At 45.4% G+C, this 72,089-nt stretch overlaps 1 protein-coding gene across 1 annotated transcript; it reads right to left on the reverse strand.

Annotated features, from left to right (window-relative positions):
• Positions 1 to 8,839: 8,839 nt before the first annotated feature.
• LOC144123369 (neuropeptide receptor 15-like) lies at positions 8,840 to 42,504 on the reverse strand. The gene is made up of 5 exons (XM_077656211.1): positions 42,199 to 42,504; positions 37,559 to 38,219; positions 14,993 to 15,239; positions 11,624 to 11,797; positions 8,840 to 10,622 (listed from the first exon to the last, which is right to left on the reverse strand). Exons 2-5 carry the CDS (start codon positions 37,969 to 37,971, stop codon positions 10,320 to 10,322), a joined length of 1,137 nt encoding a protein of 378 aa, XP_077512337.1. The 5' UTR covers positions 37,972 to 38,219; positions 42,199 to 42,504; the 3' UTR covers positions 8,840 to 10,319.
• Between the last annotated feature and the right edge of the window lie 29,585 nt (positions 42,505 to 72,089).

Here is a 72,089-nt window from a genome sequence, read left to right on the forward strand (position 1 = left end):
GCTGAAAACTGAAGTTATGAACACCGCGTATACCGGGTGTTTCTCTGAACAATTTACAACAGTACTAAAAATAGGGGGCCAGAAAAGAAACTTTTTCAGTCGGCGCTATTTTATCGCGCCATGCGCTTATTTTTGTTCCGTCGTTTCGCCGAGCTCCAGAGGAAAAGAAACTTCATGGCGCGGTAACGTCACTACCAGACGTTACGTTTAAAGCACCAAATTTCCTTGCGCAGCAGGGCTTAACAGAACTACTTTTTCTTTGTTTAAAAGCTGGTAGGACGTTGCCGTCACGGCTTCGAACTGGTCTGATTTTCGTAAAGGTCAGATTATGCTAATTAAAATTTTAATTACTGCAGTTACGTCATCTTCATAATTAGCACATATACTAAAGACCCGGGCGACCACTGCAGATGACAGTTTCTTTCCGTGCCTACTGGTTGCAGTTTTAACGTGTCTTGCAATTTTTATTCTTTCAGTTTTTGTTTTTTTAGTTTTCTTTTGACGTGCAGCTGATGAGCGGTCCACCTTCCAATATCCCTTCTCTCTATTTCCTGTCGCAGTTGTAAAAATAATTTTTACGCTTGCACTAACCACTTCATCAATTATAGTTCATGCGCTTACCGATTCCTCTAATTATTTGCGCTTGGCGAGCTTCATTTGAACCACGTTCAAGAAAACAGCTACGCTGACAAGCAATCTCTTCAGATTCTCTTCTCTTCGCTTGCCCTTCTTTTGAGCTGTTACGAAATGCCACTGGGCCAACGAATGATCCGGTACATATGTTTATACGCCAACTGTACTGCAGTATGGCTGATATTTTGTTTTGTTTTTTGTGAGCATACAAGCAACAAACAAAATACGCCTACGTTTCTAAACCCCCTCACTTTTAGATTTCATTATTTCATAGCACTGCAACTCCGCAAATGAAAAAACAATTGTAGACGGTTACCACCAACTGTAATGCGAAGTTCGGGCGCAGCTCTTCACTTATTTTCGTGCCACGGCTTGTAGGTGGTGCGTTACGCTGCTACTCTTGCAAAAATGGTCATTAGACAGTTTATAGACTCCATATAGACTCTATTGCCTTCCTTTAGATATTTCGTTTTGTCTATTCATAGTCCGTAGGCTATCTATAGACAAAAGTTTTAAAGTGTATGGCCATAAATCTATTGATTGTCTATAGACTGTCTATAGGATTTTCATTGCTTATAGACGGTTCTCTAGGGTTTGTCTATACAGTCTGTAGACTTTGTAGACACAAGTCTGTGGACAGTCTATAGACTGTCTAAAGACATTTTTGTAAGGGTAGACATCGTTCGGGATCTTCCCGCGGCAGCCACCTTCCGGTTGTCCATTCCTCCGCTCTCTCCGTGACAGGTGGCGCTTCGCTCTGCTATCACCTGTCACCTGTCAGGTGACAGGTTGACCATTCAGTTAGCATGTTGCGCCGACTACGCCGACAAAGCCGAGGCCGACAACTACGGCTACGACGTGGAATACAGGAACGGGCGCCCAAGATCTGCGCTCCACAAAAAGAGCCACCCAATCATTATTTGCGAACTGTACCGTCTGAAAAAGATAAAACCGAGTCGCTACCTGGAGCGACCGCGAGACTTGCCTTTTTGCCCCCATAAAATTTGCCTGCAGGAAAAAAAAATGAAAGGAACTAAAATGAAAAAAACGGCAAGTAGCCCGTTCCAGCGAACCATTATAGCCTTAAAGCCAATAATGCCTCCTGGCCGGTGATCTTGTTTGCTACCCGCCTGAATGGCGCAGTGGCTTTTGAGTACTGCAGCTGGGCACGAGAGTCTGCATATTCGATGCCGGTCGTTGCGGGCACACTTCAAAGAAGGTGAGGTGCAAAAGCCCATTTGTGCCGAGGCTTTGGAGCAGAACAGTAAGGCGCGGGTGATCAAAATTAATTTCCAGCTTTCCTCTAAGGCATGCCCCGCAGCCCACTTGCAGCACTTGAATGTTGAACATCCCCTAATTGAAACCAAACCTTGTTAGTCTTTTTATGGAGCAGTTTAGTAGAGCAAATAGACTAAACATTTATTTCATGTAGTTACAGCGAAAGCTGTTGCATTGATCTCTCTTGACGATCTACGCGTAGACCATCAAGCGGCCAAGCGACCATCACGGACTCAGCGTCAAGTTAACTGGTCACGTGACCTGCACGAGCCACGTGCCCAACGCCGTGCACATGACCACGCGGTCTTTTTTGGTCCGTCAATTTTCACTTCACTTCGGGTGTTAGTCGTTAATAAAGAAAAAGAGCCCTGGAGCACCTTCCGCTGAGTTGAGCACGCTACGCTGCATAGCATGTTAAACACTTGCTAACATTTACCCGAACCTCCGCAGAGACCTCAGCATGTGTAGGGGTTCTGCCTGGGCAGATTAAGTTATCGATTCTAGACGCCGACATGTTGTCGCATTTCGCATGCACTTGACAAAATGGCAACGCTTTCGCGATATAGCTAACAACACAGCGGAGTCAAATCGAGCAGGAAGTTTTGGTGTCCGCGACCCGTGCGACCGAAACACGCGGCACCCGTGAAAAAAAGGACAACAGCCAGCCTCTGATACTCTCTATGTTATACCAGGCACGATGACCGCCAGCTAGATTATTTTTTTTCTGGAGTAGCCAGAAAAAAAAAATCTAGCTGGCGGTCATCGTCCCAGGCGATGGCGGATGACCCGCCGCCTCTGCTGCCTTCTGTGGCTAGCAGTGTAAACTGCACAGATCAGCCTGGATGCAGTATGGATCTCCCCTCAGAGCTCCCGGGATCGTCCAGTTTCTCTGACTCGGATGACATGGAGTTCGACGGAGGCTACACCGAGATTGTGAGTCGGCGCCTGAAGAGGAAGCTTTCCAAAACCCCGACTGAGTGTGGGCCCAGTGCGTGTACGAAGCGGGCTAACAAGTCCATTGTGCCAGCGAAGATGCCTCACCAATCCAGTGTGAGCAAGAAAACAACCAACGAGGCCAATGTAAGTGAGCAATCTCTCACTTACACAATTTCATACATGCCTGTTGAGGAAGAGAATCTCAACTCCATCAAAAGGCAGACTTTGACTCTTCTTCTTGAACGACTGGTTCCGGGCCAAGTCAAAGAAGTGCGTATTAACGCAAGAAGGAATATCCTCTCTGTTGATGTCTCTAGCCGGGCAACCCTGGATAAGTTGAAGACCGTGTCTGTCCTTGGCAACATACGAGTCCGCTCGTTCTTCGCTCATGGACTTAACACTACTACTGGTGTGATTTCTGATGTGGACATAGAGATCACGGATATGGACTTGGTGCAACTGCTATCAAGTTCTGTTCGCATAACTGACATCCATCGTTTCGGCAAATCACGGTGTGTCAAACTAGTGTTTGAGGGTACTACTTTACCATCGCATGTGAAAGTGGGTTTTGTGAGGCACCCAGTGCGTCCTTATGTGCCCCGACCGGTGCAGTGCCGAAAATGCCAGAAGATTGGACATGTAAGTGCTGCGTGTACGAGCACGACAACATGTCCGCGTTGTGGTGGCGTGCACGATGGACCTACATGTACGATTGAGTCTCCAGTTTGTGCCAACTGCAAAGGTCCTCATGAGGCAACATCTAGGGAATGTCCGAAGGTGAAAACAGAGATGAAGATCTTGAAGAAAATGGTGAGAGACCATTCTACTCACCGAGAAGCAGCAATCGCAGTACGTCGCTCCAGGAGGAGGACACGAAGTCGGCAGAAGAAATTGAGCTCAGTAAATGACGTGTCAACACATCAGGAGGACCGAGACCGCTCTGCCGCGCAAAAGCCACTGCCTCCAGCTCCGCAAGAGCCAAGACTGACAACCCCCCAGGAGGACCCCGCAGAGTGGCCACTTCTACCATCGCGTACTGTAAGCTCTGTGACACGTCCGCCTGTGCGTCCGCCGGCTGTGTCGACAACAGATGATCAAATCAGGGCGATGCTGAAACAGCTGATAGGCACCTTACGGCTGATAATTGCTGGAGTGGACACGCCAATTGCTAAGGCTGCTGTCCAAATTTTAGACGCTATTGAACCGGTGCTTGCCACCCTTTAATAGCAGTCAAAATTATGGCTCTACCGTCGTCAGCACCCTCACTGCAGGAGAGAATCTCTCGATCGGCAGTATTACAATGGAATGCTCGAGGTCTGCGAGGCCGCCTAGCAGATCTCAGGCAGAGGATCTTCAAATACCGATTTCCGGTGCTTGTAATATGTGAGCCTAATATCACATCTCCTTTTCGACTGTCCGGTTATGAAAGTTTCCTCTCTGAAGCGGCTGGGCATTTGAGCAAGGTACTACTATGCGTCCGTCGTGACCTCACTTACGTTCGGCATCAAATTCCTGGGGGCAGTAGCAACGAGTATGTAGCAATCACTGTGACTTTGAATGGGCGCACAATCTCTATTATAGGTGTCTACATACCACCAAGGGGTCGATTTGATGCCCTACGACTACAATCGCTACTTGACAGCGTTTTGGAACCCCATATAATAGTAGGAGATTTCAATGCGCATCACCACGGCTGGGGAAGCGCCGTTACGAACGTTCGAGGACGGGATATCGCCACGTTCATGAACAATGCAGGTCTCGTTTTGCTCAATGATGGCACGCCGACATTTCTACGCGGGACTACCTACAGCAGCTGCCTGGACCTTGCATTTGTATCCAGGCGCCTGTCATCGTTCGCAACGTGGTGTGCTGATATTGAAAGTTATGGAAGTGACCACATACCGACGTATGTGCAGCTACGGTGGTTTCACCGTCTTCCAAATGCCAAAATACGTTGCACCGACTGGAGTGCTTTCCGCATTGTTCTAGAAAAAACCTGTGGGAAACTCGCTGATCCAACAGATGTGGAACAGCGTATTATTTCGGCCATGCACGATGCAACACGCAATATCTCAGTGCCAAATTCCACAGCACCAGTGGATGTGATCTACGCGCAGCTTCGGGCGATTCGTCGGCGCGCAGAAAGAAAATACCGGAGGACAAAGGATGTCTCGGATCTCCGGGCCTCTCGACGTGCCCAGAAGCAAATACAGCGCTATTTGGAGAACCTAGGCAAACAACGGTGGCGGTCATTTTGCAGCAGATTGGATCCCCGCAAACCACTCTCCACAATCTGGCACGTTGTTCGAGCACTGCCGACATTTCCCCAGCAGAAACACCCTTTCCGTGCATTGGCACTTCATGATAGACGGCAAGAACTAGAGGTGGCGGAGGATTTCTGCTCGAGAATTGCCGGAAGCGCTTCTTTACCTCGGCAGCATCGATGTGCTCCCCCCACGATGGACGATCGACTGGACATCCCCTTCACAATTCAAGAACTGAAAGCAGCTCTTTCTGCTTGCACGCATCCTTCATCCCCAGGACCTGATGGAATAACATACAATGCGCTTCGTCATCTAGGCCCACAGGTAATGGAAGCCCTCTTAACATTGTTCAACCACTCTTGGGCCTCTGCCACTGTACCACAGCAGTGGAAAAGAAGCCGCATTGTGGCCTTGCTCAAACCAGGGAAATCGCCACTCACATTAACATCCTACAGACCAGTAGCTCTGGCAAGTTGTATTGGCAAGACGATGGAGCTTATGGTGCTAACCCGTCTAGAATGGTTCCTTGAAAAACATGGGCTATACCCTTCCACAATGACGGGTTTCCGCAAAGGCCGGTCTGCCATCGACAGTGTAATTGATCTCGTGTCAACGGTAGAACATGAAAAACGCCGTCACAGGTTGACTGCTGCTCTTTTCCTCGACATAAAGGGCGCATTCGATAATGTTCAGCATGATGCAGTACTAAATGCACTCGAAGAATGTGGTATAGGCGGACGTCTACACAATTGGATTGCAAGCTATTTGACAAACCGGACAGTCTACATGGAGACTCTTGAAGGTGACACAGCAGATCATCATGTTGCTTGTGGTGTTCCTCAGGGAGGAGTGCTCAGTCCAACGTTGTTCAATCTCGTGCTCATTGGCCTTTTCAAACAACTACCGAAGACTGTTTCAATATCCGCCTACGCAGACGATATTTGCATCTGGACATCAAGTGTCACGCGTCCCCAAGTGCAAGCAAGATTGCAGCGTTCGGTGTCCATTACGTCTGCGTACTTGCGCCGTCAGGGGCTTGAACTTTCGCCAACTAAAAGCGTAACATTGGCTTTCACACGCAAGATAATGGCGTGGTATCCGGTCACAATCGACGGGCAAATTGTTCCATACGTAACACATCACAAATTCTTAGGTGTTACGATAGACCGTGACCTGTCCTGGACGAAGCACATTTCTGTGCTCAAGAAAAAGCTCGACAGCTTTGCAAGCATTGTGCGGTGTATGGCAGGAAAATGTTGGGGTCCCTCTGAGCGATCTTTACTACACGTGTACCAGGCGCTGGTAGTCGGCCTTCTCAGATACAGTGCACCCGTTCTCTCGGGGGTCAGACTATCAGGCCTGCGTGTGCTTGAAAGCGCGCAGGCTCGTGCTTTAAGAGTATGCTTGGGTTTGCCATGTAAAACTTCTACATGGGGCACATTTTATGAGGCCCGCGCCTGCCCAGCACGAATTTATTTTCAACAGGAGCCACTTCGTGTGCATTTGCGGCATCTGACCAGGCATCGTCATCACCCCCTGACTAACATTAGTGCGGTGCGTCCAGATGCAGCCTTTTCCAGAGCCCTTTGGATGCAGCGCAATGCGCTGCCTTCGAACTACGCGCCACACCAGATTGCGGAGGTGCCACTTTGGGCAGTACCAAAACCATCTTTACGGACAACAATCCCAGGGATAACAAAGAAAACGCACATTCCAACAGTCGGACTGAAACAGCTGGCGCTGTCATACATTACATCTATGTATACTAACACCCAGCATGTTTTCGTGGACGGATCCGTTACGACCACTTCTTCAGCTGCAGCGGTGATAGTGCCAGGAAATGCCTCATGTCACCGTTTCAGGCTCATGCACAAAACGTCCTCTACGGCAACCGAATTGGCAGCCATACGAGAAGCCGTCCTTTATATTGGTCACCAGCCAGCGCAGCAATGGACTATATTCTGCGACTCGAGATCGGCATTACAGGTCGTACAAACTTATCTAAAACCAAGAGCATGCGAGCAGCTGGTTCAACAGATTGTGCTTTTGTTAGCCGAGGCTTTCCACCGCGGCCATATCATAAAGTTTCAATGGATACCGAGCCATTGCGGCATAGCGGGAAACGAGCGTGCTGACGCCGAGGCTCGGATGGCACATAGTGATGGTGCTTTCATTGAGATAGCCTTTTCAAGATCAGACATTGGAGCCTTGTTGGCGCATTTAATGCAGGCGGCAATGCAGTCGCACTGGCATGATCCGAGTCATCAACAGGACCGCGTGTGTAAGCTTGACGCTGGCTCACGATTACATTTCCCATCTGTGGTGGTGTGACGTCATGGGACTTTACTCCACCGGCTACGGCTTGGCGTTGCCTACACCAAACACTATCTTCACAAGATCGGCATCGAAAGTAACCCAAATTGCGCACAGTGCAACACACCAGAGACTATTGGACACCTTCTTTGCGCGTGCCCGAAGTATACTTCTGAAAGAGCAACATTGGAGGCGACCGTGAAAAACCTGGACTCTCGCCCTCTCTCAGAGGAAACTCTTCCGGGCGCAAGGACGAGACGTTCTGATTGGTGGCGTGTGACAAAAGCCCTGCTCAACTTTTTGTGTGAAACAGGCCTGGATACTCGTTTGTGACCGCCTGTGCACAACCTACATGGTTAATGACATGTGTCGGTGTTGTGTTGCAGACACCAGTTTTGAGTTTTATGTGTGTCCAGTAACCGCGATGCGAGCGCCAGCCAGTGTTGTGTGTGTGTTTGTGTGCGTGTGCATAGACATCACCCGTGAAACTCATTGTATTATGCCATCATCAGCCTTCATTCACACTTTCCTTTTCCTCCTCTTCCCTTTCCCCTGTGTGGAGTAGCAGGCCAGGGCCCTGTTACCACCGGCCGACCTCTCCGCCTTTCTTTCATTAAAATTCCCTTTCTTCTCTTCTCTTCTGGAGTAGCCAACTCCAGCCATAACCTTTGGCAGGGATTCCTCTTTGCAGATGTGGCGGAAAGAAAGTGCAACATTAGTGACGCTATAGGAGCTGTGTATCTAAGCGTGTAATGACTTCGTACAGAAAGAAGCCACCGGTGGAATTCAGTGAAGCGGGAACGATAGGAGCCATGGTCACAGCGCGAAAGTAATTGCTGTGGATGCGGCATCATAGAGACGATGCATATGAGCATAAACAAAGTCTTCGGTGTATGACAGTTATGTCAGTGTCATTTTCACGCTCGAACTCCCAGGTACTGAAAATAGCCAAAGTTGTTCCATCAGTGTCATTCTCACAGTTTTGTTTCTCGACGGTACTATGCCAACAAGTTATCTCAAGCAACTCTCTGCCGAGTAGTAGCTGCTATTTAGTGTCACTTGAGGCAGTGAGAACAAAACTCAACACTTTTCTATCATTTTTATTGCGTTCATAACTCTGCTTTAATAAAAAAAAGAAGCATGAGCCAAAACTATTGCGTACTGACAAGAACCTAATTAGTGCATCTGTTTCCGTAGAGAAACGTTATCCGCATGAAGATATAGAAAATGAATGCGAAGCCAGCATTGAAATATTTTTGCTAACGTCCTGGCCTAAAGGTATTCGCTGTTTCCTTTCATGATTTATTATTTTGCCTCATTTTTTTTACGCTATGCATGGCAATTATTGTGTAATGAAGATCTCTATTAACTAACCTCCATCCCAACTACTGTGACATGCACAAAAACAGGCGAGGCGCAAAGAAAGTGATTTTTTATTAGAAACTTGAATGCACGCCATTGAATGCAAATGATTTCACCTGTGGTGGATGTTACTGCAATATAGTTTAATGTATCTCATCTAAAGGAGATGCAAGCAACATGTGAAAAAAAGAGGGTGGGGGGGGGGGGGGGGGGGGCGGGCAGGACCACCGGAAGCTTGTGTACAGCGCATTGTAAAACAATCTTTTCCTGTTTATGAAGAACAGAGTGGGCCACTCAAAGCGACAAAAACGGATCACCAAGCATTTCACAGTTAAGAGCGGGAAGCAATAACAAGCACGCGCATGTTCTTGTTCGAACAATTTTGTTTTAACTTTGAGTCACATAGAAAGCGCAGTGCACTGATTCAAGCTATAATCGTGTGTTTGTCGATATTCATCGGAAAATTGAAAAACGCAGCCGCCATGTTAATTCAGTGCTTTGGAGAATCCCCCAAGGTGGAGCAGGTTTTTAATAAGGAAGTAATTACTCATTACCGTTTACCCAAGCCTAGGCACACAGCTATAAAGGAAATCTATACGGCTTTGCCATCAACTTTGTAGTTGAAGGGAATTTTTCCAGGTCCAGAGACCGCAACCATATGGCTGCGCCTTGACGGAACCTAATGAGTACTTACCACTAAAGTTTCTGTGAAAGCTGAGTAGCTTTCATTTGGAGAAGAAAGGTTGTGCTTTGGAGTATGCTAATAAGTAACTTGTCCCTTATTACAAATCTACTCCACATCTGGGGACTCCACTAAGCATTCAACTAATTAACAGCGTTCTCAGTTCGAGTTGTTAATCGATTCGCTCTCGCTCTACCATCTGGTAGCCGTCCTGGTTAGCTCACTTGGTGGAGCGACTGCCTCGATTTGGTTTTGATCCTCCGACCAAGACAAATTTTTCTTCAACTGCAACAATTTCTTTGAAAGCTCTATAGCTTTCTTTTGTAGCCTCACGGCTGTGCCGTGATGGATGCTTCTCAGTAATTATTACCTTATTAGGAGTCTTATTAGTGTAGGCTCCGACGCGTTGAAAAGGTTTTGTCTACCTCAACCAGTCACGAGTTCCAAGCACCCTGCATAATAAGTCACAAGCATTGCGTAGAAGTGAAACAAACACTACGTTTCACTGACACTAAATCACGTCTCTGAATATTGACTACAGTGACCATGTCCCCTCTTTCACGCCTGGCCCGCACAAAGCACGCACAATCCGTTAAACGTCATTTCAAGTTAGTGATGACCATGTCTTATCTTCACTGCGTAGCCAGAGGGAAGTAGGCTTGCTTGAGCATTAGCACCTGCCGCAGCAATGTCTTTCACGGTACTCCATGGAATGTCCCCACGAAAGCTGGCGAACTTAAGTCGCTCCTCGGTGGCGCTGCGTCACTCCATCCACAGAATGGTGTACTTGGTGACGTATGCACTTTTCGTCACACCCACACCGGCCTCTTGCGGACCGCGCTGCGTAGACGTCACACCTGCGTGAGTGACGTCTTGCAAGACTGGCCGCCGACGCCGCCGCGGATGATGGGCGACGAGGACCAGCGCCTGGCGTCGCTCTTCTTGTTGGACGACGTCAGGCCGGATCCCCTCACCGCTCGCCTTCGGCGCAAGCCCAGTATGGCGAGAAACTTGGCGCGGAACTTGTGGCTGAACACGCTGTAGAGCAGCGGGTTGCACGCCGAAGACGTGTAGGCCATCAGGTTGACGAAGATGAGGTACGTCCAAGTCTCCTCGAAGCGCCGCCCGGAAAGGGTGTTGTACAGCAGAAGCACCTGCACATCGCGATAGGAGTTTGCAGTATGTGAGCGCCCGTATTTGTCTCCTTTTCTCGTGTTCATTGCGTTGTACTGTATCGCGCATAAGCGCCAGGTGACGGACTTGGTACCACGGGAGATGCGTGCGCAGCAATGCGTTTTGTGCGCGTGGTTTTTCATCCGCTGTTGTAATGTTGATTTGTCCAGATTGGTTACTTGTGCTATAAGCTACGCCACAGACAATAGCAAATCGAATACCACTTTCAGCACATGAAACTTAGTCACCCCGATGCTGATCTATAATTGTCCGTTTGATATCTAGATAAAATGGCACCACACACGGCAAAAATGTTTTACTTAATCGGCACTTGCATTACTTGTGACTGTTATAAAGTATTCCTACGAAATGCGTGTTAAGACTATAACTTCAAAAATCACTAGCCGTAGTAGTAAACGTAATGCTAATTCTCCGCTTCAGGGATTTCAGATTAACCATTACAGTCAGTGTTAAGCGCAGCCCAGGGATCTAGCGTGAAGAAGGTAATAGCACGACAAGCCCGCATGTCATCATCATTTAAAATCGAGATCGTATTAATTTAGAAACCGATAACTCGCACTCGGCCCTTTCGCTTGTCGGAATTCCGGTTCGGTACCTGTCATGCATCTGATATAAGCTTTAGTATAGTCCACTAACCTCCGCCAGTTGGTGCCTCAACAGTCAGCATTGACGATCAACGCGGATAAATATACTCTATCTCGTAAAAGTGTACACGTAGCAGCACCTATGCGTTGGCTTATACTTCAGTAGCGCTGAATAAATACTAAAGGTCCTTCTTCAAGTCGCGCCAAAATGAAAAGCACGCGCATTTTCACCGCCAAGTGAAGCATTTGAGGAACGAATTCTCGAATGACAAGTTCTTCGTACCAACGCTAGCCCCTCCTGGTGACAGGCCCTCCACTTTACACTCTGGTGCCGGTTATTCACGAGACAAGGCACAGTGCACCAGAATGCAACGTACCTGATGTGGCGAGAAGCTGATGAAGTAGACGGTCACTCCGGCCACCAGCATCTTGATCACTCCTCGGCGGGCCTTCACCGAGCGGGCGTACTTCTCGCGGCCGACGGCAGGCGCCATCGAACGGAAGGACTCGGCGCTGAACAGCCGTCGGCCCACGATAGTGTACAACACGCACTGTCGAAATAGGAAGAAAATGCAAGCTGTGAGAAACAAACTGAAGCCCCCAACGAATCCTTATTTTAATCAAGGAGAAGGAGCAGCGCAAAAGCATGCAACCACACAAGAAGAAAGGACAAGACACAAGCGCTGTATCTGTGAAGGACAAGATACAGCGCTTGTGTCTTGTCCTTTCTTGTTGTGTGGTTGCATGCTTTTGCGCTGCTCCTTTTCTTTGGTTCAAAATGCACCAACTAGCAAAAACAGAAGTTTTCCTGAAGTATCTTATATTAATGCCAACTGACGTAGCGGCTACTTAACATTCTCTCTTCGCTCTCCTGCTATTTTAGCCTGAAAATTACATAGAGCTGGAACTAGCTCTCAGTACAAAGCTTAGCATGTTATGCAAATTCAGTGCCATAAAATAATAATTTCTAAAAATATATACCTTGTTATCCCATGAGACAGTTTTTTCCATGCACATGGTAACTAGCGCTAAAGACAAGGACAGAAGAAAGACGGACACCACGAACGCTAGGCTAGCTGCGCTAGTGTTAGCGAACGCTAGTGCTAGCGTTCGTGGTGTCCATCTTTATTTCTTCTGTCCTTGCCTTTAGCGCTAGTTACCATGTCCATTGAATCTAAAGATCACCAACAAGCCCAGTTGTCCGCTTCCATGCTTAGAGACAAATATATCACAATTAACAAAGCTGATTTTATCCAGTTCATTTTAAGTTTACTTTTGAAATGCCTTAGAGTGACATGCTTGCTTGATGTACTCTCGGAAGCAAAGGTGGTTGCATCATGCACCGTTGCGTAACTTTATGCTCTTTTACATAGCAGGAGTAGCACTGATCGGAACGAACTGACAGTCATGCTTCTATGGCAAAGCAGTCGCCTCTTCGCTAGTCTCGAGAGCAAGCGTTGCCTGCAAGTTGCGCAGCAATGAATTCTAACCGAGGATCGAGTGGTATACATTGCTTATCCTCCCAGCAATAATTTATCTTTCACTGATGGTTGTGCTAGTTATAAGGCTGGCATTCAATTTTCTTCTGAGCGCGCACGAAACACACAAATTACTGTGATCGTATTATATTGTAATCTAGTATATCAAAATTTAACTATGATAGCAGTGCGATTCCGCGGAAAGGCAGCTAGACATGTTTTGCAAGTTGCACTGGCTCAAGCGAATAGAGCTCTCATTTTTTAAAAAAACGCCGAGCGTGAGGTATTTAGACTAATCATGTTAGTTTTTAACAATTTTCATTCATGAATAAAAGTGCAGCAAAGAATCAATTTTAAAATTCTTAAGCTTTCAAACGAATATGGTTTGGTTTGGTTTATGAGGGTTTAACGTCCCAAAGCGACTCAGGCTATCAGAGACGCCGTAGTGAAGGGCTCCGGAAATTTCGACCACCTGGAGTTCTTTAACGCGCACTGACATCGCACAGTACACGGGCGTCTAGAATTTCGCCTCCATCGAAATTCGACCGCCGCGGCTGGGATCGAACCTGCGTCTTTCGGGCCAGCGAGAAGAACGAGAAGCATCAACAGAAATCGGGTTAATCAAAACGAGATTGAGCACTCAGGCTCAATCTCGTCTTAATCGCTGCCGGTTCCGTCCCGCCAGTAGTCACAAATGTGCGACCGAGACCTACCGACCAGCAAGAAAGATTGAAATCAGACTAAGGACTACGGTAGGCTCACGGGAAATCAATAAGGGGAGCAGTATGAGACAGATAGGGTAGCGTGACCAAGCGAGCAAATTTCGCCAATAATATCCTAACAGAAATTGGGAGAAGGAAATAACCTTGTGGGAGGGAGCCCATGTAATGTGGAGAGCGGACAACTGAAGGTCTTTGCGGGTAGCTGAGTGGATTCCTGATGGAATGAACCGCTGCCGAGAGCAGCAGGAAGTCGGTGGGCAGATGAGATTAGCGTGTTTGCCGGGACACAGAGCAGAGGACGTTGGCGGCGCAGAGCGAGGTTAACTGGAGGTCAGTGGCAAACGCCTCCATTCTACATCAATGTAGACCAGTTGATAATGATGATGATGCTGCTGGTGGTGATGATGATCATAATGGTGGTGGCGAGGATTATGATATTCCTAAATCCAGTCTGAAGCTCGAAGATATAAAGTATCATCGAAATAATAGGAAGAAAATAGGGTTTGTCTATTTTTTCTCAAACTTGGAAGGATTCTGAGCACATGAACGACAAGACAATTTTACTCAGTGCCACTGCGAAAACGCTGTACTTTTTCTTGATTTTTTTTTTCTGCAATGATGGTGGTCAGCAAACACTGAGAAAATCACGCAAACATGAGAACAGAACCACAGCCGTGGCTGAGTAATGTTACACTCGGATTTTTTACTGCCTTGACACTGGCCTCCAAAATAATGAGGGGCCGTTGCAGGAGAACTTTTTTCAGTTGCACGTGAATAATCCCTCCGTGCATTAAATCTTCCTTAGCTGTCAAAGCTCGGTCGGAAGACGAGTTCGGCCACTGAATGAGTGCAGGCCAATCGAAAGCAAAACTTGTGTCGGTCTAACGCTACAGAAGCCACTCCCCTGCGTGCTGTGAACGGCGCGCTATCATCATTTATTTGAACTGCTGTTCTACTTCGGCTCAGTCATCAAATATTTACACAGCAACCTTTCCTGCAGCCCACGTTGCAGCGAAAATCGACCCTTTGGTCGTTAGCATGCGCTCTCGTTGCCGCCTACACTTCTGGATTGCACTCTCTAGGGGCCTGCAAAGCCAGCTCTGTCGTGCGAAATGTTGCCACGCACGGCCGAGGCTGCCGTGTACTCGGGCGGCATTTCGTTTCAGCGAGCAGCTTTTCGTGTACTTTCTTGTCCCAGCACACGCACAGCTCAAAGGCTCTTACCGAGTTCGCCTCGTATTTCATTCTGTACGAACATCGAACGCCGATACCAAGGCAAGGGCGTCGAGTTCTGAGCGGGCACGCCAAAGCAGCGCCATGAATAGGAGGTGTGACGTCAATGGCACTTCTTTTCCGGTTTGTATTGCTGCTGCTCGATACGAACGTCATCGCCCATCTTCGCACCTTTGCTCCATACCCTCTACATTCCCGCATTCTGCCTGCATTCCTGTTCTCTACGGCTTAGATGCTGATGCTGTTCATGCGCGCAGGTCATTGCGGACTAGCGTTAAATGTCGCCGCATTAGGAGCCGGGAGAAGAGATTACCTGCACGATGAGCGGTAGCAGGTAGAACAGCAGGAACTCGGTGTACTTGAAGAACACGAACGCTTGGAACGACGGGAAGTTCATGATGCAGGGCGCGAACCCCGGCTTCGCCAACTGGATCTCGTGGTAGACTAGGTTGGGCGTCGCCAGAATCGCGGACAGCGGCCACAGGGCGCCGATGACCAGGCGCACGCGCTTGCGGCAACACAGTAGGTGGGCCCGCATCGGGTGCACGATGGCCACGTACCTGCGGGGTGAAACATTAGACACATATTTTGTCAATCTGATGTGCATGCGTGGTGAAATGAACTGAAACTGAATACTGAGTACACAAGGTTTTCCACTCCGGAAAAAAAATTAAAATCTCGGATTCGCATTGCTTCGCGTCACATATAGCACGCATTCAGGTGCCACAAAACGAATTAAATTTTTATGCATCCCGTAATTTATAAAGCTACTATTTTGAACAAACAATAAAATGGCCGGGATCGTGTGGGTGCTTTGCAAGTCCCATTTATTATAAATGCAGAGCGTGCTTTGTAACGTTTAAAGGTCCAATATTGGCGAGTTGGCTAGAATACACGAAGTATTGGGGGGCTCCCGGTCAATCTAGACCACTTGGGAGACAGTGTAAGCAAACATATTTGAAAAAAAAAACAATTTCTTGTTAGCCTGCTTTTCAGAAAAGACACTCTTTTCGGTACCTTTTCTAGTGTCGCAATTATTCTTCCTGCGCGGTGTATTTGTCCTTAAAGAATCGTCTTCAGGAAAAGGAAGCGAGTGGCAAGGCCCTCTTTGGTAGGTTTACCTGTCTTGTGAAACTCAATTCCGTACACCGAGCTGAAAGTCTATTCTTCAGTTGAAGTAAAAACATACATGGCAATAACCTTAGAGCTCTTGGCTTGCATGTTATTTTTGTCCTTAAGTAATATTTTCTAGGAGCAAGACACAAAAAATGCCTTTTTAGGACTAGAGGCAAAAAGAGTACTGCGATTAAATGTTTCTTACAGAAACAAATTTTACTCTTTCTCTCTATCTCTGTCTCTCAGCTTACTTGAAGCCGCAACACTCTCCGCCAACTGAGAGAACTTGATCGGTGGCGAGTTCACTTTAATGACCGAGCAGCACAGCAAGTCACAAAACAAGCCTAGGAAGCTAAACTACTCGCAAAGGAGTTTAAAGATGAGCTTAATAATGATTGAAAGTAGAGCCTACGGAATAAATGGGTCAGAATATGATGGCACAAGAAAAACTTTGCTTTGAAGTACGGTTTTATTTAGACTCATTTAACTCAAATCAAGATTTTTACTTACAGCGGTGTCATTACTTTCTAAACTGGAGGATACAAGAGGTGATTTCTTTTTCTATATCTTATACTACTATGTTGAAATATACTGCACCAAACTTAGGCAAGCAAAATTAACAGTTTTGATTCTATAGAGGAATGCAAACCAAATGTCTTAAATCTGTCCTCGAGCGAAAAATAAACCATAAAAGGTTACTGCTTTAATTGTGGGAAATAGTTTCAGATTAGTAGAAAGAGCACAATTTGCTCAACGAACCGCAACGAACAAGTACCCGCTATCCCTGTTGGTATAAAACTCAATCGGGATAAGACCTGAAATACATGGGAAGGATAGGGCTTACCCTCTCTCTTAATCACGCTATTGCATTGCAAGGCACACCGGCGTTATTGCATTTCGTCTCCATCAAAACTGTGCCTTCTCTGCCGAGATTCGATGTGAACGCCATATCTACTAACACATCGCAGTGGGTATCACGAATGTTTTTTTTTTTTACTCGTAGCCAATTATTCAAAATTATTGAAGAGAAGACCAGGATTTGCCCCCTCTCTGTGAATACTAGAGCGCATCTCTGCCTGCTAATCACAGTTGAAAGAACGTCTCCCATTCACTTCTCTCGAACTGGACACATCACACTCTGTGAGAACCTACGTCCCTTCTGGACACTGTAAATTACGGATGGTAGTCTTGAACAAAAGGCTCGGTCGCATGAGTTGATCACAGAGCTTAGATTATCGTAAAGATCGAATACGTTGCACACTCTGAAACGTCATGAACGCGGAGAAATCGTTTAGAATTCACGGAAACCGCAAAGCGTATGGCATCGGCAGCTGCTGTACACATTAACGATATCTCTGCAATATATTTCGCTTTCATGATGACTATTTCTCCAAAACATGTTTCGCTTTTTGCAAATCCACCATACAATTCTTTTTTTTTCGTGAAATGAATACGAGCATTAAACGCTAAGGTCCTAAACAGTAGTAATTACTGCGGATTCCACTTATGGAAAGAACTACTACCGACTATCCCTGTAAAAATAATCACGAAGGTGCCTGCGCTGTGTATATAGTGACCGGCGGGAGCCATTCAGAAAACTCATAGATTAGCTTCAGCGACTGCGCTCTTTAACATGTTTTTCATCATAAAGGTCAAGTCTGCGGTCAGTACTTGTACCGCAAATAAATCTCGCACTGCGCAAGTACTTTTTCTTCATAAGCTACGACTCAATGCTCGCGCGAAGCGCGATTTGATTAAATACTGAAATTAAGTTTTCCCTTCTCGTCCGAGTGCTGCGCTCACCTCGTGTGTAAAGTGAGTACAAACCGGGCTGCGAAAAATTATTTCAAAAGAAGAAAATTATTCCTATTTTTCTACGCTTATCCTTTCATGGGCGACGAGCCAAAAAGGTCTTCTTTGGGAGCAGAGCAGAGTGTCTGCATCGCTCCGCCCTGTATGCGGCTCGCCGGTCAGCGTTTAACTTCAAGCAGTGCCAACGAAAACACCCTTTTGCTGCTTGTTTTCATCTACCCCTGCCCTTATCGTCTTTTCTCCTTTTCTCTTCTTACCACCCAGGCCTTTTGGAGACACGTCAGAAAGAAGGGCGCTCAGAATCCGTCTCTCCCTCGCTGGCTGCCGAGGCGTGCAGCAAACACTCCCGGCGTCGGCGGCGATGAAATCGAAATGACCGAGACGCTCGGCAAAGCGCGTGATGCCACAGCGTCACCGAAATGAGTATTTACAGAGAGCGGCCCCAAGGAGGAGGCGATTTGATTGCGAAACAGGCCGCTGCTACAACTCTCGCGAGGCGCAGCAGTTGAGATGACTGGCGTTTCCTCCGACCTTGGACGCAGAAGCGGTGAATGCTTTCCCAGTGACACGCTTCAGGGCATCCAGTTTCAACGTCCCCGCTGTCATAGAGGCGAGACGCTTTCGGAAACTCAGCTGCGGAACGTGACATTGAAACTTGAGCTTTAAGTTCTACTAATGGGAGGATGCGATGTCGGGTAGTCTCTTAATTCGTTACACAAAATGTGGAAGCGAACGTTTAGTAAGTGTAAATGCTGGAATTTACCCGCCATTTGAGCTTTCTAGGCCTATTCAAAAGTAAATCGCCCAACGAAACTACTTTCAGCTTTGACAGTGCGCAGAAAAATGTGCTGTGCTCAGTTCCTTCTTGGCCGCGGAAATGTGTGCGACAACACGCAGTGTTAATTTTTTCGGGAAATTGCATGTAACCGCTGCTGAAAAGCGTCCACCCTAGTCCCTTTCACTACCGAAATACCAACTGTCATTTTATAGTAATAATGGGGAAGCATACGCTCCAATAACTTTGTGCAGGTATGCCTGGTTTTATACCCTATGCAGGCATCTAAAACTTATCTATAAAATACGTTCGGATTTCATTCACAGTACCCACGATGGTTTGGTGATACGTCTACATGCTTAGACGCAAGCTTCTATCCGTGCGAGCGGACGCACCGTTGTTAATGGCTAATGCTGTGCTTTTAGGACTCGTTAAGGAAGAGCGCGATGTCTAATAGCTAATAGCGAGCTACACGATGCGCTGCTATCGTAAAGCACTATTTTTAAGGTGTACGCAGCGTGAGGGCTTAATCAACCTGTTTACGCCGCGCAATCATTGGACTGCCACTCTATGATGCAGAAAATCAGATCACTGCAGATATTTCTCCTTCGCTTTATGCGTTTCTCTTTTCTGCCTGGAAATTCAGCGCCTTGCCACTTTGATTTCACCAAGTGCGCGAGTATGGAAAGCAACATCGGAAAGGAAGAGGGGGAAGGGGGGGGGGGGGGGGGGGGGCTTTTAAGCACTTGAATGATAGCGTATGCCATCTTTACTGAAGGCGCTATAGGTACACGGCTAAAGGCCGTGCAATAAAAAAGTGTAGTATAAAATCTTTGAAAAGCTTTGTTCTCGCGACTCCGCAGTAGCAAAGCTTCTTCTCTTAGTGGCTGTTGCGGGGGTGCACTTTTCTGAGGCAAGGCGGGAGTACGAAGGTCCAGCTCCTCTGATTTATGACTCAGGGTCAACCAGGAAAGACAGAATGGGCTGGGAGAAGTAAATCTAAACAAAAAGCAATAAATTACATCAAATGTAAAGGCAACGTTTTAAAGAAGGCACGAAATTTTCACTGTTCTGTATTCACTAGAAAGGAATAAAAACGGAGTGTGTTAGAACCACACTAGAGGTTTACACGCTGATTAACAGTGAGGAAACGCGGAAGCAAACTACGATTAAAGAACAAACAACCAAAACATCACCTTCGCTTTCTTTATTATTCATTTCAACATCGGTGAAACCAAAAACTTACAGCGGCTGCATCGTTGCTTTCTTTAGTTCGATAATACTTCACGCAAGAACTTCCTTGTGATCAAACAAATGACTACGAGTAATTAGCTCTTTCGGCCTATGTGGCCTCGGCAGAGAATCGATGAGGCTAGGTGGGAACGCTGGAGCATTTGTGAGGGAGAGGACACATATTTGCATTCAAGGCCTCCTCTAGGCTGCCGTCGTCCATTCTGGGCCTCAGGGTGATTGCAAAGACGCGTTTGTCTGTAGCGCTGCTAAGCCTCGGTCCCCCTTCGGGACACTAGAAGCGCACGCACACAAGAACAGCTACTGCCAGTGGCACAGGCCGAGAATATGGGCTTGATGAGAACAGCGGGTTACTAACAATCGCTCGCGGGCATTGCCGCACCGTACTGAGACTATTTGTTGCCTCAGAGAGCTCGAGGAATTGCTACGCGATGACCTAAGTGTGAAGTGTGTACGCGGAAGCCGAAGAGCAACATCACACATGCAAAGTAAAAGCAATGACCGCAGGAAGAATAACAACAAGCTCTCGATAGGTGGTCGAGCGTGCATATTGTGAGATTAGGTCCAGGAAACGGCGCTGCCTCTGGCCGGTGGCCGTCCTTGCAATGCAATCCCCTTTTATTTTTTTTTCTTCTAATCTTGTGGCGGCGGCTTGGAAAACTGACCTGGAAGTGCGCGGCCAGATACGCAACCGGTCGTGTATAGTTTGAGCATCTTCTACCTCAGTGGGAGCCTGGTCGCCCCAGGCAAACTGGCTGAAGTGTCACGAGACTTGTGCTTGTCTCTTGAGTTTATCTGAGTGGGTGCTGGGTCGCCGGTGGTCCGCGTCCCTCGTTTAGGTAATAAGGCACGTGGGCATGTGTCACGTTTTCTGTATCTGAGCAGGTACCATGCTGTTGAAGGTTATCGTGTATGTAACATAAAATATGTGCGCCTCTGTCTCGGTGCAGCGTACGATGTATTCCTCAACAGAACATTTAATGTTCTTTTTTCTTGTACTGTTTCGTGAGACGAGTTCTTAATGCAGGTAAGGTTGATGGGCGTTGTCCGCAGTTCAATACATCGATCCTGTTGTGAGTTTACTGGAATTTGCAAACTGAGTGGTGCGTGACGAAATTCGTTCCTTTGAGAAAAGTGACGTCCTATTTAGCGTGGTGAGGCGAAATGCTAATTAGGTGCGCTAGCACTTGTTTTCCCTTCTGTTTTAATTTTAGCTCGAGGCTCGGTTCTCAATGTCAAGCAAACTTCAGACAAAGAGCGTCAAAAGCGATGAGTGGCGGCCTTCGTCCTAGCGTAATAAAACTGGGACACCTAAGCTCCGCCTTAATGGTATGACGCGGGAGCGTTAATGGGCTAATGCCAATTTGTGCGGAATTGGTCATACTCTATTTTGCACTCCGAGGACGGACAGTGTAGAAGACGAACACAGCGATATGTTCGTCTTCCTCACTATCTTTCCTAGTCTGTGTGTGCTGTTTGAACCGTCACCATGGAATACCAAAAAAAGACTGTTCTCATAATAAAACTTCATTTGACCATTAGCATCGTCCAGTGTCCTCGTCTTGAATTTCTTTTTGTCTTAGTGTAGTTGTAAATCTTCAGCAATCGCGTCCTTGGGTTGCTGTTGCTGACCTCATCAGGAACTCTGACACGCACCCACTGTGGGAATCCGGCAGCGTTCGGTTATTGGGTCATTTCTTGCTGATGCTAGCTCAGAACGACTCTCATGGAAATCACCATTTCTTTCAAGAGTTAAGCATTATATCCTCTTCAGGCAATAACAACAGTGACATATATTCCAAGGGCCGAACGATTGCCTGGCTCCCCTCTCGGGTATGCGCCATTTCAGCTGAAGTCGACAACGGCGAACAGTGGACGAGACTTTACGAAGAATTTCATTTGTGCTTTTTGCCGTCCCCTCGTTGTGCGCCCTTGCATTTCAGATGTAGCGTTAGCAGGCGTGGAGAAGAAATGTTCGATGGAAAGAGAGAAAATCTATCGAAGTCGCACGACAAAAAAAAGAAAAGCGCTCTATCAAAATAAATTCCAGAACGCTAGAACGAGTTGTGCGTTGTTCCAACCACTCATGAAGGACAGTGCGTGAAATTTCCTCCGACTGCATATTGAAGAAAACGTGCAATGAAAAATTACCTTTTCGGAATTTCACGTATTTCGAGTCTCTGTCGGCACTCATTCGAATCCAAAAGCGCACTGAACGCTACGGCAGTAAAAGAGGAACCAATTTAGCTCTTTCTGCAGGGCCCGCCCAGCATCTGGCAGCATGCGCGACGGGCGGCTAGCGGTACAGAATTATTTTTCCGCCTTGCTTTTTTATACCTTCATTCAGACACTCCGAGCATGTCTTTTTTTTACTTTAATCAGAGTGCCCCGAAAGGCCCTCACTGCCGGTGCATTTTATATAAAGAAACACAAAAACAAAAACAGAGAACAAAAACAAAAACATACCAGGTCAAGAATTTATGCGCGGGAAACGAACCAAAAACGGAAGAAACAAAAATACTCATGTGGAAGCGAAGAACTCGCGTGCGAACGATGTGCTAAGCAGCAAGCCAAAAATAATGTGGGTCAAACAGTATAGTCAGGCCTAAACAAAATAGCAAGGCGCAAAACAAGACCAGACGCAAGAAATGAAAAGGTAAGGAGCAAAGTTTTGGTTTTGGGCAAAGCGATAAGGTATGTGAAAGGACGATAGATTTTTAGAGATTAGCTTGAACAGGTAACCTTGGCCATTCGATGGGGAAAAATTCCACTCAGAAATATCATTATTTTTTTATTTCCGAACAAAAGTGCCCAGTTTTCCTGAATACGTAACTTGCGATAATGGATGTGAAAGTGAGGAAATAAAAAACCATATTACCATACGCAACCGGTATCTGGCCCTTTTCTGCATTTTGTCTCACGCACGACGTTTCCCTCACTCTTTCTGCTGGTTGGGAATTTGTAAAATCTCTTTACAATATACCTGCGTAAATAATTCATCAGCCTTCACGAGGAATGAATACATTTGGTTGGCGAAACGTCCCCTTGAATGTAAAAAAGAGAGTGTGTTTTCTTTTTTTTTACTTACATAACGTGAACCTTTGCAGTAAAAGCTGCTACGAACGCAGCATGGTTTGTATTTGAGCGTACGTGTCGAGCGCGCAAACGTATTCGTGTGGATGTCTCGTCGAGTAAGCATATGGAGGCAATCTGTTCGACCATTCCAGGCACTTTCGGGTGAATAACCGTATAACAGTCAATTGAAACTAAACTTGTAGCGTTTTCTCTATTTTTCTCTAAAACGTCCGCGTTTGTTTTGTGACTGGTTAATAATAATCATTTCTTCGCATCCACCGCCGTCATAAATTGTTTCTTTGTCAGCTCTTCCCTGCATCTTTCTTCCTTCTTGTTTAAGTGCGAAGTGAACACTTAAAAAGTGGTACGGTTTTAATGTACCACTTTACGTAGTAGCGTAGTTAAACAGAGTAGACGTGTGAAAGGAAGGAAGGAAGGAAGGAAGGAAGGAAGGAAGGAAGGAAGGAAGGAAGGAAGGAAGGAAGGAAGGAAGGAAGGAAGGAAGGAAGGAAGGAAGGAAGGAAGGAAGGAAGGAAGGAAGGAAGGAAGGAAGGAAGGAAGGAAGGAAGGAAGGAAGGAAGGAAGGAAGGAAGGAAGGAAGGAAGGAAGGAAGGAAGGAAGGAAGGAAGGAAGGAAGGAAGGAAGGAAGGAAGGAAGGAAGGAAGGAAGGAAGGAAGGAAGGAAGGAAGGAAGGAAGGAAGGAAGGAAGGAAGGAAGGAAGGAAGGAAGGAAGGAAGGAAGGAAGGAAGGAAGGAAGGAAGGAAGGAAGGAAGGCCTCAGACGTTACTCACACATGCCCACTACGGGGGAGTGGCCAAGACACAGGCGGTTAATTGCTGGATACAGGAAAGCTTTGACGGGAAAACGAGTGGTAATAGGATGTAGCCTGATAGATTGGAAGACGCAAGGACAGGGGTCCTGTTAACTTGGAGATCGAAGACGGGACAATGGCTTAATGTGCATAATAGTATACAATAAAGCATCTGTTCATTCTTCGCTTCTTCTTCTTCTTCCCCCATTGGCTACAGCTCGCGTGACGCAGCTCCGAACTTTGCCGAGCTTACCCGACAAGGCAAGGCAAGAGTCTTGCTCGGGGTTGGCATGCCTGGAGTGGTGCTTTCGCAAAACCATACCCAGCAATTTTGGAGAAAAGCATTTATAAGCGGGACACCGCTTATTAACGCAGTTTTTTAATGTAATGTAAGATGTCAATATAACAATCAATATATCTGTAGATAACCCGACGGCAGTGTTGTATTTTTTTCTGTTCACGTTTTTGCAATCGTCAAAAGCGTTCCCATTTTAAAAGAAACATTTTGCTACATATCAGAATAATGGACCATTACCTTCAATATTTCTATAAGAGTGTCTTACAGTTTTTCAATTTTCGAAATTTGATAACCGAAATTTTAAACACACACCCATTTTAGTGCCGCTGGATAAATTTAAAGCAAAAATTTGCGCCTCCTGCCTCTTCTCTTTCAATGTTGCAATGCCATATTCAGTGGCTCTAAATAAAGGCGTGCCCAATCCGTACACTCAACATGTAGGTTTATGTTGCCAATAACTATGGCGGTAAGGTGCTGTTTTTGTACAAGGCTGAATGTGGCCAACAATAAAAGTCACGACTGTCAACGGCTGCTTGCGCACATAGTAAGGAGCATATATACGTGGGCATCGCAATATCACTATTGATGGGCGTTACAATTTTATCACCTCATATATAATTAGTTGCTCTAGTGGTTAAGATAAACGCACGGGACATTTTATTTCAGTAATAATTTGTTAAGAAAACTAACTCCTTCGGATATACCTATTTTCATAATATATTACTGCATAAATCAAGCATGATGACCATGCAGTAACACTGAATTCCTTTTGATTGTTTCAAGCGCGGCTGCAATAATTTGTGAATTTCTGAGGGCTGATCTGCTCGTTGATTTCAAGGCAAGCGTAGCAGGGCGCGGCAGAAAGTTAGGTGGGCGGATGAGATTAAGAAGTTTGCAGGCAAAGGGTGGATGCAGCTGGCAAATGATAGGGTTAATTGGAGAGACACGGGAGAGGCCTTTGCCCTGCAGTGGGTGTAGTCAGGCTGATGATGATGATGATGATGACTACAAACGTGTTTCCACCTGTCATGGTCTTGTTTTAAGAAAACGGTACTTATAAATAAAAGTAAAAAAGACGAAACGACAGCCAAAAGGAATTAGATCCGGACATTATCCTTCACAGAGTGTAGCGATAGTACTCAGGAGGCAATAACAACTAGGCACGAGCTTCGTTCTATCTGCACATAGTCATTACGGAAGTGTCAAGGTTACTGCAAAACGCAGTTCGAGCACAGGAAAAGGTGTTGTGTAAGTTATAATGGCTCCCCACTTGAGCAACATTGAAAAGAAACGGCGTTCTGCGGCCGTATTCTATAGGCTGTCCATTTTGCGTAGCCCATTTCGTGCCCATTCTGTCCTCTGTCAGTGGTCACTCGGATATACCCGCGGCTTTCAAGCATCTGCAGCAAGGGACCCTGCCATTGGGTGGTTGGCAACCGGACCTCACAATTACCTCAATATCGCAGCCGATGGCAGCCAGTGATCAGGTTTGGTCGCCTGCTGTTGACAGAGGGTTGCGATGCACCTCACTATTGGTTGCATAATCCATCTAATTTCAGCCAATTTCAGTCCGGTCTCCTACCACCCAATGGCTGGGTAGCTCGCCTCAGACGCATGAAAACTGCGGGTATATCTGAGTGATCGCTGACAGGGGACCGAATGAACGCCAAAAAGACAACGGAAAATGGACAGCTTATAAAATACGCTCCCTGGCTTATAAATGCCCCGCGTGCCAACTTGACACATTTTTCGCTCTGGTGGTTTGCGGTGGCGAAAGAAACTTCACGGTCTTCGTGTCGCTATGAAAATAAAAACAGATCGTAAAATATTCCCAGGGTACAGTGTGCTTCAATGACGATGATTATGAGTACGAATTAAAGCGCTTTATTTTAATATCATTGGTTACGGGAAACCGTTTACTGGTTCTACAGTTAACGCGCACATTGTTTATTTAATGCTTCAGGAAGGCAGAAAAGTCTAGCATCTTATATTTTCTGATGATCTTTCTTTGTTGAACCTACGCATATTCGACCACTTATCAAAACTGCGCAAACGTTGCTGCAGCGTTCGTCATTTTTTGTCATTCCGCGTCTAATACATTGAACTATACCGTGCAAGGAAATTAAGGTGGTGTTATTTCAACAGCAGGACAACATAAACGTATTAGCACTGGAAAATATGCACTATTTTCTGAAAACGCTTCAATTACTTTCGGTTGAATAGAAATCACGCCAGCAACGCAATCATACACGACCAGCGAGAGCAAGTCAGTGAACGCCTCATTTCCCACTGCAGTCCGCAGTTCCAATGTCTGTCAGCAAAGTCGGCCCACATTCCAAACACTCGCGAGAACAGCGCTCAAGCAACGTTAAACAGCATCGCCTTAAACGCTTCTGTATAACTAATATAAAAAATAATTTGTCGCAAACCAACCAAAGTCAGGTACCTCACTTGCTTGTAGGCAACAGGCATAAAACTAATACTGCACTGTCTCGACAGAGTTCCCGTCGACAAGATAGCCCAAAAAGTTAAATTCGAGGAAGGCAAAACAAATGACACAATTATAAGGGCTGCAAGTGTTCTTCACGTAGCGCACTCTGGCGGCGAATTTACGCCAGACGTTGACGAACAGTTGTACGCACGACGGAAGTCTTCGCTATTCTGCAGAGCCGCCCCCCAGTCGTTGCCGGCAGCCGTGCGCCTCCAGCGGTCGAGGCCGTCACTGTTGCTGCAGCTCTGCACCATCAGGTATGCGAAGAAAGCCTGCGCGCTGGACATTACGCGACCGTTGTCAAGCTGCAGAACTAGCTCTCCTTCGGTACCAACACTCTTCAGGAAGGCTCTGAAGGCGACGCGTGCAGCCAGAACGTCCCGGAAACGTCCGAACCGGAAGTAATCTCGTCGACCACCGAGGCATGCCTCGGCTGCACTTAACTTGGTCCATGTGGCATCGGTGAGCCAGTGCGCGGGACCGTTCGTTGCGTTGGCCTCGTCCAGTAGCATGTCGAACAGGCAACGGATCAGCCGAGGTCCCAACCGCGACAGCTGGAATGCGTCCACATTGTCTTCGCTCAACGCTTGCGTTGCATTGAAGGCGAGCAAAGGGACGTACACAGTCCTTGGGTTCGGTTCATACCAGCAGTCTGTGCTGAACATGGTGCGGCCCCAATGTTCCCGCGAGTTGCGTGACAGGGCGTACAAGAAGGTGTACTCGTGGTACGCAGTGTAGGTTCCCAGACCCCATCGCATGGTTCTGATGTTAGGAAGCTTGTCGGCGTACTCGCTGACTGACGTGTTGTCATTGGTCCAGCTTGGGCCAATCACTCTGATGGCGCTCGTCGAAATGGTATCGCGAATAACTGCCTTTGACTGTTGGTCGAGCAGTTGTGATTGCTCGATTTCAAGATTGAACTCAGCAACGGCTCCGTTGACAAATTCGACGAGTCTGGGCATATATTTGCGGAGAAATGGCTGGGCAAATACGGAAGCATAAGCGAGCGGATAGAGGGCTCTCTCGACTACACGAACGCAAAGCCGCCACCGAGACGGCGCCGTCCTGGTCTTGCCATAGACGAAGATGGTGAGTAAGTCTAGCAGTTTCGAATAAGGCATGAACGGAGAAACTTGAATCATGAGTCGAACAACCAGGTAATTCAGGACTGTGTGGGGTTTAGTTTCGGCGACGAGGTCTAAAACGGCGCGCGTCGTATTCGATGGCCAGATTAAGACGTCTGACCTCATACCATCGAAAAAAGACACTTTTTGTCCTCGAAGTAGCTCGCTGGTAAAGTTCCGCAGGTCCAAGCGCGAGTCGAGAGAAAAGAGTTTTGCAGGGCCTCCTTCACGCGTCCCCGCAGCAAGCGTCTCAATGTTGCTGGCGAATCTGGCTGCGGAGAGAACGTCTGCTGGTCGCATGTACTCCTTCGTCATTATTTTAATGGCCGAAAATAGCGCTTCCGTATAAAAGCGAGCCACCTCATTGCTGTCGAGGGAACTCTTAGCAGACAGCAGTTCTGGCGGTCCGAGCGACATGACATCTCTGTTCGCCCTCAGCGGATGCGACGCTACATTGACACTCAGCAACGCCATAGTACCAGTAGTACGCAGGACCTTAGCAGCCGTCGCCCATACAGAAATATTTCTCAGAGGCATACTGAAAGGGAAACTTTCTAGAGAGAAGAGAAGCATCATATCCTTGAGTGCGTGCCAGCCATCATAGTCGATGCGCCTAACGTTCATGCATTCGTCGTGGAGATTCTTCAGAGGCTCAAATACTTTGGTACTTTGAGGTGCATCTTGTAACCAGCTGTGAATTTTTTCTTCGAGGAAACTGACGAAATCGTCGTTCGTCGAGGTGGCATAATAACTCGCAGCAGAAGCTAACCGGCTTGACCAGCGGCTGCATACGAAGGCATAGAAATCGTCGCACGGACTTATGTCAGCCCAGGAGAGAAGGTCGCTCAGGCGCCGGGAATAACGAGCGCAGTTCATAGTATCGCATGTTTCACTGGATCTCCTCTTCGCCGTATAGTTTCTCGGCTTAGTAGAGAGCGTCAGAGAGGGCCAGAATACATAACACAGTCCCAGCGCTAGACCAATGGCAATGCATACGGCTAAAAGATAGAAACCCTGCTCCCTGCCCATCCGTGGACGATCGTCAATGGTACGATTCCTTTGACGACTACGAACAACAACGGGAGATTGATCTGGCGGAGTTGTAGCCGTGGAACTCCTCCTTTCGAGTGTGCCTCGCCTGCATGTGTACGATGAGCCTTCTTGCCTCGGTGACCTGTCCCTCTTGTCCGCTTCCGCCTTTTCCTTTGCAAAATCAATCGCCGATCTGCTTTTAGGAATACTCAGAGGCAAGCTAGTTTTTGGAACCTGACTACTAAGATTCGCTGTCTGATATACGCGTCCAATTGGTGTAGCAGACGGGGAGGCTAAAGCTCCCACTGCGGTGCTAGGAGCGTATGCGCTGTTTTTCTTGGGTAAGTGACCGGGGCTGACCTGTAAGCCCGGAGGAACGTTTTTCATTCGTTTCTTAACCGCGGCAAGCGAAGGCCGCGTGCTCTCTGTCGTTGCACTCGACACTGACGAGCTGTCACCCGCAGCGCTTGACTCCCCGGTTGTTGAAATACCACCTCCAAGAAAACTAGCGTCATTTTGCTGGAAGACTCCAGGCGTCGTTTTCAGGTACATGCCGTGTGGAGCAGCCAGGCCAGTGGGATCCCTCAAGACCGTCCGGGCGTCACTGGCGGCTCTGGGAGAGCCTTCGTCTCCAGAAGGTGCCGTCGGCATTCTTGAAGTGGACTGCTGCGTTGGTGAGGCCGAGTAACCGGTAGCAAAGGACGGACTGCGAGCCGTTGCCGCTGACGGCTCATGCTCAGAGGCCGGAGGGGCGTTGCGTAGTCCAGCATTTCTGTCCGCCATCGGTTCGCGCGGGTGGGGCTCTTGAGATATTCCTTCAGATTTCTTCGTGGTTAGGGATTCTGAGGTCGACTGTATTCGTTGTTCTTTTGTATCGACAGGCGTTTCAAAATTTAAAGAATGTTCGCGTGCTGGTATCTCTGCGGGAGAACTCATATCAGTGGATTTTTGTTGCATTTGATCATTAGGCGTTATTTTGTCAGCAGAAGGTCCCGCATGTGTGGTTTTCTTGTGCGTAGTTGTAGCAAAGGCTGCTGTTGAAGGACGTTTCCGCACATATGGCAGCATTTTTGCTTCTGACCTCCTGTCGGGGGTGATCGACGTGTCCTTAGCGGGCTCCGCGATCTCAGATGCTATACTCTCCACAATCTCAGACTCTGCTGCTCTACACACAGACATATCTTCCTCTACAGGGATAAGATCTCGGCAAGATGACGGGTTCCCTTCAGATGTGGCATTCCTTTGTAAACCGGCTTCGCTCTGAGACACTGTGCTTGGCAGACTCTGTCGTCTTTGCTTAAATATCCTCTCAATTTCTTCCGAGTCTTTCAAGCGCTGCTCATCTCTCTTTCGCAAAGATGAGACACCCTCCTGACCTATGAATGGCGTAGTATCGACATCGGAAACTTTCTGACCGGCCGCTAGTCCTGGCTTACCAGGATTATGAGGCAGACGATCCTCGGTGAACATCCGCGATTCCGGAGGCACCCCGCTGGAACCGCTCGAAGCCGGTTTAGTTGAACTTGAGGCACTGCCTTGTACGTCACCGAGCAAGTTCCGCTGATTTCTTCCAGACATCTTACACACTGCTCCAAAACTTGCCGGCAACTCTTTAGCGACTGACACGGCTTCCCCGGAAGGCTGCAGGCCTACGGCGCACACAATGGCTGCGCTTCTTTTCAGCTTCTTCTTCGCTGCTTCGATGAGCTCATATTCTTCCTCTTCATTTCCCATCAGAGGTTGGTGTCTTGGGAGAGAAACGCTTGTTCATGGTGCGCAAAAGTAAAAAACGAGAGAGAGAGAGAGAGAGAGAGAGAGAGAGAGAGAGAGAGAGAGAGAGAGAGAGAGAGAGAGAGAGAGAGAGACAGGGGGGGGGGAGCGTCGGGCTAGCTAGAAAACAGAGATTTTTTTTAGAGCGAGTAGTATAATTTCAATGTCAAAAGAGATGACTGCACATACGAACCACATAAATGAGCTTCTCTTTTTCTTCCTTCCGCTCCTGATATCGGGCGTAGGAGGGCCTTAGCTTCGCTCAAGTTTTTTTGTGATGTCCAATATGCCAAGTTCACCCAAAGGAGTCACCTGCTTTTTTTCTGCATCCTAATAATGTGGTTGTCAAGAAAAATAGAACCAGGTCCACACGGGCCAAACTACTGCCACAGCAGTCGAAGCAAACGATAGTAAAGCGAAATAACTTGTCATCGAAAAAAAACAATAGAAACGCAAATATAAATATTGCCCATAACTCCCAAGGACGATGGGTAGCTTGTTTCTGAATACGCAACCTTCGAGATGTCACTATGCTAGAAAAATTCTTTACAATGGAGAGGCCTTCTGGAATAACTTACGAGGAATAGTTTTTCCAACCTGTAATGACGCCGCCGCAAGGCATGATAAATGACATTAAGATGAGAGTTACGTGTGAGCAAACAGCATCTCATGCGCCATCAATAAGACCCCTGTTGAAATAAATGCGTCGAATGGAGCTTCGATCTGAGCGCGTCAACGTATCCTTGAAAATGGCTAATGCGGCCAAGTGAGAGTTCAGTTGCGTTGTTCCATTTTTGGGCGCGAAGGAGCGTGTAACACCATAAATGCATCGTATAATGAACCCTGTGTATGGTAGGAACTGTATCAGTGACGGCAGTATGAGAGAATGGTGCAGAAAATTTAGCGAACGAACAACAAACTTTACGGCACGTGGGCCAAGATGATGTCTGTGGCAGGATAACTTTTGCATTGATTGAATTAAGTAGCTTCCAGGAAGCACAGGTTAAGCGTTTCTCTATTATCTGATGAGTTTCAAAACTATCGAGGTCAGTCATATGCAGGATTTGTGGCAAACGACCTTGGTTACCGTAATCTAAAACGAGAAACCTCAGGACACCGTCATGCCATGCCATACAACACAGGCGGCAGCATTGTCTTCAGATGGTATTGGAAACCTGGTGCACTGCCCCGACCAATGACTCAATTGGCAAAGTGATGATATGGAAAACTAGGTCATAGATATACCTTCACACTGTACGTAAACACTTTTTGACATTGAGCGTCTTTTTTAATTTATAGCCTTTCCAGATGTTGGAAAAAATATTCCTCGTATCTCGAGTTATCAGGGAGACGTTTCGTTAACAACTGGCACAGAAATCCGACAAGATGTTTGACAAGCAAACGCGCTTCAAATTGCACCTCCTGCAAGGAAGCGGTGGTACCATTTTTTGGCTAAGAGACCGTTGTTTACAAAATGCAATCCTAGAACGCGCTTTTCATCACCTACTAGCTCAGTACTTGTGCTACTTGAAACACAAATTTTCACACTTGTTAACAGCTTGAATGTGCATAGATATGGGCCCAGTTTCCGCAAACTGCACATTTTCATAATGGGAGACGCAGCCTCATTTTGACCGGTTCCATTTGCTTGTACTGCTTATCGATCCAGGGTCTGTATTCCGACTTTGTGTCATAATAAAAAGCGTCATAATCCGCCGCAACGGGCACGCCTTATTTGTCGAAACGCCGGAAGCAGATGTGGTGGTTCGGATGCAGCGAAAAGGGTCGAAGAAACCGGACGGTGACGTCAACACAGCGTACGCAGCAGATGCTCGACAGCCAACATGGCGGCGCGCTCTGAAGTGTCGCTTCTCGCTTCGAAGTGAACTCGTTCATGTTACTGCGTTTTTCGGCCCGTGAACATTATATAAACAAGGTACGGGACTTTCGCTTCGTCTTGTCTTGCCTATATCCCATTAGATGGACAATAAATTTGGCCTGCTTTTTATTTCGTTGGACGATTCGGTAGCTTCTAGGCCTAACGAGCACCGGTTTGTTGCAGAAATTGTTCTCTTCATTCAAACTGGATGGCGCCACTATCACTGAGTTATCTCGTCTGCGTATATCGAATGATGTAACATAAAGCAGAATGACCCGCAAAATACTTGCGTTCACTGCGCGCAAACCTGCATTTCCTATTCTAGAGCTATCTATTAGCTGTTGAAGCATCCTGCATCATGATCGTGTGTAATGTCTGCAAGTGTGAAACCACTCACGTGCACGGATGGTCAGTCGCCAGCGACGCGCTGCTACATCGAAGCGTTTTAGATGCCAGAGGTGGTTTTTTGGTGCCCCTTACGGTTCTCGATAGCCGTGGTGGTGTGACTCTGGATCATTGAGCTCGCGACTTAGCTTGCAAGTTAGTCTTATGGCGTCAATGGGCATGCGTGCGCTTCGTACCATAGCGAACCTATGAAAACTTCGTCTGTGAAGTCTCCCAACGCATATATCAAGAGAAACACAGTAATAAGATTTTTTTAGCTCATCCCTTTAATTTATTTGCAGTGTCTGCATAAAATGAATGAAAAAACGTAAATTACCGTCTGCACAACCGTCCGATCACAGCACCAATTTGCATTCAGCGATGTTGCAGACGGCAAGTCGTCACCGTCTTTGTTCAGCCCGGCACGAAGGGAGCATTGAGCCGCGAGTGAGTGCACGGTACAAATTTTCCTCTCCGTTCCCTTTTCCTCAAGATAAATGTAAAACGCCGTGTTGTGCGAACAAGCTAGCTGCTTTTTATTTACCGTCGGCAGTCGACGGCTGTAGAGGCCGCCTTCTTTCACTGAAAAGCCATGCGTGGTTACGTACAATATTTTCTTCTTTAAGTACACCTCCGGCCTTTACGGTGCAGAAAAGAGTGCCTGAACTATATTGTTTGTATTTGCTCAAGTCAATTGGGTTGTATTTGCTCAAGTCAATTGCTCAACGGTGGGGGATTGGCCAGGGTTTGGTGCAGATCCAAAAAGAAAAAAACTTATCCGGGTTTATATCAAGCGGTTCATAAATATAGAGGAATCTGAAAAAAAAAAGAAAATCACCTGAGCCATGAACCCATCCTCCCGCGGCACTGCCGGCTGATCGTCGCCTTCTAGGTGGTAGTAATCCAGTGGTTCTGACCCAAGCTAAATCGTCTCTTGTGAGTTCACAGCTGGCCTAGCGCGAGCGCTCGGTCCCGCGGCATTGCCCGCTCATCTTCGTCTTCTACGTAGCACAAATCAGTGTTTTTGCACTGATGAGGATGCAGTAAACATTCTCTGTAGTTTTTCTCCGCCCTTCTGTGCACACACAAAACCATGGTGTCATAATAAAAAAAAAACAGATTGGATTGGAAACTGGTCGCGACTCGGCCGTACGCGACTATGAATATCCAACCACTATGAGCCCATCATCGCCTTACGCGTAACGAACGTTTTCTAAGGAGCCAACAAAGTAAAAAGTGGATCAATAAGGCTACAAGGGTTGCCTATGGCTGCAAAAAACGTTGGATCGAGCCACCAAGTGTTTTATATACATTGCAGATATCTTTGTTTCTTGTCGACAAAAATGTGACGATAAATTATTTCCCGGCAAATTCAGTAAGTTTATCACCTTTCGATTTTGCTTGAATATGCCCAAAGTGGACAGTAAAAGGCCATATACTTCACCCACACAGCCTGCATATACATGTTCATAATCATCATCATCGCCATCATCATCAGCTTGACTACACCTAATGCCGGGCAAAGGCCTCTCTCATGTCTTTCCAATTAACCCTGTCCTTTGCCAGCTGCCCCCCCGCCCCCTAGGCCTTTAAACAAACATTTAAATCTTATAAACCTTTAAGCCTATAAACCTTATTTATATTAATGTAAACCTCTATTTCAAAGACCCTTTGTCAGCTACAATAACATAAACCTGTCTATTCAACGATGTGCAGTAATCAGTAAAAATATGGAAGTACTCTTCTTTTGTGTAGCCGCACTCAACAGGTCATGGTCATTTCTCGTGGTGCTGACGCCTGTACTCCAGCATGTGCATGAGTCTTCCAACAGTGGTGCGTATCCAAACCCAGGTTTTCTTCCGCTGTCACACTCCCCGATAACGAGCAAGCTTCTCGGTCTTATTCTTGCCGTCCTGTCGCGTAAAGAACTTTTCTTCTGCCCCCACGTGGGTCAGCCAATCACTTAACGAAGTCTTTGGTAACACGCGCGGCCTCGACAACACCAATGATTGAGTGGTTAGGGAGGGACTCCAGTAGCGAGAAAATTCTACCCATTCCTTCTTGCGCTCCCAATCTAGTGCGGCGTCTGCTCCCACATGCGTGACTAGTACTGACATCGCAGTTATAATATTATTTTAGCAGAAGATCACCGCTATGTGCTGCCTTTTACAGATTTCACGAGCGCCCCCATAAAGCACCGGATTATTGGATGATTTTACCGGCTGGCGCAAGTAGGGAAGACTTCCCAGGTACCGCGTTGCTTCCCCCGAGTTCATCAGGCTGGCGCGACACTTTGTGATAGTACAATAACATTTTCAGTCGCGTGAGAGCTAGTATTACTTTCTTCCTCTTCATTATACGCTCTTTCTGTCATAACTTCGTAATGTTTCCCCAGTGCAGCTTAGCAAACTGAAACATCTCATGCTTAAGCTCGTTACCTTTTACGAACTTCATTTCCTCTTTACTTAGAACGAGGGCGATACCCGCGATGTATTCATTACGCAAGAGCTGTTGTTACGTCTGAGAAGCTGCAAGGGTAATCCAAGAAATCTCGCCAATGAGGAACGGCCTTTGTCGCTAAAATTGGAAAGGCAGCGTAACAGTCAAGTTAATGGAAATGTAACGGCGTCGTGCCTTGCTCACCTCTGATCCATCCTCAGGGGACTTGGGTTTCTCGTCGCAAGTTAAAAACTAATCTGGATAGGGATACTTCTTTCTTCACTTGTTTTTTTTTATGCTTGCACTCGCCATCTGTCCACATAATGAATGAGTGGCCTTACGTACGCCGGTGATGTCTCGAGGATGGCGGGATTTCAACGTCCTCTTTGCTAATACCGCTGTCGCCACCATGTTTTACTGAGATAGCGTCGGATGTGTCCCTGGGTTCATTAAGACGACAGATGCTCAGCGCCCGCTTCCTCAGCACAGCGAGCCAAACTGATGCGATTTTCTGGGTGAAAGTGTACAGCGCGTGAAATAATGAAGGAAGAAGATTGGCCGCATAAAGATTGGATTAACTTGTAATTACGACTAACTGCTCTTATAGAATGAAAAGCAATCTTGTTATCAAATCATGACTGCCAGGCATCGATCTCTTTGCAGCTGCATGGAAGCATTAGGCATGCAAGACCCTAGTAAGAGTAGTACTCGACCTATTGTTACTAAATGCCGAAATAAGCTATAAGCTCGCTTTGAGGAGCAAACAAATACCCAGTCATGAAGATCGAAGAACTTCCTTGTATACTACTGTACGAATCCGTGTGTTTCACAGTTTATTCCACTTTGTTCTCATGTTTCCGCAAAATACTAGCATGAAATACACATTAGAAGCTTTTATGTTTCACTACTTGTGCATTTGCGTGTGCGCTGCGTTGGCGCTTTTTATTTCCGTTTAAAGCGTTTTTCTTTTTTCTTTTTTTTTTTTGGGGGGGGGGAGTGAACTGCTCAGTTGCAGCTTTAGTTACCATTAGTTCTGCATATACATGTGTACTCTGTTGATGTATGTAATAATTTTCTATAATTTTATAGATACCGGTGCAGCATTTCTCTTTGTTTTGTCACTTACCTGCATTTATGTGTTATGTTATATATATCAACATCAATTCCCCCCCCCCCCTCACTGTACGCCAAATTGGCGCTGTGGGTAATGGATGGATAAATAAATAAAAAAAGGCTTGTGCGCCTGCGTACATCCAATCGGTTGTCGTATAATTCCATTCGCTGTGGCCTTCCGCCAAGGCATTTACAATTTCGAAATAAATACTGAGAGGTCAGAAGAAATAAAAGTGAGGGTAATGTGGGGGGGGGGGGGGGGTGGAATCCAAGCAAATGCCTCCTGCATAGAAAGCTTTTTCGAACAAAATGAAGGGATCATTAAATCTTCCTTCTTGTATTACTATTCACTCAGGTCAACGTTGAATCTGTGTGTTAAAGGTCAAGAAAAGTAGGTACAGTACGCTACAAAGGTTCTCTTTATCTTCGAAATCATTTTTTCCTGCCTGAACTCAAGTATGCTCGCAAATGCGCACGCAGTCTTCCACAGCGATCAAGAAATGCAAGGAAAACCAGCGCAAGCATCGAGCGGGTAAAAATTAAACAATACACTGCAGGACATTCCACAAAGCATAAGGCAACATCTTGCTAAGGAATGGCATGAATTGCAAGAACAGAACTCGAACTGTATCGCTCAATATTGTATACCACACACAGTATATTTTATTTCTTAACGCATTGCTTCCAAAGCTTACATCATTTAATTGTTAACCACTTTAGATAGTTAAAAGAAGATAGGTACTTCAACTCGCCGCTTTAAACCCCGAGTGACTGTATTTTTTTGTTTTTCGTAAATTGAAAACAAACTGAGAATAAGCTCGAAAAAATTTGCCCACACCAGTCGAACACCTAGTTCACACATGACACCAGGGTTTTTTAATTATATCATTATCTTTTAACAGCCCACCGCAGTTACTTAATCGCTATGGCGCTCGACTTCTAATCAGTAGATCGCTGGTTCGATCCCTGCCGCAGCGGCTGTACTTCGACGGAGGATAAGTACAAAACCGCCAGTATGTTGTGCAATGTTAGCGTACGGTACAGAACTCCAGGTGGTATATATTAACCTGTGTCCTCCGCTACAGCGTATATCATAGCCGATTTATCGTTTCTGAAAGTTAAACCCCTTCATTTAAATACTGCTGCAGTAGCTTGGCGACGTACTGAACTAACAATATGGAATGAACCAATTCCTTTTTCTTTTTTGCCTTTCCTATTACACTCTCAACCACAAGGCACAATCAGCATCGAGCAGAGCATAGATTCAGAGAGCATTCAGCCAGTAATTATTTTTTGTTTTAGAGTGGTGACGTCGCAACTCTGGAGACGACTTAAAACGCTGCGCATTTAAAATTTTCTTGCTCCAAATGCGATGCATTCAGCATAATGATCTTATTACTTCCGGGAACACAGTAAAGCTGGCGCAAATCGGGATGCTGACAATGTTCAGCCTGGCTTTGTGTATGAGGGAAGTAGTTGGCGGGGTTCTGCGTGCGAACCAGCACTCACCGCTCGACACAGACGCTGACGAGGGTCATCACGGAAGCGTACAGGGCCATGACCTCAACGAAGCGCAATGTTCGGCAGAGGCCCAAGCCCAGCTCCCAGCCGCGGTTACGGATGAACAGCACGATGTCCGGCACACACGCCAGCAGGATGGTCAGGTCGCTCACCGCCAGGTTCAGGATGAACAGATTGGTCACCGAGCTGCGCATGTCGCGGTCCCCCAGCACCGCGCAAACGACGAACGCGTTGCCCAGGACGCCCGAGAGGCCGATGGCGGCGAATAGGGAGGCCAGCGTAGCGATGGTGGCGGCCGAGGCCACGGGCTCTTCAGCGGCCACGGCCACACTCAGCAGTGAGCCGTTGGTGCTGAGCGTGGGCGACAACACGCTCGGAAGCATGCTCTCGGTGGGGGACATGATGGCGGCTTGAGCCACGTCGATGTAGGAGCACGCAAGGCGTGTAATCAAGGGGCCTTAAATCTCGGCGTCTCCTGCTCTGTTCAGCCCTTGAAACGGAAGCGGCATTTCTCGGTGTCGACGGAGCGTTTTCTGTGGTTGACGCTTAATCCACAGTGATGGACCGCGACCAGAAGATGCGTGTGTCGGCAGAGTAGCGGGGGACCTTGTAATCTAGCAGCAGGTAGCGGCGACAGCAATGTCATCACCTGCACAGCAGTAGAATAGGCGATCGGAACTGTCACTGCGGTATCCTGAAACAGTTGCAACATATATGGCATGTTATGTCCGATAGAATGGAAGACATGGATGAGTGCTTCCATGCATTACATGTTGCCATCAAAACTCCGAATAGTTAAGTGATCTAGGGTACAGATTTTGAACGCGTCCAAGTCCCACGTAAAAGCAGCAGTACCTACACTCTCCGTATGAAATTAGCAGCTAGTGCTTCTTGTACAGCTGTCGAAACAAAGAAAAGTTTGAGAGGTCGGATCCTGGCGAACGTTTAGCTCACACGTTCAAGCAGCTCTGCGAGATTCTCCTCAATATCATCGAGGTCTTTCTTGAATTTCCTCTTAATACACATCTACAAAGCGCGCATTAATGAGGCTTGAATTTAGACAATTACGTGCTTTTCTATTGTCCCTGATCCTAGTACTGCTAAACCTGCCAGACAAATGATAATTAAAAATCACACAAATATTGTCTTTTTTTTTGTTCGAAATTTCTATTACTAGAGTGCAATGGTAATCAGTTATTACGGATGGAAATTAGTCAATAGAGTCCGTATTATTACGCAATCTTCAACGTAAAAATTTTGAAATTGTTTCTTGAAGAAATTACGGGCTTGTTGCTTAAAATGAACACAGCCAAACCAGCCAGTTCAGATGATATCCCTAACTCATTTTGGAAAAAGAGTGCAGATTGGTCGGCAAGAGATTTTCTTTTTGTCATTAAGAAATAATTTTCGTCTTTGGCGGTGCCTGATGAGTCCAAATTAATTAGGGATGTGAATTACCAGCAGGACTCTTAATAACGACCCACCGTCGATACCTAACATCGATATCTTTTAAGCTTCTACAGCATATAATTTTAAGCACATCCGACAGTTTTTATCAGTTACTTTTCAGGGATTGTCTACCATAACACCGCTGGCGGAAACAGTTTATGATTTTTGTTATAAACAAACGAAAAGGACGGACTCACGTAATTGTGTTAGATTTCAAGAAAGCCCTTCGACTTGGTTAATCGCAGGAAGATAAATCTGTCTTGAGCAATGGCTCTATTGTTCAGTTGATTGGAACCTTCATTGCCGATCGCCAGAAATTTATAAATATCCAGAGGAAAAACTCCAGCATATCACATGTAAAGTCAGGGTACCACTGGGTACCGCAGTTAGATCCGTCACAAGTAAAGTAATGTCTAATGATTTTTTCTCTTAGATTAATATCTCGTGGGATGTGAGTCAAATGTCAAAAAGTCTGCATAAATCTGTTTGCATGACTAAACCCCATAAGCATTAGTGATTAGTATTTGAGAACCCTCTAGAAGGAGACGTATTTGGCCGAGTACAAATATTCAGCCTGGATTATTTCCTCAAACATTGGGTTGGAAATCCCACTCTGTAAACGTATGCCGTAACGACAACGAAAGATCAGACTGCATAGGACGAACGCTAAATTTTTCTTGAATCGAGAAAAAAATTAGTGCCTAAAAGACCCTCCTAGACTCAATGTAAGAGTACGGCGGTTGGGTGCGCGATCCGAACGTTCAGTATTAGGTAAGGGAATCACAACAAGTGCAAAGACGGGCACTCATATTCATCTTGTTTCGTTTTCAGAAACGGTATTCAGTTTTCCGCTGATAACAAAGCAAACATGTACCTCCAAGTAACTAAGGCTTAAGCAGAAACGACTGAATCTTTTCTACCGCACCAGAAATATTCAAGTCATCCTTGCCAAAGAACAGTTTGTCAAAGACATTTCCCGAGTAATACGTAATAATAGCCTCAGGCATGTAGAATTGGGAAGGTTTTATAAGAACTGCATGAAATATTTCTTCTTCGTTCTAACAGCCCGATATTGTATTAAGCTACCCAATCATGTTTTGTGCCCAAAGAGTAGTGAGGAATTATTTTCTCAGTTGCTTGAAATATTGAATTTGCTCCTGACATCCGTTATTCTTGTATTTATTGCTATTGTTTAGAAATGACTGCATTGTAGGTATAATATTTAGGCGACTACAGTTGTCGAATGTACACCTGTAACTAATTCACTCCTATCTTGGTGGTCACAGGGTCTGGTAGCGTGTGAAATAAATAAATATTGATATAATTTAACGTGAGTGAGAGAAAATCACCGCTTTTCTCTTGATACTGCGTCAGCTCCTGCTGGTCCCATGAGGCTATACAAAAGGCAATTGGGTAAGTGAGGTTTAACCTCCCGATGCGACAAGTGGCATGGTGAGGGGCTCCGTTAATTTCGACCACATTGGTTTCTTTAACCTGCAATGACAGCGCTCAACACTTAGGCATTATTGCATTTCGTTTGCACTGAAATGCGGCCACCATGACCGGGATTTAGTCCCGCGAATTAGATCAATTGCCAAACGTTACAAACACTAACCCACTGCGGCAAGTGGCGTACGAAAAGCTGGAACAGCATGAGTCTATTATTCACTGTCTCATCTCAAACCATATGGCAGGTCCCCGAAATAAGAAAAAATTATATTACTATTATTAGTTCTAACGATTCTCAAGACGCAACAGTGAAAACATTTCAATGTGGGAAAACACGACCAAACCTAATTTTTACTACGAGAACACATCAGTCAAAGGCAGATATATTTTGAATAACAGTGCATATATTTGGGATTTGTGAATAAATTAACAGTCATAAAACTTCTCGACATTGTCAGAGGACGTTTCTAAAATAAAAGTTGTTTCAGTGAGTACGCCTTGTTTAAAACTCCAAGAAAAATACAACACTTAGTCTTAGTAATAATAAACCTTTTAAGAGCTGCATGCATTCGTCACTGAGCTTCAAACAGGGAGAATAGAGTTGACTTTGAGGAAACTGCGGCTCAATGTCTAATATCAAAACGGCTGTCTGGTTGACTGTGACTCAAAAATTCGACTTCAACAAGACGAAGATGCAAGAAAGGATCACAACTCGATATAGACAGCGCTAATTTTTAACGCTGTCTAAGCGGTGGCTGAGCGGTAATCATGAGGGCTTAGCTCCCATTTCGTATCCCCAGTTTCCGCTTTCCCTCGGGTGAAAGCTTTTTACTAGACTGCTGTTTGGCTTTGTCTTGGGGAAAATGCTTGTAAAAAAGTTATTTGACGCCATTTTGTGAAGACCACAACACATTAGCCATGACACTCTTTAATAAGCTGCCCTTACGCTATCAAAAATGGAATCACCGCCCCGTATGTTGTTTTATGCGCGTCTCTTATTATTTCGCTTTCTAACGCTTAGGTGACTAGAATTTGGATAGTGCAAGTTTTAGCCCGAGAAGATTCATTTTGGACCAAACTGCTTAATCAACCAGAAGAGCTTAGATGAAGCAAGGTAATGGAATCAAAGGGCGCCAAAATAACGAGACACTGTAGAATCTAGTGGTCGTGGTCGAGGACTACATGACTAGTAATTTTTTTGTTTAAGTATGCAGTTCATACATTTTAACGCTATGAACACTCAAGGTAAAGGTACTGGAAAACATTTTTTTTCTCTCTTTAGAAATACCAAAGATTGTAAAAAAATTATTGCACGCCCTGCGAAATGGTTAACACGAAATGGAAACTCCTATAACTACATCAGTGTTCTCTTTCTCGAAAGCCGCGAAAAAAGCTTATTTTATGTCTAATTCCTTAGCGTTGAACCGTTCTGGTACTCTTCTGAGTTTCTTTTATGACTTCTGGTCAACACTTCAATGCTTATTAAGTTAAAGTGCGCCAATTATGCTTACCAGTATGCTCGCCAACATGTCGACATGCCTGGCGGTAATACGATTATCGCGGAAGACAACTCAAGACACTGAGGGTTAGAGGCGTGTGCCACACACATGACATTTTTCTGCCATCTGACATCTGTCCGACCAAGGTAAAGTTCCCATTAGAAATGAGAAGTCCCATAAAAAAAGCCACACCTCGCAAACTCCCTCATATGCCACTGGAAAAGCCCTTACCTGCAAGGCCACGTTCTGTGGAAGCCTCCAACCTGCACCTTTCCACCATACTCCGCTCGTAAGTTTTTACCGGACGAATCGATGTTTCACGATTTCTTTCACTGACAGCTATTCTTCGTGGAGTAAAATAAACACTGGATTTGAAGAATCTCAAACGGACTTCGCTAAATTCAGAGAACACAAAAACTTGAGGCGAAACTTTTCTCTGCCTGAAAGGCCACCGGTGGGAGCGCACTTGTCGCCTCTTCGCGCGCCGCGCACTCTCTGAGCGGTCGCTGAGACCCGCTCTCGGGTCGCCGTCGCACTGAGCCGGCGCACTTGGTGTTCGCGCCCAATGTTCGAGACCCGCGGTTTCTCTTCTGGAGTCGCTGCGCTCGCTGGGAGAGGAGGAAGGTGCCTCAGATTACGCACTCTCTCCCTCTTTCTCTCCCTGTTCGGGAAGCCGTCCTCTCCATACTCGTCGCGTCGCTTGCCTAACTCTTTCTCTCTCTCTTCCCGTTCTTTTCTTCTCTCTCTCTCTCTCTCTCTCTCTCTCTCTCTCTCTCTCTATCGCCGTACGATCGTGGCCGCCCACAAAACTCTCGCCCGTAGCCTTGTCTGACGCGTGTGATGACGCGCCTCATCTCCAAAGGCGCTGCTCCTCCACACCCGTTCCCTGTTACCTGTCTCATCGTTGTGTCTTTGACGAGTTGTTGTTGTTGTTGTTGTTGTTGTTGTTGTTGTTGTTGTTGTTGTTGTTGTTGTTGTTGTTGTTGTTGTTGTTGTTGTTGTTGTTGTTGTTGTTGTTGTTGTTGTTGTTGTTGTTGTTGTTGTTGTTGTTGTTGTTGTTGTTGTTGTTGTTGTTTGTTTTGTTGTCCTCGCTGAGAAAGAAAATAAATGGCCGACCCCCACGCGCTGCCGAACCGCCCGCTCTAAAAGGAAACAGCAGAGATCACTCATCACCGATACCTGTGCCGAGAAAGGAAAACAGCACTGAGGAAAAGCTGTTTCGAGCGAGCTTTACGTCTTTAGCTTTTTATGCCCAGATTTGATGGCATGAGTACTTCTTGTTTTATCCTTTTTTTATTCTTGCACGAGTACAAACGTTCATAGAAGAATGGTATCCTTCGTTATTATTGGCGTTATATTTACAGATTGAACTCTTTCTGAACAGATATACCAAAGAATAAACTTGCGTGTGTCAATATATGTCTGTGCGTGCATGCGTAATTCATATAAATATTCCATGCACTTTAGGATCGTCTGGCCCTAAATTCGGTATCAAACTGGGTTGCTTTGCCTCATCTTGCTCTATTTCAATTTTTTTTTGTTCACATAGTACAAAAAATGCACAAAATTACTGAAAGGCTCCATTTATTTTCCTCAATACTTCCCAGTTGCAAGAGGAGCAGTGAGCAGCAGTACGAAACGTAGCAAGCAACAACGTGGTAGATAATTTACGCATATGCTCTTTTTACTTATTTTTATTTTTACTTCACTTTTTTACTGTACTTTTTTTAGGTCATAAATGCATTCGAGGGCTGCCAAGACGGAGTACCGTATACGTAGCTTCGAGTTTTTACTGCAAAGACTTCTTCGATGGAATTCAAGATCGATATGAAGTTCAGCAACGACGCATACACTAACAACGCTCATGACTTTATAAGCCTATACTGCATACATGACCACGTAGGTTGGATGACAGATGATCCATGCCAAGTAGGTGAGCTCGGAAAATGTAGAAGATCGAGCAGAAGGCAGCCATGTTAGAATGCATGAGCTTCTACTGGCAATCAAAGGGAACGCATTTCTGAAGCAGTTAAACACGACGTTTCGCGTGTGCAACTGCCAATTTTTCCCACTGGAAATATATGAACAGCAGATTAACTGTGGACACCTTCAAGCATATGGAGAATATACCAATGCACGAATGTCTAAGCTGGTGTACGAACAGGCCTGATGCAATGATTATCTATGCCTAACGTGGGCGCTTTCAACGTGGATGGTCGTGCGCTTATGAAGCAGGGAAATTTTATTACCGGCCTCACGGCATTTCCTGGTCCTGTTATATGCGCAAGTTACACCTTCTTATAGCTAGAAACTGGCTAAACGAGAACTACTAACCAGGAGGTGTTGCTTCTTGTCCTAGGGAAAAGCTTAAAGCAAACAAATCTTAAAGTAATTGTACTGCCGCATAGCTTTGTATAGTGTTCATTTGGTTTGGTTTATGGGGGTTTAACGTCCCAAAGCGGCTCAGGCTACGAGGCCTTCACGCCGCAGTGAATGCCTCCGCAAATTTTTACCAGCAAGGGTTCTCTAACGTGCGCTGACATCGCACGTTAAAGAACCCTTGCGCTGACATCGCACAGTACACGGGCCTCTAGAATTTCGCCTCCATCGAAATTCAACCGCCGCGGCCTGGATCGAACCCGACCCGCGCCTTTCGAGTCAGCAGCCGAGCGCCATAACTACTGAACCACCGCGGCGGCTTTACTGTGCATTTGTTCATGCGCAACGCAGCCGGCACGCAGCTTTATCGTCTTGTTTCTGGCGAGAGATACTACCAGATTTATCGGGAATATTTGTAGCCGCGCGGAATGCCTTGTACGTTACTCGAGATTGCTGTAGGGCATTTCTGTGACTTACCTCAAAAGTTCTTCATCGGCTTTAATTCCAGCCAGGTCGAGAATGGTGGTGATTCTGTTCCTCGACGACCGCGAAGCGCGTTTGTTGCCAACTCCGCCTAGCCTTTCACGGCCTTCCGAACTGCTAGACTGCCGTCACCACTACGTGACAATGCCGCAGTTTCGGCTTCGAAGTTCCAGATCGTATTGAACGCTCGGAGCGCGTTTACAAAAAAACGGGTCATACGTTCGGAACCGTTAGAATGGCGTTATTCCGGGTGGTCTAACCGCAGTGTTATAAACAGCTTCCACACCCGTTCACCCCCACTTCAAACAGTACATGGCTTTCTACTACACGTAAAACTGCTAGAGTGGAAGCCACAACACTCCCTCTTAATCCCCCTTAGTTGCCTCAGTAGGAAGGAACGTACACTGCTGACTGGTGTAAATTCTACGGCTTCACGATAATTCCTCTAAATCCTGGCAGACGCAACGCTCTTTGTGGTTTGATGCGCAGCGTCAATATAGAACCCACTTGTGACTTCCGCTTGTCACGCAATTTACATAGGCGTGATCGTAATTGCCTGCACCGAATTCGCCTGGACGTTGCCTTCACTGAATTCTATCTTCATAAAATTGGTGCATCAAGTAGCCCTCTGTGCCCGACATGCAGTGTGTGCGAGGATCTTCAACACTTGATCTGCCGCTGACAAATCTTTAATAACCATCGCAAGGCACAGTTAAGTGCTTTAGGACCCCGTCAGGACGGCCCCGTGCACCTGGAGCATGTCCTTGGACCCTGTAGGGATGCGGGTTCGGCTGCGCGAGAGGCAAAACTATTATTAGTTTCTCTGAGGTACACGGGTTTGGTGGACATTCTTTGACAATTATGTGTATTTGTGAGCGCATGAGTGCTGAGTATGCTTGAGTATGCCTTTCACCCTTTCTTTTTTTCCTTTTCCCCAGTTCTTCCCCCTATTCTTCATCTATTTTTCTTCTCTTTCACCCTCACCTGGAGTAGCATGCATGGCTAACAACCAGGCAGACCTCTCCTGTATTCATTAAAGTCTCTCCTCCTCCTCCTCGTACCCATGTTATTGTCCTAAGGCTAAGTTCCGTCATGCAGAACATCTCTCTTTGGTTATTTCTCTTGCCTTCTTTGTTAATAGAGCGAGCTCACGCAAACATGGTGTTATGCGGGCGTAATTTCTTCGACTTTGGGAATAGCTGCCTTTTTCCTCAGGATCACCTAGAACCAGTTGACCGAGCGCGTATTCAAAACGAGACGCTGCAGTCGTACCTTGCAGCAACGGGGCCGATGGCAGAGCTGGCATTGTGCTGCCGCTGTAATGAGGCCGGAGTTCCTTCCATGGCTGACAACCTCCCTTTCGACGAACCAGCCGGGAAAATCAAGCCCTTTGAAGGGAAGCGGCGGCTCCGGATCATGCAATGAAATGCGGCGAATTCGTGATTTCGAAGGTCTTCCCTTTTCGGCAGCCGCTCTTTTACCGACTAGTGCGCTCTCTTCGATCAACTGCGGTGGAAGCACGCTGTGGTCACGCGCGCCGGTGCTAATGAACGACACGCAGACATAGCATACCTGCTTTCCGAACAAATTGCGTTACAAATAACGTGAGAGCAAGGTTATGAAATTTAATTGCAACGATAACGTTTTAAAAGCGGATAAAATGTTTGCTCTCAGCTGCGTTCGCTTCATCTATTCAACATGTGATTACATTGAAGCAACGTTTCTGCGGTAAATGAACGCTCCATTCTGAAATCCTCGTTGCTTCGCCTAGGCTTACCGGCCTACCACTCTTCCTCTGTGAGTTATGTCACCAACTTCCTGCTGTATTTCTTCAGCGTAGTCATCCGTAGAGCAAGACGACCCGCATGCAAACAAAGTACTTCGTGCACATTACGGGGAATCGTTCATAAACTGCTTAAACTGCTGAAAAGAGTAACCTAAATTGCTCTATGCAAAAGAAAAGCAGTCAATAAAATTTCAGAAGTTAGAACCGTTGTGCGCCACTCATCTTCATTTCCAGTACTGCTTAGATTTTCTTCTTGTGCGTTTTTATAATTTGTCACACGTATTATATTTTTTTTCCTAGCTGCAGTAAATATTTTTTCGCTCGTTATGTGTTGCACATTGCTTGCCTTTGAATATTTTCTGTCTCTTTTTTTGTTTTCTGATGTGTATATATGTCTGTCCACCCTCCGCAAAACGCTCTATGGGGGACCTTGAAGGGTTTATTAACAGAACATGTTTATTTATTTATTTATTTATTTATTTATTTATTTATTTATTTATTTATTTATTTATTTATTTATTTATTTATTTATTTATTTATTTATTTATTTATTTATTTATTTATTTATTTATTTATTTATTTATTTATTTATTTATTTCCAATGTCAAGCTGCATGAAAGCTAGGAATGGGCCAGACTCATAGAACAACATTGTGCACAGTAAAGAATAAAGTTACTGTTCTTAAATTAAGTCCGTGTAACCACAGCAACAATCGCCTTAGACACCCAACGTGCATAGCAACAACTGCACAGGCTCAAACGGCACGGCGTTGTCATTTTCCTCTTCAATGGAGCGGTGCGATGGCCTCCTTAGAAACATCACTCCGACAGGTGACGCTATCTGGTGTGACGGCCTACAAATGCGTTCTTCCCTCTCCTAAACATGTACTGATTTTTTTCTGCTCCCTCCTTGAAACGTCGACACCCAAGGTGACACCCGCAAATGGCCTGTAGTGTTAGAGATAGACCGCTGGCGACTGACGTAGCACTCTCGGCGCCAGGAATTCCGTTCCCCACTCAGCTCGATCCATTTTCCCTTCAATCAGAATATCTGTGGCCATTCGGGAAGCGAGGATTGCTCAAAGGAGCGTCTAGATAACGTACCTAAGCTCTTTGTGCATTGTTTCTTAAGAGAATTTTGTTTCCGACCAGAGGCGTACTCCTGTTATACGGACACGAACTTTTGGGATGTAGTTTGTGTTCTTTATGTAGGCAGTGATGGTCGCCGTTGCTATTCGCCGCCGAGTTCCATTTGAGCAAGTGTAACCTAGAAAGACAAGACTCCATAGCCTTTCAGGGCCCTTCGAGGCTATCTCTCCTGTAGCGAGGTCTTTAGTTACGTTTATTTACATTATATTTAATTTTTTACCTATTCATAACATCACATTTTCTTTCCACATCACCCAAATTCAATCTCCTCGAGTATGGAAAACCGAAATAAGTCCCATTTCTTTTTTTCTTGTGATTTACATTTTTTTCGATATTTGCACTCAAAAATTTCCACATCTTTTTTTGGTAGCCTACAAAAAGGGCGCAACTTTTTCAATAGCGCATATTCAATGAACGATAGTAAATTTAAGCGATCTTCTTCAAACATTACTGCCGCAAAACTACTCTAACGTTCTAGATTCCTAACGCGATGAATTCCCGTTAATTTCTCACTACTGACGAAGTGAGCAAAGCAGCAGAAATTAATTTTTACGTTCTAAAGCATCCCCAGTCTTTCAGGCACGCCTTAGTTGAAGGACAATTATTTACTTCTATAACTGGGGGTTATTTAGAGTGTTCTAAATGTGAGGTTGTCGGCCTTCTTGCATTTAATCTATACAGGGTGTTTCACCTCAGAATTTGCAAAATTTTTAAATGTACGCTGTTTGGGTTAGAAGAGTACTTTTTTTTCAGCTTAGAATTGTCAGCGGTGTGATACATCAGAATACAACTGACATGTACTAAATATCAGACTGGTTAGATAATAATGAATAGATAACTTTTTAACTAATACTGTTAGCCTCCTTAATTATTGAGAGCCGTGTAGCCCACCGTAACTAATGTCCATATCAATTTTTTACCCTTTCGAAAACGCGGTTGCAGAGTGTTTCACCTAAGATTTTACACAATTTTAAAAATTACACTTTTTGAGTTAGAAGTGAACTTTTCTCGACTTGGCATTGTCAGTGGTGTAATACATCGGAATACAGCTAAGGCGTGCTAATTAGCTAGCAGGCTGGTAAACTAATATTGAATAGTTGACTTTTTAACTATCGTGCTAGGCATCTTAATTATGAAGAGGCATGCGGTCCACCGTAAGCAGTATTCGTATCAGTTTTTAGAATTTCGCAACCATGGTTATCCTCGGCGCTGTGGCCCAACAAATTTTGGTGACATAGCGCCAAAATACATGTGCTATTGAGAAGCTTGCAGGTAAAGCAACCTCCCCAGTGCATGTAACTCATCGAAATATCCAAAATTTGTTGGGCCACAGCGCCGAGCATAACCCCGTTTGCGAAATTCTAAAAACTGATATAGACATTACTTGCGGTGAGCCGCACAGCTCTCCATAATTAAGGCGCCTTACTGTAATAGTTAAAAAGTTAAGTATTCAATATTAGTTAACCAACCTGCTAGTTAGCATGTCTTAGTTGCATTCCGATGCAATACAGCGCTGACAACGTTATGCCGAAAAAAACGGTCTTCTAGCTCAAAAAGCCTATTTTTTTAATTGTGCACTCTTAAGTTACCCCCCCCCCCCCCCCCCGTATATTTATCTGGCCACCACAGCAGAATCAAGCCCTCTCTCTTGCTGCAGAAGTCAACTTGACAGCCGCAAGAGAGTTAGGTACGAAAAAAACATTAATTCCTATACCTTCATTACTGCGGTAACTTTACTCCTTATTGACACTAAAAGGCCCATGAAAATAAGGAGCCGTTCGGACAGACTCCGGAGCACAGGTGATGGCCAGGTTGGAAAGAAAGAAATAATTGACGATGAAAAAATAAATTTTAGGGATGTGATTTTGAATTTCGATAACGTTCGTCGCCGGCCATTCCAAACAAAGAACAAGTAAAACAAGTGTCAGGTCGTAGTCACGTGATACTCCTGTGTTCAAGACATTTTTTCTCTTTTAGTTTAGCCGCGGTAGTAATGTCAATAATTTCCTCCGGCGCTTGCGTGTTCGTCAAGAGACAGTCATCGTAACGTTTTCATCATCGTAACGTTTTCAGAGACAGTCATCGTAACGTTATGAAGAAAAAAACTTGATTGGGCGTTAGCAGCACGTCAGTTTGTCTGCATGATAGTGAAGTTCGGTTTTTTGATCCCACATAGCTACACGTTTGTTTGCTTTGTTATCTTGTTTGATTGCGCTGTTTATATTCCCGGTTTCCTGTGAATACACCTACAGTTGTAAGATAGCGCTGGTCCTGTTGTTTTCTTCACTTGTCTCCGTCTTTTGCGCTATTTTCCCTTAACTATCTTTATATGCAATTGAAAAAGAATTATGAAAAAGATGTCAACAGCACTAGCATGAGCCCGAATACTGAAAATCTTCTAAATATTTTTCGAAACAGCAGCATGGACGCTAGGCTTAGAATTGCTGAATTTCTGTCCCCAGTTTAAAAAAGAAAGGAGCTGAATCACCTGTGTTTTCTAAATATGGAGAAAATAAAGGCAGAAAGGTTAACGAGACATTACCCCACTGGCCACTCTGCGCACAGGGAAATGGCAAAAGAGAGTGAAGGAGAAGAGGAAAGAAGAGTTTAGTTCAATTGGTCGCGGGAACAAATTGTGGTCATTTCGGGTTCACTGTGGTCGTAAAAAAGAACATTTAGAATGTATTTTACAGACTGGCGCACAAGCCTGCAGCTGCAAAACAATAGGACGAATGCCGTACCTAGCCGGCGAAAAGTCGAAGCCGTGAGCTCATGATTCATGATCGGCGTCATGACTCCAAACTGCGCAGTTTGCCTCCCCAGAGACAAGTTGGTTTGCAAAGGACGGGTAGTATTAAAGTCGATGGTATGATGTTAAAACGCTGGAGATTCAGCCGCCTTAAGGACAGGATAAATGTAGTAGCAAAGTCGGTGCTCAGTGGTGTTTTTGCAGCTATGATGTTCAAAACGCTCGAGATGCAGCCGCCTCAGGGATAAGATTAAGCGTTCGTAAACGCCACTCCCAACCACAGACACGGCCGCGTTGCATCCAGTGGGGGAAAAGAGATCGAACACGTAACCTGAGTAGCAATGAAGAGCCAAAATTTCTCAGGTGGCGTCCAGGTTTCCTGGAGCGTTTTATTAAGCTAAACTTGCGTTGTGGGCAAGCACATAGAGTTCGCTTCCCGCGTGCGCACTTAAGTGCCTGTGGAAAAAAAAACATTCTGAGCACCGTAAAATCTCGATTAGATAGCGGGGATTTAGTTTTTAAGAGAGGTAACAATTCCCTTCATGGACAGAGTTCAAAAACATGTTTTTGCTGAATTTCAAGATATCAAAGTTGTGTGCAACTGTGTGACACTGCGTGTGTCAAAAATTGTGTTCTCATCTGTCTCAACTCTCGCACTACATGTTTTACTTTTAATTATTATATTCGAGTTAAAGAAGGGGTTCGAAAAAATAGCGCTTAAGCGTTTCCTCGCACTTGACTAGGTAGACCCGGAGCTGAAACACGCTCTTCAGCAAGAAAAAGTTACCGTCCTTCGAGAGACATCCAAAAACCACCACTCCACCTGTCTCATTACCTTTTCCGGGGTCATGCACGCTACAGTTCCTAATCATCCTCTCTTCTCCTTATCATGGCTTTACCTTAATACTTGAATCGTTTAACTTTTACGGCTTACGTCAGTTCTAACTCGCTCCTCACTTTAATACGTCTCCCAGGGATCTCATAACAACTACTTCGCAAAAGCATTAAGGAAACGTGCCGGATTATACGAAAACCAAGGAAAGATGCGTGGCCGCTGTGGATGGTAAGATATATGAGTGAGCAACCACCACCACCCTGAAAGGGCGCTCAATTTTCGTCTGTACGCAGCATACCGCCTCTTCAAACGTTAATTTGTTGAGCTCGTTTGCACTCAAATTTTGTTTATGGGTCAAAAGCCCATCTGTTCATATCTTTCCGCAAGTGTCTGTGATAGCAGCAAGCGTGTGATATCAGTTTTACATCAATTTCCAAATGCACCTTCTTCATAGACCTCCTGGACCTTCGTCCAACTGTTCATCACAGCTAATGAGAAGCTATCCTATAAGGAAAGGCGCGGTAAGAGCGTTACAATGAGTGGACACCTAGGCAATGCTGTGAAGGCAGGGATCAAGAATAGGTTGGCAATGTTTCCGGTATACCTCTTGCTGAATTGTCATTGTTTGTCACTTGCAAATTTTTTGACATGGCAATAGATGGGATTCTTGCCACTTATCTCTGCGTGTTTCAACAGTAGGATCACAAGCGTCCTTGGTCTCTGTGCTTGTGACACTCACGAACCGAACCGTAATACTTACTGTGATGACGTGCTAGATGTGTCTGCAACTGATACGTGAGATATCCTGAAAAGCAGCGATAAATCGTACGCCTTGAAGCGATTCCTTTAGCAGGTTCCCCGCCCTCACGTCTGAGTTCGTTGATGCCTAATCAAGTCTTGGTTATGAGACATTTCTCGTCCAATAGTGGTACATATCAAAAATGTGCAGACTACAAACTTTAAATTGTGGGGTTTAATGTGCCGAAGCGACATGCGTGCTGTGAGAGAAGTTGAAGTGAGGGCTTAGAATTAATTTAGACCGGCCACCTAGAGTTTTTTAATCTGCGCGGGCATGGCGCTGCACACGGGCGTTTTTTTGGATTTCGCTTCTATCGAAATAGGGCCGCCGTGGTCGATGTATAACCCGCAACTTTGCGATCAGCACGAGAATGCCAAAGCCACATTGTAAACCTTTCACCTACACGATGCGCATTTTCGCCGCAACCTTAAAGCAACCTTTTGGCTTGTCAACGACACTCAAACACCCGGAATACGATATCTTACGCTCAAAATAGAAAACCCTATGCGGGATGAGATGTGCGCCATGTTCTAGTTATCCTGTGAAAATGTGAAACTTCAACTCATTTTTTTTGTTGGTTTCCGTGAAAGGTCTTTCGAGCAATTTAATTTCTGCAACGGCCAAAGGAATAGCTTTTAAATACTGAGCGGCTTGTACTTGACCCTCGGCCACAAAAGCTAGCCAAGCACTGATAAAGGCCTGATTCTGTCACAACATATGCAGTTGCTTTCATTGATTTTTTCACTTTTTCACTACAGTGGCATTTTAGCCATCTCCTCATTCGCCATCAGAACTATCCGGTCTTCTGCTAAATGAATCATAACTCAGCTATTTGTGTATCCTGGTTTCTATGCCCTGTTTTCCTGTTAAATAAACGAACAGTGAGTGAGTGAGTGAGTGAGTGAGTGAGTGAGTGAGTGAGTGAGTGAGTGAGTGAGTGAGTGAGTGAGTGAGTGAGTGAGTGAGTGAGTGAGTGAGTGAGTGAGTGAGTGAGTGAGTGAGTGAGTGAGTGAGTGAGTGAGTGAGTGAGTGAGTGAGTGAGTGAGTGAGTGAGTGAGTGAGTGAGTGAGTGAGTGAGTGAGTGAGTGAGTGAGTGAGTGAGTGAGTGAGTGAGTGAGTGAGTGAGTGAGTGAGTGAGTGAGTGAGTGAGTGAGTGAGTGAGTGAGCGAGCGAGCGAGCGATGAAGTCTCTGATCTTTCTCGCCTAAAATATGGTTCTACTCTCTATTTTTATTTTATCTCCTTAGTCACTCTACCAAGGAGCTTAAACACGTAGTTTCTGTGCATCAAAAATTCTATGTCTTTTGTTTTCTTTCCTCACGTTTCTGCTTCCTGATAGTTTTTTTCTTGCCAGCTTCATTTCAGAGTAAAAAAGTAGAAGTCAGAAAAAACGTGCCCAAGTTTGTTCCTGTTAGGTCCTGGTTACAGTGAGGGCAACTTTCTAAATGGTGTCGATGGCAGATCCTTGCTTGCCGAGCATGTCTGCAATATACTGTTGGGGCTGTGTCCGGGGGGCCTTTTGCAACTCGCCGTGGGAGGCGGCACAGTGATCCCGGGCGTAGGTGGCGGAAGGAGCTGGTTAGGAGGTAGCGTGTTAGAAGAGGTAGATGGGGGATGGAGGAGGCTGAAGGGGATACTCTTAAGCCCTGAAGGCAGTATGAATATCAGCGCTCCTGGAGGTTTCCTATGCCAAGTGTGTCGCCATGCTCGCAAAAAAAAAAACAAGCAATGCGCTGTTTTCTACTCTGACGTTTCGCCACAAGTAATCAACGTCGGCGGCTAATCTCAGTCCTGTTCTACTGCGAACGTTGCCAACTGGAAGAAAATCTGTTCCGGTGAGCTTGCATTTTCGCTTTCGAAATCAGGCCGGGAAACTCGACAAGCAAACACCGAATGAGATAGAAATTGAACCCCGTGCTATAAAGACACACAAAAGTTTCTACAGAGAAGACTACGTCTCTGCTGGGCTTTTGCAGTTTTTATTGGCGCCATTATGGCTTCTATCGATAAGTTACAAGGGCTGATACATGTTCGAAAATTAAGAACCTCATTTGGCCAGCGGCATTTGCTTGCTTGTTTTCACGTGCAATGAGTGCACGCAGAATGGCAAAGACGCCGAGATCTGATTAGCAGTCTTCCTTAAGCCTCTGTTAAGCCTTCTTAAGCCCTTCTCAAACCTTAATGAAGCCTTCTATCAGACAATACAAAAAAATGCAGAAGCAAGTATCAGCTTGCAATATAAACGACGCCAGCCTGGCCCTTTGGAAAACAAGAGCAAGATGACAGCTCTACACTTTTCGACCCTCCAGTAGGTGGGCTTTTGCTCTCTTCTCAATGAGTTGTGTCATGAAAAAAAAACAGGAAAAGAGCACAGTTGTGCAAGACAGCCATCGTCTTGGTGAAGGGCCTAAGAGTTGCTTAACAAAAGGAGGCAATCAGCTGCCCTCCTCTCTGGCTTGCCTGTAGAGGTGAGATGAGCATTGTCTTCTTACAATACATGCAGTTGTGCTATTTCTGTGTTTTCCTTTATTCCATCAAGCCCGGTGGAGCAAAACGTCCTGCTGATTGTCTTCGTCTTGTTTCTTTGGTACCAGGCCTCGACTACATCACGCTCTTAAGACTAACATCGAATATCTTCGCGCCTGTACTCCTCGAGCTTCATGAATAGATGTTCCTTGTTGCACTTGTATGCCCTTTCAGGCGCTAGGCACAACGAAGCAGAAACCTGTGAGCACCCAATTGTCTTTCTTTTTTGTTTTTTCGAAGCAGAATCATTTGGCAGCTCCAGTGAGACAGGACATACAGAGCTACGTATAATGAAAATGCTGGACGCGGAAACTTGGAATAAATGCTGTCTATAGTTAATACTGTGCGGACGTTAAATTTTGGCCCATATTCGTTTCTTGCCTCGCGTTCTTTTTCAGCTCTTGCTTTATTGATAGAATTTACTGCATAACAAAGAATTCAGCACCACTCATACTGCACCTAAATTGACCTGTTCTTTCACTTCGGTGCATATAAGTGCCATTCTTAGCTTCAGTGCCTAGACGTGTCTTTATTTTAGCCATCTCCTTTTTATTTTCTGCGATAAAACCCTCTTGCAATCACGCCTTTGCTATCGGACACCAAGAAACGTTATTTTTCCATGAAAAGTGGCACCAGCGTCCACTACCAGCTTGCACATACCACAGATCTCAGTTTAAATTAGGCAACGCGCGCAATATGTTTGAAGGCAATAGTGTGCTCCGTTTACTTTTTTCTGCACCTGTACGTTATTATGGCTGATAGCTTGAGCAATAGCAACGGCACCACGACCGATAACCGATGCAACGCCAACAGAAATTACCTGTCAAGTTTAATGGCAGCTTCAGGCAACTTTAGGCGAGATGTCGCGACCCTAAGCCTTGCAATTTTACTTCCTGCGCCATTTCCTTTCCACCAAAAACCAATCATTATTAATATTATTATTATTTTACTTCCCAAATGGACTTCCCTGTTGACGGGGCATACAGGGCATTTAGAGTGCGAGCGGAACCGCCGTTAATTCGAGTGAAATTTTACATTTCCTCCTGAGGCCTCCTGTCTCGCGATGCACTCCCTAACACACCAACTCATCGCCGCACATGTGACCGGCAATCGAAAGGCAAAGCTGCCAGGCTTTTCTTACAGAAACGATTCGAGAGTAGCCAGTAGAACGAGAACAAGAGGTGGCATCACCAACTCACTGGCGCGTTTTGCGTGCTTCACCTTCTAGTCAGAGGCGCACATGATAGACAATATTAATGCAATAGCATTAGAGTTCATATCAGGGCCAAAATCCGTCGTCCCATGTCACGAGATTCGCTGATTGGCTGATAGAGGTCACATGATCTTGTGACAACATCAGAGCCGACTGACGTCATCTCAAGCTGCCCGCTGTGGCAGGTGACAGCCTAGCCACCGGATTCTGAGCAACCTGTCCACCGTAGCAGGCAGCAGTTAAATTAATGATTGATTTAGAGAGGTCACGTCACTTTTGTGACGACATCACAGCCTGCCCACCGGGCTGTGATATACATGATATATGCAAATGCCGGCACTGTCACAGTATATCGAATACCGGCTTATGCAGCTAGAAGCACGACTGTGGCATTTGATGAAGAGCCAATTACAAAGAAAATTACGCACGTAGAAGTTGCAACAGAAGCTGTGACAAGTGTGAAATCTAATACTGTCGCATTGCACTCATTACATGATTTAAGCGTCCCCATGGTTTCTTGCCATTTATTTGTGCGTTGACCGCATGGCAGTCTTCTTCAACGGGGACAACACTTAGTTATCAGATTTTTACCTCGTCCTCATGACACAACATGTAGCGTTTGTATTATTAACGATGAACAAATACATCCTTGCTCAAAACATTGATAGTTACCCTAGGCAAAAGTGCACAATATCGCTGTCGTTGGTTAAATTTCGAACATGCTTTTGTTTCGTTGATCTAATTTCGCTCATGTCGAGGTCGTCATTGAGGACAGCTTTCGACTAAAAGCACTGCCTTTGACAAACATCTACAGGCACATAACCTTGCTTATTGGGTACGTGGCTACATGGAGTCCATAAAAAATAAATATAAAAGGAAATATATGTTCATGCATTTCTGCAGCACTTCATATGGTAACAGCTGTAACACCAGAAAGTGCCATATTTTTATTTGGCTTGGCTGAATTTTCGCCGCAAGCGTGAATTTGGCTGCATGAATATGACTGCGCCTCAATACAGATGCACAAGGGTAAATTCAGAAGTTGAAACAATAATGCGTATGATGCACAAATGCTATCCCCATATTAGAAAAAATATGCTGCTCGTACATCTTGCCAATGAACTTGACAGAAAGACCAATTTGTTCCCATTGCAAATTAGGTACTTCCAAACTCCATGGTTTTATTTTTCTTTGGTGGATTGCAGGTAAAAACTCAATTTTGGGCAAGATATAAAACAACTGAAACCCGCCGCGGTGGGTCAGTGGTTAAGGCGCTCGGCTGCTAACCCGAAATACGCGGATTCGATCCCGGCCACGGTGGTAGAATTTCGATGGAGGTGATATTATAGAGGCCCACGTACTGTGCGATGTCAGTGCACGTTAAAGAACCCCAGGTGGCCGAAATTTGTGAAGCCCTCCACTACTGCGTCTCTCATAGCCTGAGTCTCTTCGGGACGTTAAACTCTCATAAACCATACACTATAAAAGAAATGAAACACTTTGAGGAGTTTCTAATCTACAAAACTGCCTATTTCTGCATACTAATGTGCATTTTCGATTAAACACCAGCTAAGCTAAGTATGACGTTCACGCTTTTGGACTTTTCTCTGGTTAATTAGCGAGTGCACCTTCAGTTATCTATCTACGTAATTACGTGAAATTCCATTGCGTCGCATACACTCCTCGGTTAGTAATAACAGCGCTCCAAATTTGCGAAAAGATAGGCGAACTCTTATGCTCACTCCTCCAAAACTGACTGTGTAACGTGAGGTCCAAGGGCCCTAGTGAGCATTTTATCAGCAAATCTTGTTTCAATTGCATTTTTTTACAGTAGTGTAGCTTACATTTGTTCCTGTTGAATTGAAAATGAGTCTCATTAAAAAGCATTCACTTGCGTTACTTTGGGAGGGCATGCGAACAGTGATAATTAGAAAAACTAAAGTTAACGTCGCCGATTTCTGAATGCCAGTAGCGACGATTCGCTTCGCTAGCCAATGTTTCAACGAGAGGATGTGTCTTCCACTTTTCTTGACTCGCTTTGAAGCCAAATACTGTTGTCGAGATGTTAGCTAGCGGAATGGCGCTCCCCTGCCGACCCGTGTGTGCTGACTTGTGTTTGTGAAGAATATAACCTGCCTGCCTTCCCTCTACTAGAAAAAAAAAAGTTATTTTATTGCTGCTCAAATGAAAAAAGAAGACTCTAAGGCTATACTGCGTGAGCCTTATCTAAATATATACGTCGCAGTAATAACTTGACACCACTTTGAAAAAATAAGCACTTCCACCATTCAATATGCAAATTTCTAGTCAGTTCGAATTTAAACTGAACATTCCGCATTTCTTGCAAGAGAGTTATACATATAGTGAATGCATTCTGATTCTGCGTAATCCATTTCACCGAATCTTCAATATTCGTTCAAGAAGCAGAGATTGGAGTTCCGTCTTTACAAGTTACTGGAGATCGGCGAACGAGCTCATTAAGACAAAATGCGTCGCTCAGCTCTGTGTATTTTTGGTTGAGAAAGCTAACATTGATAATGTCCGTTGCTAACTGCAGTCTGACTGAAGTTTTCTTTCCATCGGAGAATCAAATAACAAAAGATTGAAATGTGAGGTCTGGTGCCCGCTGAACCTCGTCCGGCTGTTGCGCCCTATCCTGTGGCGCAACGGTGTCCTTGACGGCTTTTTTTTCAGATCACGGCCGTGCCTTCGAGTTCCAGGAATTCAAGCGCTTCCTGATATTTCATGTAATTCAACGGCACTTCCCTTTTCTATAACATGCTTCAAGCAGTGGCCTCGTAGAGCGAAGCAATGCGAATCCTCAAGAAAATGTGTGGCGCTGAACCTTCATTTTCGGCAAGAAAACTCGTCGCAGACACCTTTGCCGCCAGCACAACGATCAACACTACCTCACGATTTTCGCCCTGCAAACTGCTGCATGGGTATGTACCGGAGTTGCTCACAGAGAAATTCTGCCGTCCAGAGACAACTAGCTTTCAGCCAAGGTTACTGGACCTCACGGAACGCCATTCAAAAGCCCAAGACAGCTCTCTGAAAGCTGAACCCTTACAAAATGGTCTATAGACTTCCCACAAACTTTTTATAGTATCTATTACTGTCGTTTAGACCATTCCTTTTCTCTATAGACTAAAGTAATGAACACCCTTAATTTCCTTTCTCTGTAGACAATCTATAGACTATGTACAGACTTAAGTCAATAGTGGCCTTAACATCATTTGTCACTAGACAGTCTATACACTACCTATAGACCAAAGTCAATAACAATTTATATTTCAATTTTCTTTTGTCTATACGCAAATTATAGTCTTCCTTTAGGCTAAAGACTATAACTATTCCAATTTTTTTAGTTTTTAAACAATCTATACACTTCATTTAGACTAAAGTCTATAAGAATATTGATTTCTTTTCGTCTGCAGCAAATCGATAGACATCCTTGAGACCAAAATCCATAACAATTTTAATTTCTTTTTGTTGATAGACAATAAGTAGACTTTTGTTTAGACTAAATTCTATTTCAATTTCAATTTCCTTTTGTCTTTAGACAGTCTATAGAGTTCCTACAAATTGGAGTCTATAAATTCCAATTTCCTGTTGCCTATAAACAATCTACATAGTCGGATAAACTTAAGTCTGTAGTGAAGCTCCGCCCACATTCAGAACCACCCTACAGAATTCCTCCACGACAAAATGTCGATTCTTAAAGCATTTCTTAGTGACTTGACATGAATATACGTTCAATAAAAAAATTATAAGCTCTTGAATTTTGATACCTGGCTTGTTTAATAAAGTCAAACAAAGCCTGATTTCGTTACCATTGTGGTAGGCTAGCGGTGTAACAAAGGACACCTTGAACTTTGGCCAAGTGTTAGCAACTACTATTTTTTTTAACCTGTATCCCACTATAGACCTTCCTGTAGGATCTATAGAATTTTTTTTCCTTTTAACGCCCACTCCCTCGTGTAATGTCTCAACATGAAACCCTTGAGGAATCAAATAAACAAATAAACACGTCTATAACAGTTACAATTTCCTTTCTGTATTTACAATCCATTGACTTTTTTACACTGAATTCTGCAACAATTTCGATTTCTTTTTGTATATAAACAACCTATAGACCTTCTTTAGACTAAAATCGATAAAAAGATCATTTTCTTTGTTCACACAAACAATGTACAGAATACATTTAGACTAGTCTATGTAACAATTTAAATTTTTTTGCCTATTGACAATCTGTAGACTGCCTTTAATCTAAAGACTATCACAATTACAATTTCCTTTTGTCTACAAACAATATATAGACTACCCTTAGACTAAAGTCGATTACAATTTAAATTTATTTTCATCTATTCGAGATCTATAGACGGTATATACTGAAAAATCAAGTGGATAAGAAAGCCATTTCCCGGAATCACTGGTGATATCTCTTTCATCTATCTCAGAGATAACGTGCTACATGCGATCATAGCAGATCCAAATGCCACAAAGATTTTGCATTCCTAGAACGATAGCGTTCACTGGCTACTACGTAAGCCGGAGGATAATTGAATGGTGCCCTTCTAAAATCAGAGCGTGGGCTCGGCCAGTGGTTGAAGAAACACAAAGTATGATTTACTATCACATGTAATAAAAAGCTATCATATGTTAGCCAGCGTGATTAACTTAGTCGGTCAGGTTGGTGGTGCTTATTGACTTGTGTCACCTCAGCTTTTCAACAGCACGTGAATTGTGAATAGCATCTTCAAAACCAATTTCGTCGAAGTTTGGGGGTCTAAACTTTAGCGCAGCAGTCTGTGTCGAACCTGTGAACGTGCACCATTCTTGAAGTGTTCACATGTTGAATGAGATGAGCATTCATCGCTGCGTACAGACAGCAACTATGCAGCGGGCGGCCACAGCTAGGGCTAGAGCCCTCCATTTCATTTGCTATTTCGGGAATTTAAAAAAAAATTAAATGAGGACTATGCACCGCCCTGCAGTATTTCGCTTTTAAGAAGCGTTGAAAGGCTCGTTTTTGTCATATAATGACGTTTATTGTACAAACAAAAGAAGAATATTTAATGCTGACAGTTAAAGCGAAGAAAGACAGCCATTCGTGAAGAAAGGGTGCCCGCAACCTGTGGCACATACACTGAAAACGCTCCCCCTTAAAGGATTCGCTCGAGGCGATTTCTTTTGATCTTAAAATCGTGACTGTCCAACGAACTTAACTCAGAGACGTTTCATCGACGATTCCACATTCGTCCTTGAAAATTCTGAAAATAAAGGTACAAAGACGGGTGTGAGAATTCAGGAATGTGCCCATCTCTGACAAATACCGTTAGAAGAGTCCCAAAACGTATTGTTTTGCGCACGATTAACATATACCATTCATAGCTTTCCCATTTGCATTCTTGTTTTTACGTAAACGTGCTGCGAAGGAACAATCGGAAAGCCAGTATTTTTTCGTTCCTCTCAATATCTCTGCTGCTTCGGAGCCGACGACGCGCTGATTTCGCCCATACCAGTTTTCAGAAAACAAACCCAAAAAAGACTTTATGCTATCCATAATTTAATTATATTCGATAAGTGTGCATGTACTAGTCAGTGAAGACAGCGCTTATGGACAAAGCAGTAAAGTATTGGTTTTGTTTTCACGGAAACAACATGGTTTTTAAAGCGTGAGTGGCGAACTTAAGCTTATAACGAAACTTCCTACTGTGTACTTGGATACCAGAATAAGCTATACAAGGCAAGCGGGTGAATTATAAAGATACACCTGCGATACTGGTTTTTGTTTCACGTTTTAGGGCGAGGCGACAGAAAATTATTCGCGCTACAAGTGACTGTGTGAGCGGATGTGTCGATGTCAGCGTGTTCTCACGTGGATTACGTTGTGAACGAAATCCAACTTAATATCATGCACTGAAAGCAAGTCTACATGATGACGTTTTATTTATTTGGTCTTCTGTTACCAGAGCTGTGTGCATAGAATAGATTATTTATGCGACAAACTTTCTACCCTCATTTGTCAAAGGCGCTATAATCTGAAGTAACCATTGGGCTCTCAAGTAATAATGCCGCTTTTGTTTATGCTTTTGTGTTTTTCTTAACTCGCGAAAAAGGTAGGCGATGAGCAGCCCGTGATGTTAAGGCAGTCCTCGCCAACTGCGTGGTGGCTTTTTCGTGCTGCAAGGTAGTGGCGTGGCCAGAAAAATAGCTTAGCCTGGGAATAACGGCCGAAATGAAGGTATGCCTGAGCCAGCGCCGTGTGAGCTCGATTTGTTTGGCGCCTCCGGAAACGCACACTGCTATTCTGGGGTTGGTTATGTGTTTGTATTATCGCCTGTACGGTCCATGAAGCCCTGTTCACTGAGAGGTGTGCATCACTCGTTACGTGTTAACGCTTGCTCAGCGTGCGTCTTGGATAGCGAGGCTTGCCCAAAGATGTTTTGTAATGCTGCTAGCGGCGCATCTGATGTTTTTCAAAGTTTCACTCATGCGGCGCTGGACGATTACTAATATTGTGATGGTGGAATAAAATCCGGTGCAAGCGTGAACAGCCAGCGTGTACAAACACCGCGAAGGACCTACGAGCTACATCCCTTTTCTCCTTTCCTTCCACACGTATGAAATCGTCCATCCCTTTATTCCGAGCCTCTGGCCGCCGTCGCTGGCCTGCGAGCTATTCGTTTTTAAAGCTGAGTAAAGCTCGCCTCCCCAAGAGATGGCTTACATTTCGTTTCGAGAGGCTCCTTAACGGACCCCGCTCACGCGAGCACAAATTTCTCCAAGTGCATTTGTACTAGAGGTCGAGTACGCGTTTCTTATCTGAGAATGCTGCATTACGGAGATTCCAAAGAGTTTTACTCGGTGCTGATGTACGCAAACGAATGCAATTCTGCTTGCGCTGTGCGTTATTATGGCAGCGCCTGTCGTTGACGACATGCAGTTTCATTCAACTGCGTGGAAGAAACGCCTCTTTACTGCGCTGCTCGGCCTAAGTGAATTTCAGACATATTTCACCCTGATGGTAATGCTTATGTTGTCTCGAGCTCACACCTTCGTTGTTAAGGTCACAGCTGCAGCCGCAATGTCCAGCATTAGTTTTTCTGAATAATGCGCGTTGTATGGAAACGCTGCAACCCGCTTGTTCCAAAGAGCGCGCGCTTATGTACGACAATGCTGTTTTCTCCTTGTGCTTGAAGTTATGGGCGCAGAACTCTGGTTAACCGATTGGTGGTCTGCCTGGTAGGATTTGTACGGCTTGTGCCTGTTGTAGTATCGGCGTACCTGAAAGGTTTCACACAGCGCAGTCTTGATAGAGCTTGTTTAATAGTGGGTATAAATGTAACAATATTTTTGTGCTTAGATCCCTGCGTGAGGAGCATTGAATGTGGACTTTATTGGAGTGCCATTCTCAACAGCTCGTAGTGAGTCATTGCTGACATGTTGCACAATTCATCGCAGTCTTCTCTTCTCACGTAAAGGAAATACATTACAGGGATCAGTCTTGGTAGTAGGTAGTCAGTGCAGAGGGATAGTGCTCCAGAGATTGTGAGTCTTTATTAAAATGCGTTATGAAAACCATTTAGAATTTGTAATGCGTATTTACTGACACGTTGAAGCCGGCGCGATGGCTGAGTGATTATCGTGTTCGGCTGCTGACCCGAAAGACGCAGGCTTGATCTCGGCTGCGGTGGTCTAATTTCGATGGACGCGAAATGTTAGAGGCTGGTGCATTGTGCGATGTCAGTGCACGTTAAAGGAGCCAAGTTGGTCGAAATTATCCGCAGTCCTCCACTACAGCGTCTCTCATAACCTGAGTCGTCTAGGGAAGTTAAACCTCGTAAAACCAAGCCAAAACAATGAAGATTACCTTTCAAGATTAGGATAGTCAAGGTATGTCTTGCATTGTAAGCATGTGTGTAGAGATGGGGTCAATGTTTTTTATTTTCAGTAACACTTACTTTTTTTCTTGTGCTGTGTAGTTCAACATGCCCGCATGGTTGGCAGCAGGCAACAGGCCAAAATGACGCTTCTGAGGAAACTAGTCGGACCGTTACATTCAAATTTTAATTGTATAATGTGGTGCGTTTCTTATAGTGTATTTCCTAAGCCTGCAGCAGCGATAACCTGAAAAATAAACTCAGTTCGTAAGTACACTCATCGTCATGTCAATTGTGAAAGCTGTGTGCTGACGTTTTCCAACGGTTGTAGATTAAAGACAATTGTATACTGAAAGCTTAGTAGCAGAGGTGTACAGACTGTCTATAGACATAGAGCTAAGAATTTCCCCGACATAAATCTACATAATGTCTATAGAAAGTTTATAAGCCTGTGTCTACTGGACGAGTAGAATTTTGTCTACAGACTCTTTTAAACAAAAACCTAATAGAAGTATATGGCCATAAGTCAATAGATCATCTGTAGACTGTCCCTAGACCTGTGTCTATTAGACTGTCCGTAGACTTCTGTCTATAGATTGCCCATAGACGAAAGTCTACTAAAAGTGTAGGGCCATCAATATATAGATTGTCTACAGAGTAGTTTATATAATTTGTCTATGGAAAGTCTATAGACCTTATTGCCAGAAGTGTGGACCGTCTAGAGACTGTCTAAAGAAATTTTTGCAAGGGAAACAACGAAAACACTGCTACGATGAGTCACATCATGATGCCAAGTCCCAAATTTGTCAGTACGTTTAGCTTCGACGCCAAGAACACATCATAGACGGCACATCTAAGCTCGCCCCACATTCAGGGCCTGCAGAGGATTGCTAACCAAAAGACACCCGTCACCTTCGTAGTTCATTGAGTCACCGCCCACCGTGCCAGCGCCTTTCCAAGGGACGAAAGAATTGTCTACTCAAGCCAAATGAACCCATTTCGTGCACTGTAAGTCGACCAAGCTCGCGTAAACCTACATGCAACGCCGCTTGCCATGCCACTTGAATGTGCAGAGAATGACAATGGCGACACAGAATTATCCGCTACGCTACCAGGTGAACCACTGCGAAGTATAATGCGACAAAAAATTTTCCCCTGAAGCACTTGACCTATTCGCGGACAGTCTTCAGGACACTGTCGCAGCAGAGGAGCCCCCTGTTCCCAGTCAACCATGTCGCCATATTGATCATCTGAGGTGACTTCATGACCCCAAGAATATATGTGGAAGACTGGGGAAGTCCTTTTAAAGGGGGTTGGATGTAAAGTCTGCTGCCCGCTGAACCGCTTATTACTGTTGCGCATTGTCGGCTGTGCAGCTCCGCCACACATGGCTACAGCAAGGAATCAGCTGGCAACTATGGACTCTTGGAAACGCCAGTCGTGTGACGCCGAAACGCGGTGCGTTTGTGTTGTGTTATGTCGGACTCATCGTAATCCGATGTAACCAGGTGAACCTCAAACGTTTTCCAGATTACATTGTAAAAGCACACAGCTCGCTCTGAACTTGAAGCTTTCTGTTTCTTTTCCTAGCTGTGCGGTTTTCCTCTGCAACAAAGACTGGCTTATCGGGCGAGCTAAACTCTGAAAAGCGATGACGACGAATTCATTTAGAGTTTGACGGCCAGTGACATCCATTTGTTAACGTGCCTAGTCGACCAAACCACCAAAAAATCCGGTAAAATGGAAGGAACAGAACAATGAAACAAATATGAGTGCAATGCAGTGTTCCTAAATAGGATGTCTCAAATTACCTGGGTTAATTAAAAAACTCACATTCATGGAAAAAGGCAATTAAAAATGGTAGGAACGGTTGCAATATCTTAATACTGAACATATTTAACTGATTTGACATCAGGCAAATGCTATAAACGCCCAAATATCTCACAAATTAGGCAGTTACGCACCTGGAGTACTTAGTGACTGGCACAAACTGGGCACTGATGTATTCTCTCATGCGTGCTATGCGCTTGTACGCTTCTTGTGTGACAGGGTTACGCATGAAGAATCGATCTTGTTAAGCGATCCTGTTAGAGTTCTTTAAGTCACCTAAGGTATTCTTACGTTATTTTGAAGGATTCACATTGCCTTCAAAGAGCGAAATGTAAGTTAATATGTAGTAACACACATAGTTATCTCGATAACTTGCGTTGGAAGGGGGGGGGGGGGGGTGTTGTACATTCATATTTTCAAAATGCGTCTCTAGAGGAGGGGCGGAACATAAATAACTTCTTTTCTTCTGTTCTGCCGGTCTTTAACGATTTTTTCCTCCGAATACGACGCCCCTGAGACAAGTGCGTCCATGAATTGCCAACGAGGTGGCCGCATTTGAGCGTGCTTGAGCGCCCGTGATCGCAGGTGTGGGCGAACACCACTCGACTGCTCTCGTTCTCAGAATCTGCGGACAGCGCGTCTCCCTAAATCCGATATCGCAGGGAATAAGAGTGCGCGCGTGCAAAGAAAAAGACGACATGGCGCTTCTCTCGCCTCGCGTATTTTTCACGGGGGATGCGTGCCAAGGATTTGATGCATCTGTGATCGAGTATAAATGCCGTTTCTTCGTGAGCTAATGCTATGGTTGGACTTAGGAAAAGAATTGAAAAAAAAAGGTGTCCTTTCTTCCTGAGACCGTTTTTTTTTTCTCACTGAATAGAAACATTGTTTCGGGATCCCTCTTGCGTACACAGCGAGTTATGGAGCTAGCCTTCCTACTCGTATATTCCAGTGAGTAGGGCACCGTAACAAATTCTCAGTAAGATGATTCGCGCCTCGCCTGTTCTCGGTAATCAGTCGGAAGTAAGTTGTGTTTCTGGTTGCCGGGTTCCGGATAAACTGAGCTGATTTATTCGCATTTCATTTTCAGTTATTTTTTTTATTTTTTCAGGGTGAGATGCCTCCACGCAGCCTTTTACGTCCGCCGGAAGTCCGGCGATTAACCCGCTTAGGACTTACGAACCTCCGTCGGAAGTTTCGTTTTCTGCCCGAAAACAGCCACTGGATGTCCGTCGGGCCATCCGGTGCAAAACCACGAACCAGGTGTAGTTCACCCGGCGGATGATCGAACTCGGATATGCTGACGTTTCTCGGAACATCTTAGGGGCAGCAAGCATACCCACGTTTTTTCGCGGTTTTAGCATGCTTTTCCCCACAAACTCTCAGCAGCAGACTGTTTTGAATAAGAACGAAATACCTATAGAAACACAAGCAATGAAAAATCAGCACAAGAGAGCTGCTTTAAAAGCGACAAACACGGTACACATGCGGCCAATTACATACATCACAGCAAACACACTCACAGTGATCTGTCCACGTAGAGAGGAGGGCAGGTTTGTCTAGAGCTCTCGAGCGGTGGGATGATAAGCAAATAAAGTTAAATTTTACGCAGCATAAGCGTGAAGTGCTTGTTCCAGGACGATGTTGCATGTCTATCAGGTTGTGCGCGAGAACAAATCTGATCTCTGAAATTCAGAACCAGTTCTGAAAATTTGGTTCCCTTTCTCCGCAAAGCACCGCTTGGATGCTACAGACAAGTGAGCTCAGTACTTCTTTCGAGCATTTAAAATGAGTTACGCAGTAGATTCTAGGTGTACGGACGTGAGACGACGCTACGACGCAAGACAAACTTTTTCTAACGAATTTTTTTTTCCAAGCACCAGTGTTACTTGACGGAACCAGGGCGCATTTTCCCACTTTCTTTCCTTCAGTAACCACTCACTCACAAGAAATGTTCCACTGCCTGACTTCAGAGTACAACGAGGCCTAATGGCAAATTGCTTCTTTCTCTGCCTATCAGATGTTCTTGGCCGAAAAGAAGCGCCACCTACAGATGCACGAGATGCTCTTTCGTTGATCACAAGAGCCACACAATCGGTAAACAGCGCTCGACGACGACAAAAAAAAACGCCGAAAAAGTGAACGTACGCACACAGCAATATCCGATCGGCGGCCAATTTTGTTGCCCACTTCAGCGCGGCTCGCGATCGGCTTTGGCGAGTTCTGACATTTTAGTGAAGCTACCGTCGCTCTTTTTCCTTTACATCAGCCTTTTCTTTTCCAAGCTGAAATGAAAATAAAAAGAAAGAGTAGAAATATCTTTGTGTTTAAAATTGCAATTTTATGTAGGTTACGATTAGGCGGCATTTTTTCTTCGGCTGAAAGCAATGCACGATTCAAACGATTTATGATTCCGTTCTCGGAAGAATCCGGTAAATGTAAACAAACTTGGTTGGCCAAAATCAACCGTTCGCGTTGTGCGAGACTCGCTTTCTGTTTATTGGAAGAAAATTGAAAATTGTTTTTTTTGGGGGGGAATGAAATGGCGCAGTATCTGTATCACATATCTCGACGGACACCTGAACCGCGCCGTAAGGGAAGACATAAAGGAGGGACAGGGAGATTAAAAGAAGAAAAGTGTCGTATTGGAGGACTCCGGAATAATTTCGACCACCTGGGGATCTTTAACGTGCACTGACATCGCACAGCACACGGGCGCCTTAGCGTTTCGCCTCCATCGAAACGCAGCCGCCGCGGTCGGGTTCGGGCACGGGTACTCCGGATCGGTACCCGAGCGCCTAACCACTGAGCGACCGCGGCGGGTTGTTTATTGAGCAAATACTCCATTTGTCATAAACTAAAGGAACAGGTACCGGCTGGTTTCAATAATGAATGATAGTAAGGCTCGATGCTGAGGTCCATGTGTACATATGCGTGTATTTGGCGGGCGGTTTGGGTGGTATAGCGGCGGCTGCGTAAATGTAATTCGCGCGCTACGCTAAGTATAGAGCAAGTGGCCAAAAAATGTCTGAGCATTGCCTCCGTGCCGGGAGCGGGGCAAAAGTACATGTCAGTGGATGGGCCTGTGATGTCCAGGGCGCTCTGACCGCAGGAATCAGCACAGAGTCCACTCGAATTCCCCAAGCGACCTCCTCATGGTGACTTAGACCACCGGGAAGGTTACATCCATGCGTTGGAGTTAATGCACTCATGGAGCGCAGCAGAGGTTCTTTTTGTAGATGGGCTGTGTCTTCATCTTAAAGGTTGCTCGCATGCACGAAAACAAGGCGGCTGCTTAACAAGCAGCGCCATTGCGCACTTATCGAATACAAAGAAAGCGTGGCCTCTGTGTCCAAGCAACTGTGCAAAAGAGGGCCATGCAGATACAACGCCACATGCTGCTCTGACAGACTGCAATATGGGCAAGTTTGTCAGAAGCAAATTTGAGTTTTGCAAAGCTCAAGAAATAGAGTAAAGGTCACTGAGCTAATTAGAGGGTCTATTAAAAGTCCTCACTTGGCAGCTCTCTCTGATCCTGCCCTCCTCCTCCAACATCCAGACACGAAATATACCTGCTTATTGCCGTCTGGCCTCCAGGCATTTTTTTTTCTCGCATTTCAAAATCTCTCCGAAGAAAGATGCCCCTCGTAAGGCCACCAGAAATCCCGATTCAGATGTCTGTTTTAGGATCTGCGCCGCTCTTCCTTCGAATATACGGATTCGGCTTCACATGTGCGGACCTTAATCGGACATCTGCCGAACAATGTTGGCCGTCTGGATTAGAGCAAGAGCTGACGGCATCTCGATAGTAAATCTCAGATGTACTATCGGGTACAAAAGTGTCCATTACGTGTGAATGGGAACCGAATGTTAGAGCTCAGTTATCACCCAGAGGATCGATACCCAACTTGTGGAGGTTAAAGCTAGGCTTACGTGCTATAACATGCTTTAGTAAATTGAGCTGTTTGTCGGAAGAGGTGGCAACCATCGGCCTAGATTGATTTTCGAGTGGGAAAAAGTGTTAAACTGATCGTTGCCCCTTTTGCGAACTACCACAGCGCTCCACACAGAGGCAACGTTGCAATCCTGATGACAACTTCGGGAAGCGCAATGTATGCCATGTAGGACAACATTTTCGAGAACAAGAATTATCCCCGAAAGGGGAAACTTGGTCGTCGATTACGTGTGACGAAGCGATAGTATAGACGCTCCCTATAGGCATCCTAACATGTGTTGTTTGACGGTTAGACTCCCAACCGACGGCTGGAGGAAGTTTCGACTAGCAGTTCCAAGCTACATCTTACGCGAATTCGAACACGATCAGTCCCGAACTAGCGCGACAATTTGGTGGCCCATACTCCTCCCCCAGAGACCACCGCCTCCCCAGATGTGACGGCGATATAACAACACCGGGAAAACGCCTTAGCGGGCTCCTATTCCTATAGCATAATAATTCTGTATGGCGACATATTCTTAGTCTTCAGATTAAGTGCCATTACCTGTCGAAGCGTCCCTCAGAGCAAAATCTGTTGATTCGCCAAGTAAAAGCTATTGAGCACACATAGAGCGTTATCTTTAGCTTCCGCATTGTTTTAAGCAATCATCACAAATATCTCGAAACTGCGCAAAAGATCGCTGACTTTCTCTGCTGCGTCGCACCCAGGTTGAGAAGCAAGTAGTACTCAAAGATGTAGATGGGACGAAAATCACTACACCATCTCATAATGCATTCATCCTGTTTAAATTTTTACTTAAGGGACGAAATGAAATGCAGTTTAATGAATACTCACTAACTGCAAGCCAAGCATTAAATCTGCTTTTTAACTTCGATCTGATACCGCACGCGCTTATCTTGGGTTAGAAATGCATCGCTGCACTAATTTACGAACTTCGTTATGTCGTTATGTTGCAAACAAAGAACAAACAAGGCGTCATCAATATGTGATCTTACTGCTAGGACTTTTCCACATTATATACCGCCAACTTCAAATCATATACTCGGGTACAGGTGCAGGGGTTAGCGTAAATGAAATAATTAAATTTCGAAACACCAGAAACCAGTGTACTGATAAGGTAATCTTTATAACGCGTGATTGGGCTATGCTCAGTGACAACACATGACACAGATCTCTCAAGTATAAAAATATGACAATGAAGAACTCCATTGCAAACACATGAAAGCAAAAACAAAAATAGCTCTAACTACGAGAGTAAACCGTACGAACCGCTGTAAGAGCCGGAGTCAGACTCTCGTCCTGGCTTCACCACAGCGCGCACTTTTTAGCATTCATGGCGGAGCCTAAGCGGCATTCGTACGCTTCAGAAAAGTCTTGGGCATAGCGCAGTGCAGCTGCCACGTCACGCCCAGCTTTCGGTGGCGCCCTGTCTTGCTGTCCCGTCTTTTCGCACGACTGCATCATAAGGTTGACAAAGAACAGCTGACGATCCGAGAGTACGCGCTTTTCATCGAGAGCCAGCGCCTGCATTTTGTCCCGGTATTTCTTCTGAAAAAGCGCGTAGGCAGTCTGCACACTCAGAACACCCTGCACATGCCTGAAGCGATGTGATGACCGCTCGACAGAGGTGTTCATGCAGGTCTCGGCCCGGAGAAGTCCCATCGCCGATTGCTCAGAGAGCCACTGATTGCTGCTGTTCGCAGCGGCAGCAGCTAATACAAATACCATATCGAAGACGCATCTGGCCATGCGGGGACCAGCACGCATTAGCTGCTCTTCATCGATGAATCCGGTGTAGATACGTGTGATATTAAAGACGAGCAGGGGAACGTAGAGCGTCGGTGGACTGAGCCCACTCCAGCAGTTCGTGGTGAATACAGAGCGCGGCCAGCGCTGTGAGGAACTGCGTTTGAGGGACGCCAGAAAAGTGTACTCGTGGTTCGTCACGTAGGACTCAAGGCTGCTTCTGTTTGTCGTGGAGGGAAAGCTCAAGACGTGATGTTCCACGACAGCCTCGTCATTGATCCAGTCCGGACCAAGGACGCGAAGCGCAGTCATCGACAAAAGATTCCCGATGGCGTCCTTGGAGGCGGTGTCTAAGTACGCCGAAGCTTGAATCTCGCGGTTAAAACCTTGAAACAATTCGCGACTGAGATCTGAGAAGATTGCTAGAGATGCATGCTGTTTGACGTCTTCGAGGACAGAAACGAGGACTAAAGGGACCAAGGCTTTTTCCACAGCACGAACGCAAAGCTGCCAACGAGACACGTCACTTGGCCGTCTACCGTAGAGCAAAGTGCTCTTGAAGTCGATCATATCAGTGTAAGGAAGGAAGGGAGACACTTCGATCATCAGGCGAACGCCGATATAGTTCATGACCGTATGAGTGTCCGTGTCGTGGACCAGGCTGTATATGCTGTTTACGAGTTCGGAAGACTCGACCACGACCTCAGAACTCAGCGTGCTGAAGGGTATATCTTCAACATCTCGAAGAAGCTCGGCAAAAAAATTGAGCAAGTAAGGCGATGACTTC

The sequence above is a fragment of the Amblyomma americanum genome, chromosome 3 (genome assembly GCF_052857255.1).
Source record: "Amblyomma americanum isolate KBUSLIRL-KWMA chromosome 3, ASM5285725v1, whole genome shotgun sequence".
NCBI classification, from domain to species: Eukaryota; Metazoa; Arthropoda; class Arachnida; order Ixodida; family Ixodidae; genus Amblyomma; species Amblyomma americanum.

What these genes read in the sequence shown, in the direction of transcription:
- LOC144123369 (XM_077656211.1), bottom strand. Translation starts at nt 37,971, where the DNA reads ATGTCCCCCACCGAGAGCATGCTTCCGAGCGTGTTGTCGCCCACGCTC. An exon ending in GTCAGCGTCTGTGTCGAGCG is followed by an intron (nt 15,240 to 37,558) that starts GTGAGTGCTGGT and finishes TTCACCCCGCAG; the next exon opens with GTACGTGGCCATCGTGCACC. An exon ending in TCAGCTTCTCGCCACATCAG is followed by an intron (nt 10,623 to 11,623) that starts GTACGTTGCATT and finishes CGCGATGTGCAG; the next exon opens with GTGCTTCTGCTGTACAACAC.